Source organism: Coregonus lavaretus, assembly GCF_964263955.1.
Source record: "Coregonus lavaretus genome assembly, contig: HAP1_SCAFFOLD_55, whole genome shotgun sequence".
Classification (NCBI taxonomy): domain Eukaryota; kingdom Metazoa; phylum Chordata; class Actinopteri; order Salmoniformes; family Salmonidae; genus Coregonus; species Coregonus lavaretus.
This window is the reverse complement of record NW_028161934.1, coordinates 3078885-3131252: the sequence shown is the minus strand read 5'-3', so window position 1 is coordinate 3131252 and position 52368 is coordinate 3078885. Positions and strand designations below refer to the sequence as shown.

Here is a 52368-nt window from a genome sequence, read left to right as displayed (position 1 = left end):
AAACAGTGAAGGGTTAGAGGGGTTGGTAGAGGGGTCTCTTGGTTGTTATAAAGGGGAGCTGCTCAGTGAGGCGAGAGGGGTTAGTTGGTTTGTTTATGCTCCTCATAAGATGGGGTTTGAGGTGTTTTTTGGGGCAGGGGTTGTGTGATGGGGAACTGGGGTAGAGATGGAGAGTCAGTTTAGTTGTTTTAAAGGGGCATTGCTCTTTCGAAGAGAGGGCGGGGGTGTGAGGAGGCTTTTCGGAGGGTCGGGGGTCGGGGGAGTAGAGATGAGTAGGTGTGTTTTTACCTTGGTGTTGTTCACACACTGAAGGTGTTAACTTCTACAGTGCTACAGCTGTTGAGAACAACACCCAGACTAGCTTTAGCTCTGTGGCGATGTGGGAAGATGTCCCTCTGATTTGGCTTTTAGAGAGTTGATGTGGGTTCTCAGCTCCCCCAGGAAAGAGCTACATACACAAAGCCTCATCTATTCTTGTCTTGTGTCCTGAAGCTTGTGTTTCTAACTTTGAAATTGTGATTTTGTTATGGTTTTGGAGAAGTGACGCCAGTGATGCTACTCAACTGTGTTTCTGATAAACAACAGTCCGTTAAAAGTGAGCGTTTTTCTATTGAGCATTTTGTTGACTTTCTTTGCAGCAATGTTGTTTTTGTAACACTGTCGTTTTATATGTATGTGTGTTATGTACTTGAAAATAAACTCTCCTGCTTACCTATTGTGACTCACAAAACCTTTCACAAAGATGCAATTGTAACGGCACAGCACAATGTATTGCCATAGAGATAGCTGTTGCGAGTCACATGGATCATGTAAATTAAGACATCAATGGATTTCTTAGATTAATAACATCCATCTGGTTGACTTAAAGGGGCATTCTGTTAAGTGATTCATACATCCCTTGTGGTGGGGTGGCTGCTTTGTTGTTGTTTGAACTGCAGATTGCCCCTTTACAGTGATTTATGACCTGTTTCAATTTTTTTTTTTATGTGAAGCTGATGGAATGGAATGTATATCTGTATGCATGAGAAAAGCATTTTCAAAATCAGAGGTCAGAATTCTAAATAGTCCTGTTTCCAAGACAGCAACAACACAAAAACGTACAAGAATATTAACTATTGAATCGTGCGCTTCACCCCACAAAGCCCAAAATGAATCCACACCTCAAAGAATGTGTATTTTGCTTTTTCTTACCTTCACAGAATTGCTTAATAAGTGTGTGAAGAGGAGACATTGGGACCCTGATATTGAGTTGAGGTGTAGTGAAGAACAGTGCACCCAGATTACTGGGTGACCTTCCCCTGTGTTATGACAAGTTCAGTCCCACTTCACCATTGACATATGGTTGAAAAGTGCCTGTCTGGGTATTACACTCCCAATACAAATGTATTTTATTTTATCTCTCTCTCTCTCTCTCTCTCTCTCTCTCTCTCTCTCTCTCTCTCTCTCTCTCTCTCTCTCTCTCTCTCTCTCTCTCTCTCGCTCTCTCTCTCTCTCTCTCTCTCTCGCTTCTCTCTCTCTCTTTCTCTCTCTCTCTCTCTCTCTCTCTGTTATGGCGTTATTGTAGCCAGCTGTGATGTCAGTAAGTGTTTTGCTTGTTCATCTTTGCACCTCCATGGATCTTCTATGATGTTGTGAAAATATGTGGATGAATAAAATAAAATGGTTATGATGTCGTAAGAAGATACATTATGGCTTACTGGGTGTATATGGTAACATTGTGTCTTATTTGTGTGTGTGTGTTTGTGTGTGTGTCGTGACTGCTTCATCCACCCACACAGAAGGAACTGTGGAGTTGAACTGTGCTGCTCTCTGATCTAGTATCATCTCTCCCACACTAACTGTTATGTATCCATCTCTCTCTCTTAAAGGGATACTTTATATATCTGTCTCGCCCTCTTAAAGGGATACTTTATGTATCTGTCTCTCTCTCTTAAAGGGATACTTTCAGGATTTTGGCAATGAGGCCCTTTATCTACTTACCCAGAGTCAGATGAACTCGTGGATGCCATTTTTATGTCTCTGCGTGCAGTTTGAAGGAAGTTGCTTACTAGAGCCTGCGTATGGACGTATGACTCTGGGGAAGTAGATAAAGGGCCTCATTGACAAAAGTATCCCTTTAAGGCACCACAGGCTGAAATGACGTTTTATTTTAAAGATCTTTGTTGAACATCTTTGTTATTCTGTCTAAACGCTTCAACACTATAGTCTTCCCTCTCGTAATATCTTTGTTATTCTGTCTAAACGCTTCAACACTATAGTCTTCCCTCTCCTTTAATATCTTTGTTATTCTGTCTAACCGCTTCAACACTATAGTCTTCCCTCTCCTTTACTATCTTTGTTATTCTGTCTAACCGCTTCAACACTATAGTCTTCCCTCTCCTTTAATATCTTTGTCAGGTCCATCTTTCTCTATCTCTCTTGATCTATTTCCCAGACACACACACACACACACACACACGCATGTACGTACATGCGTACGTAGGCACGCACACACACACATACACGTCAGCTTGGGATATTAGCATCACATCTAGTCATAGCCCCCTCTTCTCTCCTCCTGAATAATACATAAGCTTTAATTATCGCTGTCACTCTGCTCCCTACTGTCTCTCTCTTCCTCTCCATCCCTCTATCTCTCTCTGTCTATCTTTCCCTCCATCTCTCTCTTCCTCTCCATCCCTCTATCTCCCTCTTTCTATCTTTCCCTCCATCTCTCTAGGCCTCTTCATCCCCCTCTCTGTCTATCCTTCTCTGTCCCTCCATATTTCTGTCCCTTCATCCTCTCTGATATATCTACGTCATCCCCTCTACCCATTTCCTTCTCTTCTTTCTCATTAGATTCTAATCTACTTTTCTTTTAAGTTTCTCATCCTCCTTTTTCATCTTTCAGTCACTATTCATCCATTCTGACCTCCTGGACTTGGCCCATTATTTATCTTGTTGCGTCATCCCCACCCCACCTCATGGACTTGGCCCGTTATTTATCTTGTTGCGTCACCCCCACGCCACCTCCTGGACTTGGCCCATTATTTATCTTGCTGCGTCACCACCACACCACCTCCTGGACTTGGCCCGTTATTTATCTTGCTGCGTCACCCCCACACCACCTCCTGGACTTGGCCCATTATTTATCTTGTTGCGTCACCCCCACCCCACCTCCTGGACTTGGCCCATTATTCATCTTGTTGCGTCACCCCCACACCACCTCCTGGACTTGGCCCATTATTTACCTTGCTGCGTCACCCCCACACCACCTCCTGGACTTGGCCCATTATTTATCTTGTTGCGTCACCCCCACACCACCTCCTGGACTTGGCCAATTATTTATCTTGCTGCGTCACCCCCACACCACCTCCTGGACTTGGCCCATTATTTATCTTGTTGCGTCACCCCCACACCACCTCCTGGACTTGGCCAATTATTTATCTTGCTGCGTCACCACCACACCACCTCCTGGACTTGGCCCATTATTTATCTTGCTGCGTAACCCCCACACCACCTCCTGGACTTGGCCCATTATTTATCTTGTTGCGTCACCCCCACACCACCTCCTGGACTTGGCCCATTATTTATCTTGCTGCGTCACCACCACACCACCTCCTGGACTTGGCCCGTTATTTATCTTGCTGCGTCACCACCACACCACCTCCTGGACTTGGACCATTATTTATCTTGCTGCGTCACCCCCAAACCACCTCCTGGACTTGGCCCATTATTTATCTTGTTGCGTCACCCCCACCCCACCTCCTGGACTTGGCCCATTATTTATCTTGTTGCGTCACCCCCACACCACCTCCTGGACTTGGCCCATTATTTATCTTGTTGCGTCACCCCCACACCACCTCCTGGACTTGGCCCATTATTTATCTTGCTGCGTCACCCCCACACCACCTCCTGGACTTGGCCCATTATTTATCTTGTTGCGTCACCCCCACACCACCTCCTGGACTTGGCCCATTATTTATCTTGCTGCGTCACCACCACACCACCTCCTGGACTTGGCCCGTTATTTATCTTGCTGCGTCACCACCACACCACCTCCTGGACTTGGCCCATTATTTATCTTGCTGCGTCACCACCACACCACCTCCTGGACTTGGCCCGTATTTATCTTGCTGCGTCACCCCCACACCACCTCCTGGACTTGGCCCATTATTTATCTTGTTGCGTCACCCCCACCCCACCTCCTGGACTTGGCCCATTATTTATCTTGCTGCGTCACCCCCACACCACCTCCTGGACTTGGCCCGTTATTTATCTTGCTGCGTCACCACCACACCACCTCCTGGACTTGGCCCATTATTTATCTTGCTGCGTCACCCCCACACCACCTCCTGGACTTGGCCCATTATTTATCTTGTTGCGTCACCCCCACACCACCTCCTGGACTTGGCCCATTATTTATCTTGCTGCGTCACCACCACACCACCTCCTGGACTTGGCCCGTTATTTATCTTGCTGCGTCACCACCACACCACCTCCTGGACTTGGCCCGTTATTTATCTTGCAGCGTCACCACCACACCACCTCCTGGACTTGGCCCATTATTTATCTTGCTGCGTCACCCCCACACCACCTCCTGGACTTGGCCCATTATTTATGTTGTTGCGTCACCCCCACACCACCTCCTGGACTTGGCCCATTATTTATCTTGTTGCGTCACCACCACACCACCTCCTGGACTTGGCCCATTATTTATCTTGCTGCGTCACCCCCACACCACCTCCTGGACTTGGCCCATTATTTATCTTGTTGCGTCACCCCCACACCACCTCCTTGACTTGGCCCATTATTTATCTTGCTGCGTCACCACCACACCACCTCCTGGACTTGGCCCGTTATTTATCTTGCTGCGTCACCACCACACCACCTCCTGGACTTGGCCCGTTATTTATCTTGCAGCGTCACCACCACACCACCTCCTGGACTTGGCCCATTATTTATCTTGCTGCGTCACCCCCACACCACCTCCTGGACTTGGCCCATTATTTATGTTGTTGCGTCACCCCCACACCACCTCCTGGACTTGGCCCATTATTTATCTTGTTGCGTCACCCCCACACCACCTCCTGGACTTGGCCCATTATTTATCTTGTTGCGTCACCCCACACCACCTCCTGGACTTGGACCATTATTTATCTTGCAGCGTCACCACCACACCACCTCCTGGACTTGGCCCGTTATTTATCTTGCTGCGTCACCACCACACCACCTCCTGGACTTGGCCCATTATTTATCTTGTTGCGTCACCCCCACACCACCTCCTGGACTTGGCCCATTATTTATCTTGCTGCGTCACCACCACACCACCTCCTGGACTTGGCCCGTTATTTATCTTGCTGCGTCACCACCACACCACCTCCTGGACTTGGCCCTTATTTATCTTGCTGCGTCACCCCCACACCACCTCCTGGACTTGGCCCATTATTTATCTTGTTGCGTCACCCCCACCCCACCTCTTGGACTTGGCCCATTATTTATCTTGCTGCGTCACCCCCACACCACCTCCTGGACTTGGCCCGTTATTTATCTTGCTGCGTCACCACCACACCACCTCCTGGACTTGGCCCATTATTTATCTTGCTGCGTCACCCCCACACCACCTCCTGGACTTGGCTCATTATTTATCTTGTTGCGTCACCCCCACCCCACCTCCTGGACTTGGCCCATTATTTATCTTGTTGCGTCACCCCCACGCCACCTCCTGGACTTGGCCCATTATTTATCTTGCTGCGTCACCCCCACACCACCTCCTGGACTTGGCCCGTTATTTATCTTGCTGCGTCACCACCACACCACCTCCTGGACTTGGCCCATTATTTATCTTGCTGCGTCACCCCCACACCACCTCCTGGACTTGGCCCATTATTTATCTTGTTGCGTCACCCCCACCCCACCTCCTGGACTTGGCCCATTATTTATCTTGTTGCGTCACCACCACACCCTGGATTTGGCCCATTATTTATCTTGCTGCGTCACCACCACACCACCTCCTGGACTTGGCCCGTTATTTATCTTGCTGCATCACCCCCTTTATCACTCTCTCTCTGCACCAGTCAGTCAGTCAGTCACAACCTTTGGTTTTTCAGGGTAAAACAAACAACACTTCCTCTATGGTTGACTGCATCCCAAATGGCATCCTATTTCCTACTTTTGACTAGAGTCTTATTGGCCCGGTGTACCATCAAGGGAATAGGGTGCTATTTGGGATGCAGACGTTGTTATGTGAGTCAGCTTCTCTCTCTCTGCTAGAGATGATGAATGTATGTGGCTAAGTGCCAAATGGCACCCTATTCCCTGCATAGTTCACTACTTTTGACCAGTGGCCCATAGTGCACTATATAGGGAATAGGGTGCCATTTGGGACTCACATGATGAATATCTGTGTCAGGTTCCCCACTATGTTGCCCTCATCCACCTCTCTTCTTCTCCTCTGATCTCTCTCTCTGTCTCTCCGTCTCTCCGTCTCTCCTCCTCTTCTCTGTTAGTCCAGCTGGTGGATTTGCTGTCGCTATTTACACTTTCCCATCTGTCAGACACCTCTCCTCCATCTGTCAGACACCTCTCCTGCTCTCCCTTGTTCTATCTCTCCCTCTATCATTCTCCCTCCTTGTTTGTCAATTTCTTGTTTCCTCCCTCTTTCTTTATTATCCCCAATTCCTTTAACAGCACGTAGTAAAAACACTATACATACATGACAATACATATACACAACAACAGTATATACAGCAATATGTAGACATCACACAACACTACTAGGATACAGCTGATTGAGAAAGCTGATAGCAGCTGGGATGAAGGAAAATGTTGACCTGTTCGTTTTAAACTTGGGGAGCCTCTCCCTCTCCCTCTCCCTCTCCCTTTCCCTCTCCTTATCTCTCTCTCTTCCTCTCTCGCTCTCCTTCTCATATCCCTCTCTCTCTAGTGGATGAGGATAAGGCTAGTCCATCAAATCTTCTCTCATTAATGAGCTTAGCTGGGGATTATGACATGACTCACCTCCCTACACTCTGAGTTTTTACACACACACACGCTTTTAAGCACACACACACACACACACACACAGGCACACATGCACACACGCAAACACACACAAACACACACACACTTTAATATAATTCCTTGACTTCTGAAGTGGGACTCCAACACTCAGGCTGATCAAAGCCCAGTGAACCCATGATGTCATGATGCCAACCTCCATAGAAATATAACTAATACCTGCTCTAGTAATTATATTTCTATGGTAAATATATTATCTAATGTGACCCTATTCTAAAAAACATTAGTCTCTCACAGCATACATACTCGGACACACACGCACACGCACACACAGAGAGAGAAAGACATTTACATTTACATCATTTAGCAGACGCTCTTATCCAGAGCGACTTACAAATTGGTGCATTCAACTTATAGCCAGTGGGACAACCACTTTTCTTCATTTTTTTTATTTATGGGGGAGGGAGGGGGGTAAAATGATTACTTATACTATTCCAGGTATTCCTTAAAGAGGTAGGCTTTCAAGTGTCTCCGGATGTCACGGTCGTCGTTAATAGAGGAAGCGGACCAAAGCGCAGCGTGTCCAAGAAACATGACTTTATTGAAATAACGTAACCAAAACAAAAGACGACTCAATGAAGTCCAACAGTAACACTGACTGAAAAGGAACAAAAACCCACAAACCAAGGAGAAACCACACAGTTTAAATATGGCTCCCAATCAGTGATAACGAGCCGACAGCTGACACTCGTTACCTCCGATTGGGAGTCATATGACTAATCAAGAATAATCACCAAACATAGAAATGAACAACTAGAATACCCAACATAGAAATACACCCAAACAATGAAAATGAACAACCCTGGCTCAATAAACAAAGTCCATGGAGCCAGAGTGTCACACCGGAAGGTGGTCAGTGACTCCGCTGTCCTGGCGTCGTGGGGGAGCTTATTCCACCATTGGGGTGCCAGAGCAGCGAATAGCTTTGACTGGGCTGAGCAGGAACTGTGCTTCCGTCTTGCCGAGGTTCAGCTTGAGAGAGAGAGAGAGAGAGAGAGAGAGAGAGAGAGAGAGAGAGAGAGAGAGAGAGAGAGAGAGAGAGAGAGAGAGAGAGAGAGAGAGTGAGAGTGAGGGAGTGAGGTGAGATTGAAAGAGAGAGAGAGAGACAGATAGAGAGAGAGTGATTACTCCTCCTCCCTTTTGTCGTCTGCTCAATGTGATCTGTTGTTTGTCCATCTCTCCAGGAATTGATAATCCGCAATAATCCACAACTGGAATCATTATTATCTCCCGGACAATATGTACTCAGTATATTCCCTAGATACTGAACTCATATACCTTTTGAAAAAATATTGTAATGAGAAAATAAATAAAATTGGTCAAGAGACACTATTGTTACATCACAAACGGCACCCTATTCCCTGTATAGTGCATTAGTTTTGACCAGGGCTCTGGTCAAAAGTAGTGCACTGTGTAGGAAATATGGTCCCTTCAGGGACCCAGCCCATGTCTGTCTCTGAGAAGGTTTATAAGGGCATATGAGGGCATACTATTCCGTGACAAACATTATGCAACTATCTACAAATTATCCAGACTGCATACTTAATGTAGGTTAAGGCCTACAATAGCCCAAGTCCATCTAGTCTATTTGATTATTGTTTGCAGCTGTGCATAAATCCACATCTTCTTTTTTTTTCATGCAGGATATTTGGGTTAAAACCTCCACCTGGGGTTTCACACAAACAGATGTGGCTGCAGTCACAGGTAAATAGGCCTATAGGTCATGCAGACAGACCAGAGAGGATACTGTAGGGAGAAGAGAGAAACAATACATTTTAAGTTGGCATAAGGACACTGAAATAAAAAACGGTTTGCCAATGTAGCTAGCTAAGAAAATGTATTGGTTCCAAATGACACCTCATTTTAAAAACAACGTCACATGATTTCTATCAATCTGTTTGTGTTGAGCAGAGCACTGACAAACTCATCAACATTTTTCCAGGGATTAGGAACGATTGATTGACAGGCTTCTAAACCAATGAAGAAGACGCTCAGCTAAAGTAGGCGGGTTTTTCCTGTTTGAAGGGATACGTGTGTTGCTATGGTTGAAAATGTCTCCTTAACAACCGGACTAAAAGTGGAGTAAACTTCGGTTGTATTACCAAACGGTACGTAAATACAAAATGCAGTACCTTTCTAAAACGTATCTCTACAATATAATCGCAGAAATTACTATGGGCAAGTAAGAATTCAATTGATTTTGGAGGTGTAAACAACAGCATGTAGTCGGCTATTGCTAGCTTGCCAAATTGCTAACGTTAGCCTGCTAGCTACCCATCAAAACAAAGCTACCGGTAACTTTACATTTCAACAAAATAAATGTTAAGCCAAACTTTCGCTAGCAACATGGCTAGTCATTTAACTTTAGCTGGCACACTTTCACATCCATGCACTGGGTAGGTTGAGCTAACGTACCACGTTAGCTTTACTAGCTAGGTAGCTAGCTAAATTAGCTTGCTACAAAGTTGCTGATTAGTTTAGCGAGCTATAAACAAGCTAGCTAAGCCTTAACCAATGTCTCTTTATTTGCAGCTGTGGGGTGGAATGGCAGAGACTGCAGAGAGCAAGAAAGAAGAGGCAGACTACAAAAGACTGCACAGCTTTCCTCTTATCAGGGTAAGAGGGGTGTGTGTGACATCAGGGTAAGGTGTGTGTGTGTGTGTGTGTGTGTGTGTGTGTGTGTGTGTGTGTGTGTGTGAGTGAGTATGTGAGTGATCCGGGTAAGGTGTGTGTGTGAGATCAGGGTATGGTGTGTGTGATCCAGGTAATGTGTGTGTGACATCAGGGCAAGGTGTGTATGTGTGTGTGATCCGGGTAAGGTGTGTGTGTGTGTGTGATCAAGGTAAAGTGTGTGTGTGTGTGTGTGTGTGTGTGTGTGTGTGTGTGTGTGTGTGTGTGTGTGTGTGTGTGTGTGTGTGTGTGTGTGTGTGTGTGATCAAGGTAAGGTGTGTGTGAGTTCAGGGTAAAGTGTGAGTGTGTGAGTGTGTGTGTGTGTGTGTGTGTGTGTGTGTGTGTGAGAGAGAGATCAGGGTAAGGTGTGTGTGTGAGAGAGAGAGATCAGGGTAAGGTGTGTGTGTGTGAGAGAGAGAGATCAGGGTAAGGTGTGTGTGTGTGTGAGAGAAATCAGGGTAAGGTGTGTGTGTGAGATAATGACATGTTGTTTCCCTTCGCAGCACACAGACATGCCAGAGGAGATGAGAGTGGAGACAATGGAGCTCTGTGTCACAGCCTGCGAGAAGTTCGCCACCAACAATGAGGTGTGTATGTTTGTGTGTCAAATGCATAGCTATGACCAGGGGTGCACATAACTTTTTCAGTGAGTTACTCAGGTGAGTACCAGCAGATGGTGTCTGGTACTCACCCCATATGTAGCGTGGTCTTAATAAGTGCAGTCTTCCTCACTGTCCTCCTCAGTGCCGCCACCACTGTCCTCTTCAGTGTTGCCCCCACTGTCCTCTGCTTCAGCTTCCTGCATGGTAGATGATGAAGATGCTGCAGATGCACCTCCCTGTCCTTGGTTGAGCCTCCGATTGGTCAACAGCAGGCTTTGGGTCAAATGTCTCTGTGGTCTGCTTTGACAGGTGAATGTGCATCAGGGCTGAGAGACGAGCATGTGACAGACGAGATCTGTACTTGGTTTTTATTATGTTGAGATGTGAGAATCCCCTCTCACAAGCTCCACTGCTTAAAGGCAGTGTAAGAGACAGCTTAACCACCTTGTTGATGTTGGAGTAAGCATCTGGGTTACTTGTATTTACTATTTGGACCAAGTCATACACAGAAGAGGCTGCAAGGTGTCAAGTTGCAAGGTGGCCTCATATTTCTTGAGAATGCTGCAAACTGTTGTGTTTCCAAAACTGTGGAGGTCTTGCATTTCCTGAGGCCATGTTGAAGGATCAAATACTAAGAAATGATCACATGACTTGAGGGAGTCATATCTGATTTCAAACTCTTCAATTAACCCCCTGAGTAAGTGTGTCTTGTCTCTGTCAGCATCAGCATTATAAACAGTGTGTGCCCTGTGGCTTTCACCATCAAGCAGAAGTGTGAACTGTCCAATGGCCACCATGAGTTCATCCTTACTTTCTCCAATGGTCAGCTTTTCCTTCTGAAACCTAATGGATGTGGTCTTCAAAATGTTGCAAATGTCAAGCATGTTTGACAGAAAGCACTGAAAACGCTCTGTGCAGAAATGCTGCAAGTCACTGTTATCGCTCGTAACCAGTTGCATTTTAATGGCTGGCAATAGTCTTGATATTTTTAAGTGTTTCATGCCTCCATGCAGACCATCTGATATTATGAAACTTACCCAGTTTCACAAAGGAGATCCCATTTTCTTCACATAGCTTATTCAGTGCAGCAGTTTTTTTTGCTGCACCTTTTTGTAAATAAAACTGCAGCAGCTTGACCACAGAGCGATTAAATGTCTCACAGTAAGGAACGTTGCGATCAGCTGATTTCGCGCAATTCTCCAGTGTGTGTGCGGTGCACAGAATGTGCACAAGGGAGTCTCCAACCGCAGCAAGTTGCCGGAGTTTTGGCACAACGCCGTTGTAGATACCTACGTTAACAGCAGCCCTGTCTGTGCACACAGCGACCAACTTTGTTGTTCAGTCATCCAAGCCTGTGTCCTGGAAAAGTCTCACAAGTCCGTCTGTTATGTCCTGCCGTCTTCGGTCAGCACCCAATTCAATCAGTCCAATAAAGTCCGAAGTAAACTCTCCGTTGCTGGACACAGACACAATGTAAACGATTTCCCGCTCAGTTTTTGTGATGTCCTCAGATCCATCAAAAAGCAGCCCCCAAAATTCAGCAGACTGCAACTTGGCTCGTAACTCCCCGCTGATGGTGTGAGCGATGCTCTGCATGATCCGTGTGCCCCCTTCACGTGAATGATATGCACCGCCGACATTTACTCCTAGCCGCTTCAGTAAAGGAACATCCTCAGAATAGGAAGACATGGGACGTGCGTGTTTAGCTTTATGGAAGGCGAGGAGAAAAATATTAAACAGAGCTTGCCGCTGTTCTTCATTCAGCTTGTCTCGCCATCTGGCAAGTGGGCGACTGGACATTTCTTCTCGGCTAGCTTAGCAATGGCTTGCGCCACATTCGTGTGCTCCTTGCTCTTTTCATGTTTGTCAAATAAAGGATGGTTGAAATTCTTTGAGCTTTTATAAAATGCACCTGTTTTGTCTGCTAGATGTGGATTTGAGTGGCAAATCTTGCACCACATTTCAGTGCGCTCATTTTTAGCTTCAAGCCACTGCACATCTTGGAGCCACTTTTCCGAAAAATATATTTTCTTCGGCTCTGGCTCCAGTTGGCGTTTCTTTGTAGGTGGCGAAACGCCAAAGAAGCTGCTTAATGTCTGTTGCTTTTTGGACATCCCTGACAGTAGTTGACAAGCAACATGTCATGTGTAAGGTTAGATGAGAAGATCGGTCAAGTACGCAAAGGCGCGTAGTAACACAAGTGGCATTACGCATTCCTGATTTTTGTCGCGCTTGCGTACCTGCGTACCAGTTATGTGCATCCCTGGCTATGACACCTGGAAAGTTTGTTTGGATATGACTATCAACATGGCATTAGTGCCTATGGTGAGTTACTGTACTTGACAAATCTCTCTCTCCCTTTTCCCTACCCCCACTCCATCCCCCTCTCCCTCTCTCAGAGTGCAGCGAAGATGATCAAGGAGTCGATGGATAAGAAGTTTGGCAGCTCGTGGCACGTGGTGATCGGCGAGGGCTTTGGCTTCGAGGTGACACACGAGGTGAAGAACCTGCTCTACATGTTCTTTGGAGGAAGCCTGGCCGTGTGTGTCTGGAAGTGTTCCTAGCATCAACAACCACACTCTATCTATCCATCTAATCATCTCTCTCTCTCTATTGGTTAGCTTTTTCTGTCTTATTCTCTCCCCGTCTGAATTGATTTGCCATATTCTGTCCAATATTACTTCTTCTTAAAATGCTTTGTGTGTATGTGTGTGTGAATTCACTTTGACACAAATGAAATGCAGCCAGGGTCTCCAATACCCTTATCCCTACATGTTCCTCAAGAACTGTAAATGGGTGCTGTGTGTGTGTGTGTGTGTGTGTGTGTGTGTGTGTGTCTGTGTCCGTGTCTGTGTGCTGGACACACATTTTTGTAAAAGCATTTCTCAACGACCTCCTTAGTTTAAGCAGATTTTGTGTCACAGTGAATTTCCGGACCATCTGCAGTCAACACGGCACACTCTCTCTCTCTTTTTCTCTCCCTCTTTCTTCTCATTCACTCCATCCAATATCTTTTAGTATTTTATAATTGTAAGTATGTGTAAAAAGTTTAAAGCTGATTAGATTTTAAAAATGTTTTAGTTTTTTTAATGCAATGTCTGATTGTTAGGTGGACAGAAACAATGGAACATTCCAGTACAGATACAGTACATACAACTTTTGTTGAAACAATTTGTTAGTATTTGTAGCTGACAGATTGATATTGGCAATGTGATTGATTTGAAGTTGGTCTCAGCCTCTGTTTGAAATGAACTGATTGTGTAATAAAACCTGAATTGTACTGAGAAACATACTCACTATGAGTGTTACTGTCTAGTTTCTGTGTGTGGTTGTGTTCTAGAAACGTAGTATAGTAGAGCCTCTCTTTCACATCTCTTTCTCTCTAACACATTTCTGTCTTCTTTCTACACTTTAAATGGTACCTGGAGAGAGAGAAGGGGGGGGTCGAGTAGCCAATTTTGGGAAGGAGAGAGAGAGACTTGATGATTTGTTTTATGGAAAATATGTTCTTGGGATTACAGAACGTCCTAGCTCTCATTGGTTACTAGAGACCTGGTTGGTTGCTATAGGGACATGGTTACATGGGGGTAGAATATGGTTACTATAGGGACATGGTTACATGGGGGTAGAATATGGTTGCTATAGGGACATGGTTACATGGGGTTAGAATATGGTTGCTATAGGGACATGGTTACATGGGGGTAGAATATGGTTGCTATAGGGACATGGTTACATGGGGGTAGAATATGGTTGCTATAGGCCGCAGCATGAGAAAGGACTTTTTTACATTGTCGACTGGAGTTGAAAAGCACTACATGGCATATAGAGGATAGACGTAGACTTTATATACACTGAGTATACCAAACATTAGGAAGTTGATTTAACAAGTGACATCAATAAGGGATCATAGCCTGTGTCATTGAAAGAGCAGGTGTTCATAATGTTTTGTCCTCTCAGTGTATATAGGGGACAGAAGTAGACTTCTTCATCTGAGGATATCAGGGAGAGACAGATTTGACAAAATAATTCATCTGAAAAGAGACTAGGTGGTGAGAATGCAAGATTTTGACAGGAGGGGAAAGTGGTCCTCTGTAGCTCAATTGGTAGAGCATGGCGCTTGTAATGCCAGGGTAGTGGGTTCGATCCCCGGGACCACCCATACGTAAAAATGTATGCGCACATGACTAAGTCGCTTTGGATAAAAGCGTCTGCTAAATGGCATATTAATTTTAATTAATTAATTAATTTAACAATGTTTTTCAAGGATTTTGACAGAGAAAGAAAGTAACACAATGTTGAGGAGGGAAAATCCAAGGATTTTGACAGAGAAAGAAAGTAACACAATGTTGAGGAGGGAAAATCCAAGGATTTTGACAGAGAAAGAAAGTAACACAATGTTGAGGAGGGAAAATCCAAGGATTTTGACAGAGAAAGAAAGTAACACAATGTTGAGGAGGGAAAATCCAAGGATTTTGACAGAGAAAGAAAGGAGGATAAGTAAAAGAAGGGAAAAGAACGAGGGAGATTTTGGCAGAGGAGGGGAAAGAGAGAGAGAGGGACAGATTTAGTTGTTGACAGATTATAACACGGGTAGTGTGTGTTGCAATCTAGATAGAAGCAGCTGTTTACTCAAAGACTGACCTCCGATCAGGTCACCTTGTCCTCTGACCACACACACACACACACACACAATGTCTCTCATTTGACTCTGTGCCGTCTCTCTCTTTCTCACACACAAAGGAACGTACTGATGTAACAATAGCTATAATAACCAACATGTTTTGAGACTTCCCAGTAAACATTTAGCCCCCCTCGGGTACCCTGTTTGATCCTCATGTATTATTCAAGTCAGATGCCCTTTCTCTCCTCCCCTGTGTGTGTGTGTGTGTGTGTGTGTGTGTGTGTGTGTGTGTGTGTGTGTGTGTGTGTGTGTGTGTGTGTGTGTGTGTGTGTGTGTGTGTGTGTGTGTGTGTGTGTGTGTGTGTGTGTGTGTGTGTGTGTGTGTGTGTGTGTGTGTGTGTGTGTGTGTGTGTGTGTGTGTGTGTGTGTGTGTGTGTGTGTGTGTGTGTGTGTGTGTGTGTGTGTGTGTGTGTGTGTGTGTGTGTGTGTGTGTGTGTGTGTGTGTGTGTGTGTGTGTGTGTGTGTGTGTGTGTGTGTGTGTGTCTTTATATAGCTCATCCCCTGTGTCTCTCTGCTCTGCTGAAATATTAATAAAGAACCAAAGAGTCAGACTGAGACTGCCCTACAACATCTCAACAATACATTACAAACCACTCGAGTGTTGCTTTAGCAGTATGCTTAGGGTCATTGTCCTGCTGGAAGGTGAACCTCCGTCCCAGTCTCAAATCTCTGGAAGACTGAAACAGGTTTCCCTCAAGAATTTCCCTGTATTTAGCGCCATCCATCATTCCTTCAATTCTGACCAGTTTCCCAATCCCTGCCGATGAAAAACATCCCCACCCCCATGCTTCACTGTGGTGGTGGTGTTCTCGGGGTGATGAGAGGTGTTGGGTTTGCGCCAGACATAGCGTTTTCCTTGATGGCCAAATTTTTCTGGCCATCAAGGAAAACATCTGACCAGAGGACCTTCTTCCATATATTTGGGAGTCTCCCACATGCCTTTTGGCGAACACTGAACGTGTTTGCTTATTTTTTTCTTTTAGCAATGGCTTTTTTCTGGCCACTCTTCCGTAAAGCCCAGCTCTGTGGAGTGTACGGCTTAAAGTGGTCCTATGGACAGATACTCCAATCTCCGCTGTGGAGCTTTGCATCTCCTTCAGGGTTATCTTTGGTCTCTTTGTTGCCTCTCTGATTAATGCCCTCCTTGCCTGGTTTGTGTGTTTTGGTGGGCGGCCCTCTCTTGGCAGGTTTGTTGTGGTGCCATATTCTTTCAGTTTTTTTATAATGGATTTAGTGGTGCTCCGTGGGATTTTCAAAGTTTCAGATATTTTTTTATAACCCAACCCTGATCTGTACTTCACCACAACTTCGTCCCTGACCTGTTTGGAGAGCTCCTTGGTCTCCTTGCTTGGTGGTGACCCTTGCTTAGTGGTGTTGCAGACTCTGGGGCCTTTCAGAACAGGTGTATACTTAGATTGCACACAGGTGGACTTTATTTAACTAAATATGTGACTTCTGAAGGTAATTGGTTGCACCAGATCTTATTTAGGGCTTCATAGCAAAGGAGGTGAATACATATGCACACACCACTTTTCCGTTATTTATTTTTTAGCATTTCACTTCACCAATTTGGACTATTTTGTGTATGTCCATTACATGAAATCCAAATAAAAATCAATTTAAATTACAGGTTGTAATGCAACAAAATAGGAAAAACGCCAAGGGGGATGAATACTTTTGCAAGGCACTGTAGAGATGGCCGATATGGACAAAAATCCATATTGTGATACATTCCTGAATTGATGTGGTAACAACAAATAGAGTGAAACGTTTCTAACATTAATGTGCACCACAGTTCTTTTTGATTACCCTTTAAACTACTACTACTAGTTTGATTATTGTAGCCATTAATTGTCCCATTAACAATCACCCATTAGCAAACGTATTTCATTTTAAACTTCACATTTCTGTAGTATAGGCCACTATTATAGTAATGATCGATATCAGCAAAATGCCTGCAATAAGTGGTCGGTATGGTCGCTGTCGATCATTTCCTGTTTATCTTCCCAACTCTAGTATATGGTTGATAAAGCTAAATAGTCTATACTAGATAAGGATATACTGCTATATCTATACTAGGATCTGTATATAATCTATGGTTGATACAGCTAAATAGTCTATACTAGATAAGGATATACTGCTATATCTATACTAGGATCTGTATATAATCTATGGTTGATACAGCTAAATAGTCTATACTAGATAAGGATATACTGCTATATCTATACTAGGATCTGTATATAATCTATGGTTGATACAGCTAAATAGTCTATACTAGATAAGGATATACTGCTATATCTATACTAGGATCTGTATATAATCTATGGTTGATACAGCTAAATAGTCTATACTAGATAAGGATATACTGCTATATCTATACTAGGATCTGTATATAATCTATGGTTGATACAGCTAAATAGTCTATACTAGATAAGGATATACTGCTATATCTCTATATGGTTGTAGGCTTCAACTGTCTGTGACAAAAGGTCCATTTTTACTTTATACTGCCATGTTAGAAACCCTTGCTGCTGTATCTTAGCAACCTCTCCACTGGACAGAGCGGTAGACGCTGGACTGGCCGCCCTGACCGTGTGTGTGTGTGTGTGTGTGTGTGTGTGTGTGTGTGTGTGTGTTAGAGAAAACTCACAGAATTCAACAACAGAGGGAAAGAAAAGGAGAGAGTAGGCTCTTAGAATGTGAACGACCTTTATAGATAATGTAAGAAATATAAATAAAGGATGAGAGAGAGAATGAGAGGAGAGAGAGAGAGAGAAAGAGAGGGAGAAATGAGAGAGAGAGAGAGAGAGAGAGAGAGAGAGAGGAGAGGAGAGAGGAGAGAGAGAGCGAGAGACAGAGAGAGAGAGGAGAGAGAGAGTCAGAGAGAGAGATAGAGAGATGAGAGAGAGAGAGAGGAGAGAGGAGAGAGAAAGGAGAAAGAGGAGAGAGAGAGAGAGAGAGAGAGGAGAGAGAGAGGAGAGAGAGGAGAGAGAGGGGGCGGAGGGAGAGAGAGAGAGAGAGAGAACGAAGTGAGAGGAGAGAGGAGAGAAAGAGACAGAGAGAGAGGAGACAGAGAGACAGAGAGAGGAGAGAGAGATGAGAGATGAGAGGAGAGAGAAAGGAGAAAGGAGAGAGAGGAGAGAGGAGAGAGAGAGAGAGAGAGGAGAGAGAGAGAGAGGAGAGGGAGAGAGAGAGAGGAGAGAGAGAAAGGATGAGAGGAGAGAGAGCGAGAGAGAGAGAGAGAAAATGAGAGGAGAGAGGGGGGAGGTGTAAAGACAAAGCAAGGGATGAATTTTTCATCCAGTCCGTGCCAGTAGGCTTCTATTGAGAATTGATTAAGCCTAATCCAATATTAATGTGACTGTGTGCGTCCATGTGTGTGTGTCCGAAGAAGCATAGTCAAAGGTACATTGGAGTCTGAGCCGTGTGGGAGATGATACATCATCAGCTTTAATAGTGAGAGGAAGAAAAGAAGAGGGGAAGGATACAGCTTGATGGGAAATGCTCCAACCAATGATGTGAGAGACTGACACACGCACACGCGCACATACACGTACACACGCATACACACACAACCATTATCTATCTATCTATCTATCTATCTATCTATCTATCTATCTATCTATCTATCTATCTATCTATCTATCTATCTATCTATCTATCTATCTATCTATCTATCTATCTATCTATCTATCTATCTATCTATCTATCTGTCTATAGTATATATCTATCTACAATATACAGTTGAAGTCGGAAGTTTACATACACCTTAGCCAAATACATTTTAACTCTGTTTTTCACAATTCCTGACATTTAATCCAAGTAAAAAATCCCTGTTTTAGGTCAGTTAGGATCACCACTTTATTTTAAGAATGTGAAATGTCAGAATAATAGTAGAGAGAATTATTTATTTCAGCTTTTATTTATTTAATCACATTCCCAGTGGGTCAGAAGTGTACATGCACTCCATTAGTATTTGGTAGCATTGCCTTTAAATTGTTTAACTTGGGTCAAATGTTTCGGGTAGCCTTCCACAAGCTTTTTGGCCCATTCCTCCTGACAGAGCTGGTGTAACAGTCAGGTTTGTAGGCCTCCTTGCGCACACACGCCTTTTCAGTTCTGCCCACACATTTTCTATAGGATTGAGGTAAGGGCTTTGCCTTGGCCACGCCAATACCTTGACTTTCTTGTCCTTAAGCCATTTTGCCACAACTTTGGAAGTATGCTTGGAGTCATTGTCCATTTGGAAGACCCATTTGCAACCAAGCTTTAACTTCCTGACTGATGTCTTGAGATGTTGCTTCAATATATCCACATAATTTTCCTTCCTCATGATGCCATCTATTTTGTGAAGTGCACCAGTCCCTCCTGCAGCAAAGCACCCCCACAGCATGATGCTGCCAACCCCGTGCTTCACGGTTGGGATGGTGTTCTTTGGCTTGCAAGCTGACACCTTTTTCCTCCAAACATAACGGTGGTCATTATGGCCAAACAGTTCTATTTTTGTTTCATCAGTCCAGAGGAAAAAAAAAGTAAGATCTTTGTCCCCATGTGCAGTTGCAAACTGTAGTCTGGCTTTTTTATGGCGGTTCTGGAGCAGTTGCTTTTTCCTTGCTGAGCGGCCTTTCAGGTTATGTCGATATAGGACTCCTTTTACTATGAATATAGATACTTTTGTACCTGTTTCCTCCTGTTTTTAGTCAATTAGCAGACGCTCTTATCCAGAGCAACTTACAGTTCTTTTTTTTTTTTTTCATACTTGTGGAGGTCTACCATTTTTTTTCTGAGGTCTTGGCTGATTTCTTTTGATTTTCCCATGATGTCAAGCAAAGAGGCACTGAGTTTGAAGGTAGGCCTTGAAATACATCCACAGGTACACCTCCAATTGACTCAAATGATGTCAATTAGCCTATCAGAAGCTTCTAAAGCCATGACATCATTTTGTGGAATTTTCCAAGCTGTTTAAAGGCACAGTCAACTTAGTGTATGTAAACTTCTGACCCACTGGAATTGTGATACAGTGAATTATATGTGAAATAATCTGTCTGTAAACAATTGTTGGAAAAATTACTTGTGTCATGCACAAAGTAGATGTCCTAACTGACTTGCCAAAACTATAGTTTGTTAACAAGAAATTTGTGGAGTAGTTGAAAAACGAGTTTTAATGACTCCAACCTAAGTGTCTGTAAACTTCCGACTTCAACTGTATATACAAAAGTATGTGGACACCCCTTCAAATGAGTGGATTTGGCTATTTCAGCCACACCTGTTGCTGACATGTATAAAATCGAACACACAGCCATGCAATCTCCATGGACAAACATTGGCAGTAGAATGACCTTACTGAAGAGCTCAGTGACTTTCAACGTGGCACCATTATAGGATGCCACCTTTCCAACAAGTCAGTTCGTCAAATTTCTGCCCTGCTAGAGCTGCCCTGATCAACTGTAAGTGCTGTTATTGTGAAGTGGAAACAAGAACAGCTCAGCCTCGTAGTGGTAGGCCACACAAGCTCGTAGATCGGGACCGCCGAGTGCTGGAGCGTGTTAAAATCGTCTGTCCTCGGTTGCAACACTCACTACCGAGTTCCAAACTGCCTCTGGAAGCAATGTCAGCACAAAAACTGTTTGTTGGGAGCTTCATGAAATGGGTTTCCATGGCTGAGCAGCCACACACAACCCTAAGACCACAATGCGCAACGCCAAGCGTCGGCTGGAGTGGTGTAAAGCTCGCCGCCATTGGACTCTAAAGCAGTAGCAACGCATTGTCTGGAGTGATGAATCACTTCACCATCTGCCAGTTCTATGGATGAATCTGGGTTTGGCAGATGCCAGGAGAACGCTACCTGCCCCAATGCATAGTGCCAACTGTAAAGTTTGGTGGAAGAGGAATAATGGTCTGGGGCTGTTTTTCATGGTTCGGGCAAGGCCCTTTAGTTCCAGTGAAGAGAAATCTTAACGCTACAGCATACAATGCCATTCTAGATGATTCTGTGCTTTCTACTTTGTGGCAACAGTTCTGGGAAGGCCCTTTCCTGTTTCAGCATGACAATGCCCTCATGCACAAAGCGAGGTCCATACAGAAATGGTTTGTCGAGATCGGTGTGGAAGAACTTGACTGGCCTGCACAGAGCCCTGAACGTCAACCCCATCGAACACCTTTGGGATGAATTGGAACGCCGACTGCGAGCCAGGCCTAATCGCCCAACATCAGTACCCAACCTCACTAATGCTCTTGTGGCTGAATGGAAGCAAGTCCCTGCAGCAATGTTCCAACATCTAGTGGAAAGCCTTCCCAGAAGAGTGGAGGCTGTTATAGCAGCATATTAATGCCTATGATTTTGGAATGAGATGTTCAACAAGTGTCCACATACCAAAAAAGTGTTAAACAAATCAAAATATATTGATTGAAGGAAAAGCAGCCAACAAGTGCTCAGCATATGTGGGAACTCCTTCAAGACTGTTGGAAAAGCATTCCAGGTGAAGCTGGTTGAGAGAATGCCAAGAGTGTGCAAAGCTGTCATCAAGGCAAAGGGTGGCTATTTGAAAAATATAAAATATAAAATGATGTGTTTAACACTTTTTTGGTTACAACATGATTCCATATGTGTTATTTCATAATTTTGATGTCTTCACTATTTATATTGTACATACAAACAGACAGACAGACAGACAGACAGACAGACAGACAGACAGACAAGCAAGCAGACAGACAGACAGACAGACAGACAGACAGACAGACAGACAGACAGACAGACAGACAGACAGACAGACAGACAGACAGACAGACAGACAGACAGACAGGAGACAGACAGGAGACAGACAAGCAGACAGACAGACAGGAGATAGACAGACAGGCAAACAGGCAGACAGACAGACAGACAGGAAACAGACAGACAGACAAGCAGACAGACAGACAGAGAGAGGAGAAAGACAGACAGACAGGAGACAGACAGACAGACAGAGACAGGAGACAGACAAACAGACAGACAGACAGACAGACAGACAGACAGACAGACAGAGACAGGACACAGACAGACAGACAGACAGACAGACAGACAGACAGACAGACAGACAGACAGACAGACAGGATAGAGACATATACAGAGATAGAGAGAAAGAGGGATGAGTAAACAACTTTATCTCTCTAACAGCATGCCATTCAGATCACCCTGACCTGGCACACCTCCCTGCCTACGCCAGAGAACAGAGAGAAAGATAGAGAGAAGAGAGAAAACAGAAGAATAGAGGTTGACCAGAGATCACAGCTCTGTCTCATTCTGGGGAGCGAGGAGACAAGAAAGAAGAAGGAGAACATTGGAGGGTAACCTTTAAAGACATAAAGGTGAGGAACGAGGGAAGGAGAAAGGATGGAGGAGAAAGACAGGTGGTAAAACGATACCTACTGCCCTCATTAGTTTCAGTGACCCTCTATGGGAAGGGGTGATGTGGTCGTGCCTGGGGGAGTCTGTGCTTTGTCCTTAGGACTGAGTGGACCGTTGTCTATTTCCTGCATCCCAAATGGCACCCTGTTCCCTACATAGTGCGTTACTTTTGACCAGAGACCAGGGCCCTTCTGTGTGTGTGCATGGATGGTCCCGTGTAGCTGTTGGTAGAGCATGGCGCTTGCAATGCCAGAGTTGTGGGTTTGATTCCCACAAGGGACCAGTATGAAAAATGTATGCACTCACTATTGTAAGTCGCTCTGGATAAGAGCGTCTGCTAAATGACCCTGTAAATGTATGTGCACTATGTAGGGAATAGGGTGTCATTTGAGACACAGTCTAAGACTTGTAAAAAAGAGAGTTGGGAATGTTCCAGATGAGAACTGTAAAGAAAGGGGTAGTTGTATTGGGAGGTATCTAGGTAAAGAAAGGGGTAGTTGTATTGGGTGGTATCTAGGTAAAGAAAGGGGTAGTTGTATTGGGAGGTATCTAGGTAAAGAAAGGGGTAGTTGTATTGGGAGGTATCTAGGTAAAGAAAGGGGTAGTTGTATTGGGAGGTATCTAGGTAAAGAAAGGGGTAGTTGTATTGGGAGGTATCTAGGTAAAAAAAAAGGGGTAGTTGTATTGGGAGGTATCTAGGTAAAGAAAGGGGTAGTTGTATTGGGAGGTATCTAGGTAAAGAAAGGGGTAGTTGTATTGGGAGGTATCTAGGTAAAAAAAAAGGGGTAGTTGTATTGGGAGGTATCTAGGTAAAAAAAGGGGTAGTTGTATTGGGGAGTATCTAGGTAAAATAAATGGGTAGTTGTATTGGGGGGTATCTAGGTAACAAAGGGGTAGTTGTATTGGGGGGTATCTAGGTAAAGAAAGGGGTAGTTGTATGGGGGGGGGGGGGGGGTATCTATGTCAGATAAGAGGGCTGCTCTGACTTTGGAATGGTCCAGTCTCTATGGGCCTCTCGCTCTCTCTCTTTCCTTCCCTCGTTCCTCTCATTCTCCCACATTCGCCCCCTCAACCTCTCCTCCTCCTCCTCCTCCTCTTTCTCTTTCTCTCTCTCCAATCCTCCCTCGTTCTTTCACCTATATTTATAAACACTTTCTCTCTTCCTCCTCCTTTCTCTCCCCCTTCTTTCTCCTCCATTCCATATGTTTATCTCTCTGTCTTCCTCCTAGTCCTTCTCTCCCTCAGGACGATGAGGTGGTATACGCGCCGTCGCTCTCGGATGATCTGTCTATTGCTGGCCATTGCCTCCCTCTCTCTCCATCTTCTCCTCGCCGTCCTCTCCCTCTCCGTCGACCAGAACCCCTGTGACGCCCCCTCCCCTCGTCAGACACACCCCCACAACCTCAGAGCCCTGGTGGATACCAACTACACCTCCACGATGTCCGACAACCACTCCAGCTATGCCAAGACACCCCCGGACACAAGAAAAGTGGACTCTTCCAATATGGACAGCAATGGCCCTCACAAAATGGCAGAAATGGACGCTGTCACGACCAAAATTGCCGTCAAGGCAGTTCATGGACATAAGAAGGAAGGGCCTGTAGACTCAGTCAACATGGCGGTAAGGGTAGGAAAGTTTGGCTCGATGGCGATGAAGTCTATGGGGTCCGGGATGTCAAAATTAGAGGCTCTTTTCAGCCACCCGCTCTACAACATGCCAACCCCGCCCATCCCTGAAGATGATTGGCTGCTGAAGGTGAAGCCCAAAGTGAAGGCGCGCGAGAGGAGCACACAGATGTGGTGAGTTTTAATGAAGTAGGGTTAATTGTTCTGAAAAAACTGACAAGCTTTTGAAGTGCACCAAGGACACATGCTGCATAATTCATTTCATTTTTGGCAAATATCCCTCCTACTCCTCCTCTCTTCTCCTCCTTCTCTGAACCACTTCTCTCTTGTCCTCTCCTCATCTCCAACCCTCTCCCTCTCTTTTCCCCTCCCTCCCTCCTTCCCCACCCTCCCCCTCCCTCCCTCCCCCCACCTCCCCAGGGTGAGTGACAGTGACATCGGCTATGACCCGGCCCATTGGAACAGGAGCAGTGAGAGCCACCCCCCCTGGCTGAAGTTCCATCTTGGTATCTCCCGTTGGCAGCTCTACCCCCACCTGGACCCCAACATGGTACCTCTCGCCCAGCAGCTCAGCACACACCGTATCGTCAGCGCAGGTGTGTGTGTGGCGTGTTGGTGTTTGTTTGGGGGAATAGGGGGAAGTTCCCCTTTGACGCTGATCTTGGATCAGTTTAGCATTTTCCCCGCTAAGGGGGTTAAGGTTAGAATTGGGGGAGGGGAAGCTGATCCTAGATCTGTGTCAAAGGGAAACTTCACCCTAGAGTGTGTGGGTGGTGTGTGTATGTTGGGGAGGGGTCTTGGGGGCCTGATTGTTGGGGGGTGGGGGTGGGAGATATGGTGAGCATTATGCCCTGTACACACAGAGAATGAAGTAGCACCCTGGAACATCATGTGGTTCGCTACACCAGTGCTGTTCTACTGTTATAGTCACCGCTTGAGTTTCAATAATATCTCCTGTAGTGTACTCTCCTTCACTATCACCCCCAAATCTAATAGCATTGGGTTGGTGGAGGCATGGGCTAGTGGGAGTTTCCACCATATTTCATATACCAGTCATTTCCTTTCAAATCAGTGAAGGGAAGTGAACAAGTGCACACTTTGGGAGGAAGGACAGATTAGGAGAATTACAATTGCATTTCCTTGATCCCGCCCCTCTTCTCATCCAATGGGTTTTGAGAAAGAGGCGAGGAGAGAGGACGTGAGGAATCAAGGAAATGCAATAGAGATTGTCCCATAGCTGGGAGGTAGTCTCTGTTGTGATGTTTTGAGTCAGGTATAGGGAGACCACTAGTGGATTAATGTAGAACTGCAGGATGAAAACAAACAAACCGGATGACCTTATTTAGTTTCAAACAGGGTAACCCTTTGTGTGTGTGTGTGTGTGTGTGTGTGTGTGTGTGTGTGATAGAGTGTGAGAGAGAGAGCTCAGTATGTACTCAGTATGTGAATGTAAAGTGTTGCTATGGTAACCCGTCTCTCTCTCTCTATATACAGTGGGGGAAAAAAGTATTTAGTCAGCCACCAATTGTGCAAGTTCTCCCACTTAAAAAGATGAGAGAGGCCTGTAATTTTCATCAAAGGTACACGTCAACTATGACAGACAAAATGAGAAGAAAAAAAATCCAGAAAATCACATTGTAGGATTTTTAATGAATTTATTAGTAAATTATGGTGTAAAATAAGTATTTGGTCAATAACAAAAGTTTCTCAATACTTTGTTATATACCCTTTGTTGGCAATGACACAGGTCAAACTTTTTTTATTTGCAAATGATGGTGGAAAATAAGTATTTGGTCACCTACAAACAAGCAAGATTTCTAGCTCTCACAGACCTGTAACTTCTTATTTAAGAGGCTCCTCTGTCCTCCACTCGTTACCTGTATTAATGGCACCTGTTTGAACTTGTTATCAGTATAAAAGACACCTGTCCACAACCTCAAACAGTCACACTCCAAACTCCACTATGGCCAAGACCAAAGAGCTGTCAAAGGACACCAGAAACAAAATAGTAGATCTGCACCAGGCTGGGAAGACTGAATCTGCAATAGGTAAGCATCTTGGTTTGAAGAAATCAACTGTGGGAGCAATTAGTAGGAAATGGAAGACATACAAGACCACTGATAATCTCCCTCGATCTGGGGCTCCACTCAAGATCTCACCCCGTGGGGTCAAAATGATCACAAGAACGGTGAGCAAAAATCCCAGAACCACACGGGGGGACCTAGTGAATGACCTGCAGAGAGCTGGGACCAAAGTAACAAAGCCTACCATCAGTAACACACTACGCCGCCAGGGACTCAAATCCTGCAGTGCTAGACGTGTCCCCCTGCTTAAGACAGTACATGTCCAGGCCCGTCTGAAGTTTGCTAGAGTGCATTTGGATGATCCAGAAGAGGATTGGGAGAATGTCATATGGTCAGATGAAACCAAAATATAACTTTTTGGTAAAAACTCAACTCGTCGTGTTTGAAGGACAAAGAATGCTGAGTTGCATCCAAAGAACACCATACCTACTATGAAGCATGGCGGTGGAAACATCATGCTTTGGGGCTGTTTTTCTGCAAAGGGACCAGGACGACTGATCCGTGTAAAGGAAAGAATGAATGGGGCCATCTATCGTGAGATTTTGAGTGAAAACCTCCTTCCATCAGTAAGGGCATTGAAGATGAAACGTGGCTGGGTCTTTCAGCATGACAATGATCCCAAACACACCACCCGGGCAACAAAGGAGTGGCTTCGTAAGAAGCATTTCAAGGTCCTGGAGTGGCCTAGCCAGTCTCCAGATCTCAACCCCATAGAAAATCTTTTGAGGGAGTTGAAAGTCCGTGTTGCCCAGCGACAGCCCCAAAACATCACTGCTCTAGAGGAGATCTGCATGGAGGAATGGGCCAAAATACCAGCAACAGTGTGTGAAAACCTTGTGAAGACTTACAGAAAACGTTTGACCTGTGTCATTGCCAACAAAGGGTATATAACAAAGTATTGAGAAACTTTTGTTATTGACCAAATACTTATTTTCCACCATAATTTGCAAATAAATTCATTAAAAATCCTTCAATGTGATTTTCTGGATTTTTTTTCCTCATTTTGTCGGTCATAGTTGACGTGTACCTATGATGAAAATTACAGGCCTCTCTCATCTTTTTAAGTGGGAGAACTTGCACAATTGGTGGCTGACTAAATACTTTTTTTCCCCACTGTATATCTCTCTCTCCCCCTCTCTCTCTCCCTCTCCCTCTCAGTGCAGAAGTCTGGAGGGACACAGCTCAAGCTGGTGATGTCATTTCCTAACTACGGACAGGCCATTCTCAAACCAATGAAGTGAGAGACTTACACATGCACACACACACATGCACACACGCACGCGCACACACGCACGCACGCACGCACGCACGCACGCACGCACGCACGCACACACACACACACACACACACACACACACACACACACACACGCTACACATCACAACTGCTTTTACCAGACTCTTACCATGATTGCTAAATACTGCAGAAAGGAGGAGAATAGACCCCGATGTATATCTGTGTTCCTGTGTTAACTGTTTCCTGAGTTGACTGTTTATAGTCTGTATACCTGTTTTCCTGTTTGCTGAGTTGACTGTGTATAGTCTGTATATCTGTGTTCCTGTGTTAACTGTTTCCTGAGTTGACTGTGTATAGTCTGTATATCTGTTTTCCTGTGTTGACTGTGTATAGTCCTCTGTAGCTCAGCTGGTAGAGCACGGTGCTTGTAACGCCAAGGTAGTCGGTTCGATCCCCGGGACCACCCATACACAAAAATGTATGCACGCATGACTGTAAGTCGCTTTAGATAAAAGCGTCTGCTAAGTGGCATATTATTATAGTCTGTGTTCCTGTGTTGACTGTGTATAGTCTGTATATCTGTGGTCCTTTGTTGACTGTGAATAGTCTGTATAGCTGTGTTGACTATATATTGTCTGTATAGAAGTGTTCCTGTGTTGACTGTGTCTAGTCTGTATAGCTGTGTTCCTGTTTTGACTGCATCTCTGTCAGACAGGAGCGTGATGAGGAGACCAACTTCAACCTCTACTACTTCTCTGACTTTGAGAGACACAACGCAGAGATCGCTGCTTTTCACCTGGACAGGTAAACAATGAGTCTGTTTCTCACCTTGATAGTGATAACCAGGGGAGTATACTGCATGCCACAGCACTGACTGAAATGGCTGAGAATGATGAGCAGACATTGAGTAGCATTAAATATGGACCCCTCTCATCTCATCTCTCTCTCTCTTCCTCCCTCTCCCCCTCCCCCTTCTCCTTTCTCTCCCATCTCTCTCTGCCTCTCTCTCCTCTCCCTCTATCTTTCCCACCCCACCGCTCCCTCTCCAATCTCTTGTCCCCCTCCCGCTCTCCCCTGTCCCTCCTCTCCTCTCCCCTCCTCTCTCTCAGGGTGTTGGGTTACAGGCGGATCCCCCCAGCCGTAGGGAGGCTGGTGGACGTGGTAACAGAGATCAAAGACATCACCACAGACCACAAACTGGCCAGGACCTTCTTCACCTCTCCTGGTCTGTCTATCATTATATCACTCCTTCCTTCCCTCACTCCATCACCCTATCACTCTCACACTCACCCCATCTCCCTCTCTCTCACTTCTCTTTCTTTGTTAACACTCCTTACATTACATGTTTCACATCTCTGTTTTCTATGAAAATAGATGCTGCGGAAAGTCAATATTTGCTAAATGAAATATTTTGTTTTCAATCCCCCCCCCCATCCCCCTCTTCATCTCCCATAGTGAATAATGTGTGTTTCTACGGCCAGTGTTCCTACTACTGCAGTACGGAGCATGCTGTGTGTGGTCGACCCCAGAACCTCGAGGCCTCCCTGGCCATGATGCTGCCCGACCCCTCCCTGGCCACCAGACGATCCTGGAGGTCTCCCTGGAGACGCTCCTACAGCCGCAGCAAACTTGCAGTGTGGGTATAGAGTCTATACCTATACCTATATATAGATAATAACCCTAACCTCAACACTAACCCTAGCCTCAACTCTAGCCCTTACTCTAACCCTAGCCTTAACGTTAACACTAGCCTCAACTCTAACCCTAACCTCAAACCTAACACTAACCCTAGTCTCAACTCTAGCCCTTAACCCTAACCCTAGGCTCAACTCTAACCCTCAACCCTAACTCTAACCCTCAACCCTAACTCTAACCCTAGCCTCAACAATAACCCTAGCCTTAACTCTAACCCTGTTGTCACGTTGCAGATGGGAGAAAGACCCAGACTACTGTGACACAGTGAAGAAGACCCCACCATACAACAAGGGAACCAGACTGGTAGACCTGATAGACATGACCATACTAGACTTCCTCATGGGTAGGTCTGGGTCAGGACAACATAATATAATAGTAATGATACTGTAATAATAATACCTTCATATAGCGCTGTTTATGGAGACCAAAGTCTTTTTCAATTAGTAGAAAGAGGAAAAACCTGAAAATAAAACACAATCAAACACATTCAACACTCATTATTTTGTTCCAGGTAATATGGACCGACACCACTATGAGACGTTTGAGAAGTTTGGCAACAACACTTTCCTTCTGCACTTAGACAATGGGAGGGCGTGAGTATCCCCCCCACCCAAAAAGATGTGTGTGTGCATGTGACATTGACACTGTCTGTGTGCGGACTACAGGTTTAACTAACGTTAGTTGATTGTAACATTGACACTGTCTGTGTGCGGACTACAGGTTTAACTAACGTTAGTTGATTGTAACATTGGCACTGTCTGTGTGCTGACTATGGGTTTAACTAACGTTAGTTGATTGTAACATTGACACAATGTCTGTGTGCTGACTACAGGTTTGGACGTCACTCTAAAGATGAGCCCTCTATCCTGACACCTCTGGAGCAGTGCTGCAGGTAAAACATGGGATGCATTATTAAGCACCCCCAAGAGTTGATGTCTGTGCCCTCGTGGGAATCTAATTAGCATAATAAAAAACTCTCCATACAAATCCATCAGTTTAAGTTTAGAGAGATCTGTTCTTTTGCATGGGCTGCATCTCATTCCACCATGTCTGCCGATGTCGCTCTTCCTCATCTACGGAGGAAGGTGGCAGAACTACAGCGGTGTTTGTCAGACCAGTAGACATCCCGAAAATCTGTCTTTTCACAAAAGCATCTATAGCGTCCGAACGGTTTGGCGTACAAACTAATATGACCACTCTCACGAACACGATGGTGTTAAAAAAAGTGGTTAAATATGTGTAAAAAAAAACAAACAATAATTTCCTTATCTTTCTTATAACTCTCAGATATAGCAAAAACACTTCAAATTAAACTTCCTTTTGATGTATTTTTTGACTATCTGTTTTTCTATGTATGAGTCTGTTATTCAATGTGTTTCTATAGGCTAATAGCAGTAGGCCAAATTCAATGTTTCATCGAATAATTGTTTTAGATAGATTTGTTTATATGTAAAATGAATAATCTAATATCTAAATTATCCTTGGTATGACCATCTTAAAACAATTCAGTATGTTAACTTAGTAGAACCACCACCACCCCACCCCACCATCATCATTTATTCCTCTTCTTTCTCATAACTTTCTCTCCATCTCTCTCTCGCTCTCTCTAGGATCCGTCGCTCCACCCTCCTGCGTCTGCGTCTCCTCTCCCTGCCCCAGTACCATCTCAGTGACGTCATGAGGGACTCTCTTTCCCATGATCCTCTATTCTCCGTGGCCCCTCTCCTCTCGGAGCTGCACCTCTCCGCCCTGGACCGTCGCCTAGCGACCGTGCTCCGAACCGTGAGCCGTTGCCAGGAGCGACAGCGTAGTCGCCATGGAGAAGGCGATGATGAGGTCGTCTATGATGATGTCACTGATTATAAGACTTTGGTTACACCTGTGACACCTACAGGGTAGTGTGGCCATGCCCCCTCGACAACAGCACTTCAACCGTCAGAAGAAATTGTCATGGCGCATCACCATGGCGATGATGATTTATGTGTGACGTCATTGCATCGGCAAGTCACAAGAGTGACATATTTACACTTGGAGTTCCTGGTATCATTCGTTTGGCTTCTAACTGTTAGAGAGAGGATGGCTGTGTCCGAAGTGTCACCCGACATTATATAGAGAGTAGGATGCCATTTCAGACAGACTATTTGTAGGTCTATTCTAGTCTGGTGTATGGATGGGATGTTTAAATCACTGTGTACATGTATTGTTAGGCCTCATTAAATCAAGTTGATTATATTGTGTTATTTATTGTTATTTAATACATGGAGCGTACTTAGTGAAATAAATCTCAGTTTTAGTATATACAATACCAGTCAAAAGTTTGGACACATACTCATTCAAGGGTTTTTCTTTATTTTTACTATTTTCTACATTGTAGAATAATAGTGAAGACATCAAAACTATGAAATAACGCATATGGAATCATGTAGTAACCAAAAAAGTGTTAAACAAATCAAAATATATTTTATATTTGAGATTCTTCAAAGTAGCCACCCTGCCTTGATGACAGCTTTGTATACTCTTGGCATTCTTTCAACCAGACTTCACCTGGAATGCTTTTCCAACAGTCTTGAAGGAGTTCCCACATATGCTGAGCACTTGTTGGCTGCTGTTCCTTCACTCTGCCGTCCGACTCATCCCAAACCATCTCAATTGGGTTGAGGTCGGGGGATTTTGTATGCCAGGTCATCTGATGCAGCACTGCATCACTCTCCTTCTTGGTAAAATAGCCCTTACAAAGCCTGGAGGTGTGTTGGGTCATTGTCCTGTTGAAAAACAAATGATAGTCCCACTAAGCTCAAACCAGATGGGATGGCGTATTGCTGCAGAATGCTGTGGTAGCCATGCTGGTTAGGTGTGCCTTGAATTCTAAATAAATCACAGACAGTGTCACAATTAAAGCACCCCCACACCATAACACCTCCTCCTCCATGCTGGGAAATACACATGCGGAGATCATCCGTTCACCTACTCTGCATCTCACAAAGACACGGCAGTTGGAACCAAAAATCTCCAATTTGGACTCCAACGGTCTAATGTCCATTGCTCGTGTTTCTTGGCCCAAGCAGGTCTCCTCTTCTTATTGGTGTCCTTTAGTAGTGGTTTCTTTGTAGCAATTCGACCATGAAGGCCTGATTTACACAGTCCCCTCTGAACAGTTGATGTTGAGATGTGTCTGTGACTTGAACTTTATTTGGGCTGCAATTTCTGAAGCTGGTAACTCTAATTAACTTATCCTCTGCAGCAGAGGTGACTCTGGGTCTTCCATTCCTGTGGTGGTCCTCAAGAGAGCCAGTTACATCATAGCGCTTGATGGTTTTTGCGACTGCACTTGAAGAAACTTTCAAAGTTCTTGAAATGTTCTGTATTGACTGACCTTCATGTCTTAAAGTAATGATGGACTGTCATTTCTCTTTGATTATTTAAGCTGTTCTTACCATAATATGGACTTGGTCTTTTACCAAATAGGGCTATCTTCTGTATACCCCCCTACCTTGTCACATCACAACTGATTGGCTCAAACGCATTAAGAAGGAAATAAATTCCACAAATGAACTTTTAAGAAGGCACACCTGTTAATTGAAATGCATTCCAGGTGACTACCTCATGAAGCTGGTTGAGAGAATGGCAAGAGTGTGCAAAGCTGTCATCAAGGCAAAGGGTGGCTATTTGAAGAATCTCAAATATAACAACTATTTTGATTTGTTTAACACTTTTTTGGTTAATACATTATTCCATATGTTATTTCATATTTTTGATTTCTTCACTATTATTCTACAATGTAAACAATAGAAAAATTAGTAGGTGTGTCCAAACTTGTGACTGGTAGTGTACTTTTATTTAAAAGGGTAGTTCAACCCAAAATAAAAGCAATTCTAATTGAGTAATTAAATTGCATTTTACAAAAGCATTTTACAAGAAAGAAAAAAAATATAATATTAATAGCAAGATGTGTATGAAGGGCCCGATTCAGACTTGAGATGAGTTGACTCAACATTTTGTGACTTAAGTCCATGTGAAGTCAACTTATGTCCAGTCTGAATAGGGCCCGAAGTGAATAACAGTGTTGCTGTATAGTCTTGTACATTAATGTATAGTCAGTCGTTAACAGTTCTGAAGCTACATTATGGGTAACATTTTCCTCTCGCTAAAACGCAAAGAGCTAAAGAAATACTGCTTAATGACAAGTTTGGTATTGTCTTGTTCCCTTTCAGATATACAAAGCAAAGCTTTTAGCCACAGCTCAGTGCCATGAGCCCCATGTAGAAATAGGCCAACACCACCAGCATACTATATTAAACCCTATATTAAACCATATAGTATACTATATTAAACCCTATAGTAGACCCTATAGTATACTATATTAAAACTTATAGTAGACCCTATAGTATACTATATTAAACCCTATAGTAGACCCTATAGTATACTATATTAAACCCTATAGTAGACCCTATAGTATACCATATTAAACCCTATAGTAGACCCTATAGTATACTATATTAAACCCTATAGTAGACCCTATAGTATATTATATTAAACCCTATAGTAGACCCTATAGTATACTATATTAAACCCTATAGTAGACCCTATAGTATACTATATTAAACCCTATAGTAGACCCTATAGTATACTATATTAAACCCTATAGTAGACCCTATAGTATACTATATTAAACCCTATAGTAGACCCTATAGTATACTATATTAAACCCTATAATATACTATATTAAACCCTATAGTAGACCCTATAGTATACTATATTAAACCCTATAGTAGACCCTATAGTATACTATATTAAACCCTATAATATACTAGATTAAACCCTATAGTATACTATATTAAACCCTATAGTATACTATATTAAACCCTATAGTAGACCCTATAGTATACTATATTAAACCCTATAGTAGACCCTATAGTATACTATATTAAACCCTATAGTAGACACTATAGTATACTATATTAAACCCTATAGTAGACCCTATAGTATACTATATTAAACCCTATAGTAGACCCTATAGTATACTATAATAAACCCTAGAGTAGACCCTATAGTATACTATATTAAACCCTATAGTAGACCCTATAGTATATTATATTAAACCCTATAGTATACTATATTAAACCCTATAATATACTAGATTAAACCCTATAGTATACTATATTAAACCCTATAGTATACTATATTAAACCCTATAGTAGACCCTATAGTATACTATATTAAACCCTATAGTAGACCCTATAGTATACTATATTAAACCCTATAGTAGACCCTATAGTATACTATATTAAACCCTATAGTAGACCCTATAGTATACTATATTAAACCCTATAGTAGACCCTATAGTATACTATATTAAACCCTATAGTAGACCCTATAGTATACTAGATTAAACCCTATAGTATACTATGTTTTTAGTAATAAAGAGTCAAATGTAAAAAGAGTGTTCTGCCGACAATGCAGATTTTAAAGACAATTTTCCTGATGTTTGCAGAGATCACATTAGCGGTAAATGCTGCAGATGTTGGCTTAAATCACCTTCAGAATTCAAGTGCTGTATGCTTGTCAACTATGCGCTTCGATTGAATCCCAAGCAGAGTCATCTTGTGTTCAGGTCTTCTTGTTGTGTTCAGGTCTTCTTTTATTCAGGTCGTCTTGTGTTCAGGTCTTCTACTTGTGTTCAGGACTTCTTTTGTTCTTGTCATCTTGGTCCTGGGATTGTTGACTGTGCTATGAACCACGGAGGAGTCCTCCTCAGCTGCCTGTGCCAGAGGTCTGATGAGAAAGGAGATGCAACATGTCATCATCAATACTCACTTTTGGGGTCTCATTTAAAGTTATCGTTTCAAGTTTTATTAGTCGTATGTAAAAAGTATTTGATCCCCGGCTGATTTTGTACTTTTGCCCACTGACAAAGAAATGATCAGTCTATAATTTTAATGGTAGGTTTATTTGAACAGTGAGAGACAGAATAACAAAAAAAAAATCCAGAAAAACACCTTTTTTTTTTATGAGGGAAATAAGTATTTGAACCCCTCTCAATCAGAAAGATTTCTGGCTCCCAGGTTTATTTTATACAGGTAACGAGCTGAGTTTAGGAGCACACTCTTAAAGGGAGCACATATACAGGGCCGTCTGAAGTTTGCCAATGAACATCTGAATGATTCAGAGGAGAACTGGGTGAAAGTGTTGTGGTCAGATGAGACCAAAATCGAGCTCTTTGGCATCCACTCAACTCGCCGTGTTTGGAGGAGGAGGAATGCTGCCTATGACCCCAAGAACACCATCCCCACCGTCAAACATGGAGGTGGAAACATTATGCTTTGGGGGTGTTTTTCTGCTAAGGGGACAGGACAACTTCACCGCATCAAAGGGACGACGGATGGGTCCATGTACCGTCAAATCTTGGGTGAAAACCTCCTTTCCTAAGCCAGGGCATTGAAAATGGGTCGTGGATGGGTATTCCAGCATGACAATGACCCAAAACACACAGCCAAGGCAACAAAGGAGTGGCTCAAGAAGATGCACATTAAGGTCCTGGAGTGGCCTAGCCAGTCTCCAGACCTTAATCCCATAGAAAATCTGTGGAGGGAGCTGAACGTTCGAGTTGCCAAACGTCAGCCTCGAAACCTTAATGACTTGGAGAAGATCTGCAAAGAGGAGTGGGACAAAATCCCTCCTGAGATGTGTGCAAACCTGGTGGCCAACTACAAGACACATCTGACCTCTGTGAATGCCAACAAGGGTTTTGCCACCAAGTAATAAGTAATGTTTTGCAGAGGGGTCAAATACTTATTTCCCTCATTAAAATGCAAATCAATTTATAACATTTTTGACATGCGTTTTTCTGTATTTTTTGATTTGTTATTTTGTCTCTCACTGTTCAAATAAACCTACCATTAAAATTATAGACTGATCATGTCTTTGTCAGTGGGCAAACGTACAAAATCAGCAGGGTATCAAATACCTTTTTCCCTCACTGTATACACCGTCCAACTAAATGCTTACTTTTTTTTTGGGGGGGGGGGGGGGGGGGGGGGGGTCAGCTTAATATTGCAGATAGATTGTATCTTCTATTAATGTAATTGTCTGCATCACTTCCAATCCCCCATGTTTTTTATATATATACTCCCCTTTATTACTTTTCAACCCCGCCATCCTTTGGTAAATTAGTGAACAACAATGCCCAGGCCTCTACTTCCGGTCTATACTTACTATCTACACCTTATGGACAGAGTTAATTTTACAATAATTCTATTATATATATATATATATATATATATACAGTGGGGAGAACAAGTATTTGATACACTGCTGATTTTGCCGGTTTCCCTACTTACAAAGCATGTAGAGGTCTGTAATTGTTATCATAGGTACACTTCAACTGTGAGAGACGGAATCTAAAACAAAAATCCAGAAAATCATATTGTATGATTTTTAAGTAATTAATTTGCATTTTATTGCATGACATAAGTATTTGATACATCAGAAAAGCAGAACTTAATATTTGGTACAGAAACCTTTGTTTGCAATTACAGAGATCATACGTTTCCTGTAGGTCTTGACCAGGTTTGCACACACTGCAGCAGGGATTTTGGCCCACTCCTCCATACAGACCTTCTCCAGATCCTTCAGGTTTCGGGGCTGTCGCTTGGCAATTCGGACTTTCAGCTCCCTCCAAAGATTTTCTATTGGGTTCAGGTCTGGAGACTGGCTAGGCCACTCCAGGACCTTGAGATGCTTCTTACGGAGCCACTCCTTAGTTGCCCTGGCTGTGTGTTTCAGGTCGTTGTCATGCTGGAAGACCCAGCCACGACCCATCTTCAATGCTCTTACTGAGGGAAGGAGGTTGTTGGCCAAGATCTCGCGATACATGGCCCCATCCATCCTCCCCTCAATACGGTGCAGTCGTCCTGTCCCCTTTGCAGAAAAGCATCCCCAAAGAATGATGTTTCCACCTCCATGCTTCACGGTTGGGATGGTGTTCTTGGCGTTGTACTCATCCTTCTTCTTCCTCCAAACACGGCGAGTGGAGTTTAGACCAAAAAGCTATATTTTTGTCTCATCAGACCACATGACCTTCTCCCATTCCCCCTCTGGATCATCCAGATGGTCATTGGCAAACTTCAGACGGGCCTGGACATGCGCTGGCTTGAGCAGGGGGACCTTGCGTGCGCTGCAGGATTTTAATCCATGACGGTGTAGTGTGTTACTAATGGTTTTCTTTGAGACTGTGGTCCCAGCTCTCTTCAGGTCATTGACCAGGTCCTGCTGTGTAGTTCTGGGCTGATCCCTCACCTTCCTCATGATCATTGATGCCCCACGAGGTGAGATCTTGCATGGAGCCCCAGACCGAAGGTGATTGACCGTCATCTTGAACTTCTTCCATTTTCTAATAATTGCACCAACAGTTGTTGCCTTCTCACCAAGCTGCTTGCCTATTGTCCTGTAGCCCATCCCAGCCTTGTGCAGGTCTACAATGTTATCCCTGATGTCCTTACACAGCTCTCTGGTCTTGGCCATTGTGAAGAGTTTGGAGTCTGTTTGATTGAGTGTGTGGACAGGTGTCTTTTATACAGGTAACGAGTTCAAACAGGTGCAGTTAATACAGGTAATGAGTGGAGAACAGGAGGGCTTCTTACAGAAAAACTAACAGGTCTGTGAGAGCTGGAATTCTTACTGGTTGGTAGGTGATCAAATACTTATGTCATGCAATAAAATGTAAATTCATTACTTAAAAATCATACAATTTGTTTTTCTGGATTTTTGTTTTAGATTCCGTCTCTCACAGTTGAAGTGTACCTATGATAACAATTACAGACCTCTACATGCTTTGTAAGTAGGAAAACCTGCAAAATCGGCAGTGTATCAAATACTTGTTCTCCCCACTGTATATTATAATTTTTTTTGCTCCTGAACTTCTTCTACTCTCAACCTCTCCGATCATTTTCATGATGTCCATCCGGTTTGCTTCTATATGCCATATCTTTCTAACTGTGCTCTTTCCCAAAAGCTCCCAACATACAACCTATATACTTATTATGGACACAGTATGCTTACATTATTAGCTATCTTTGTTATTATTTGTTGTTATTTGTTATTAGTCCCATCCTTCAACTCTATTCAATACCTCCCATCTATCTCTTAACACCATCCATATAGGATTTATATTTGCCATATATATTTCAAACGTACTGTGATGTTTTACAAAAGTTCTGAACCTTTCTATTCTCATTGCTTCTACAGATTGTGAATTAAAAATAAACATTTTTGCTAAAAGTATTATTATATTATTGATTGATTGACTATGACTTTTCAGATCACCCAGTAATGCTATCTGCAAGGTTAGCTCCAGGTAAATATTGCAATCCTTTAACCATTCCTGGACCTGTGTCCAAAAACAAGCTACAAATGGACAGAACCAAAACAAATGATCTAATGATTCTGTCTCTTCACAGCAATATCTGCAGAGCTGGGAAGATTGTATCCCCCATATAAATAACATTCTATTGGTAGCAAGAATTTGATATAATAATTTAAATTGAAAGATTCTAATTTTTTAATCCGGTGTCGTTTCGCGTGTCAGTTCATAAACACTATGCCATGGGATCGGTACGTCAAAGATCTCTTCCCAACTATTTTGCAATCTATATGGGACGGCTGTCAATCCTTTGGTCCTTAAGTGAAACTGATAAACTTTTTTATTTATCACAGTTTTCCTTAACCAATTATGTTCTTTAATGCAAGGCCGACAGACAAGTTCCTTACTTTCTCCCCCTTCCACTTTCCTCTTCCACTTTTGCGGTAAGGCTGCAAGTATTTGGTTGTAATTTTGGGTAGAGCAGACATTTCCATATGTTTTTGTTAGCTGCATATGCGACATAACTCCACCAGTCCTACCGATGATATCATTTACGAAGATTATAAATGTTTTAAATATTCTGTCAAAAAATAAAGTTTTTTTGTCAATTAGTATATTTGAATTTAACCACAATATTTGTTGCATTATTTGTTCTGTCGTTTCTGGAGGATTAAATTGAAATTGCAACCAACTTTCTATGGCTTGTTTTAGAAATAGTGATATTTGGGAGATGATTTCCTTTTCAAATAACTGCAAATGAGTTGTTGTAATCTGAATAAAGGGAAAAAGGCCTTTCTTGAACATTGGGTGAGACAATCTTACTAATTTGCTTGAGAACCAGTTCGGATTTAAGTATAACTTTTGTATGACTGAAGCTTTTAGTGATAGGTCTAATGCTTTAATATTTAATAATTTCTGTCCTCTGAATTCATATTCATTATATAAATATGCCCTTTTAATTTTGTCTGGCTTATCGTTCCAAATAAAATTGAACATTTTTTTCTCATATAATTTAAAAAACTGTTCGCTAGGTGTAGGCAAGACCATAAGCAAATAGGTAAACTGGGATAATACTAAAGAGTTAATCAGGGTGATTTTTCCACAAATTGACAGGTATTTTCCTTTCCATGGTAGTAAGATCTTATCTATTTTTGCTAACTTTCTATTAAAATTTATTAAAGTGAGATCATTTATTTCCTTTGGGATATGTATTCCGAGTATATCCACATCACCATCAGACCATTTTATTGGTAAACTACATGGTAATGTAAAAATGGTATTTTTTAGTGATCCAATACGTAATATAGTACATTTGTCATAATTTGGTTGTAATCCAGAGAGGTTAGAAAATGTATCTAGATCCTCTATGAGGCTGTGGAGGGATTCTAGTTGTGGATTTAAAAGAAAACATGAATCATCAGCGTACAATGACACCTTTGTTTTTAAGCCCTGGATTTCTAATCCTCTGATATTATTATTGGATCTGATTTTAATAGCTAACATCTCGATGGCCACAATAAATAGATATGCCGATAGTGGACAACCTTGTTTCACTCCTCTTGACAGTTTAAAACTTTCTGAGAAATAGCCATTATTTACTATTTTACACCTAGGGTTACTATACATGATTTTGACCCATTTTATAAGAGATTCTCCAAAATTGAAATGCTCCAGGCATTTATATATAAACCCCAGTCGAACTTTATCAAATGCCTTTTCGAAGTCTGCTATGAATAGCAGGCCTGGTTTCCCATATTTTGGCTATGGCCTCCATGGCTCTCGCCAGACTCTCCAGCCTCTGCTCCCAAGTCCAACCTCTCTCCTCCTCACGCGGCTTGACCCAGTCGAGGTGGATATCCGCTAGAGTTACCTCTGGCGTTGGCTCCTGGACATGCTGCTTGACCCAGTCGAAGTGGATATCCGCTAGAGTTACCTCTGGCGTTGGCTCCTGGACACGCTGCTTGGTCCAGTTTTGGTGGGATCTTCTGTCACGATCGTCATACACAGTGGACCAATGCGCAGCGTGATTTGCGAACATACTTATTTATTAGAGTACCACACGAACAAAACAACAAAACGATATGTGACGTCCTTGGTAACAGACACTAACCATACACGGAACAAGATCCCACAACACACTGTGGAAAACAGGCTGCCTACGTATGGTTCGCAATCAGAGACAACAAGCAACAGCTGATACTCGTTGCCTCTGATTGAGAACCACCCCGGCCAACACAGAAACACATGAGCTAGATAATCAGCCTAGAACCCAAAACACAATGAAACAACATACCCTGGCTCAACATAACGGAGTCCCAGAGCCAGGGCGTGACACTGGGCCACAATGATAAACCCCCTCTCTGATTGTTCGAGTGTGACCCCCTCCCCATGGGTTACTGCAGCCAGTGTTGCCAGCACTGCCACTACCTGGGTGGGCGTACCCCACCGGAATCCCCACCGGCTAGGTACAAGGTCGTCAAGGTTCTCATTAGCAGCTTTGAGAATTTCCTTGTATATTATGCTCTCCCATCAGGGGGCTCTGGCTTTGTAGGACCAACCCTGCCAGGAAGGCTCAGAATCTTGAGGGGGCGGTGCTGCTCAAGTAGGTCTCTGACTGCATTTATTTCTCTGTTTAGGCTGCATACTCACAGCAGGTCCATAAAAGAGATGGGAACTTCTCTTTGGTGTATGGGTCGCTCAGGTGGGTGTCCAGGTTATAGGGTTAGGGATCTTTCTTTCCATCATGATAGGACAATGAAAAATTAGATTAGATGTATACTATATTTAAAAATGTATATCCCTCATCTACACAAAATTGAAAGCTCTCTCTCACTACCCCTGCTCATAGACCCCCGGTCGGCTCTGGGATATGCAACCATTTCCCCTATCACTCACTTAACGCCGCACCTTTTCAAACACAAAAATGCACACCACATGGTTGACTGCGGAAGAAATGGGCCGAGCGTGCAAACGCACCCGCATCTGCCGCAAGGGGGAAAGGACGCCAGAGAGAACACAGGACCAACCACAACAACCATCCGCCAAAACAACAACCTCCCGCCAAAAAAGCCATGTTCTAATTATTTGTATTTAAAGATGTATTATTCTGCTTGTTATGTCGTTTTATCCTTTTATAAAATACTATACTTACTATAAATGTTATTTAATATTACAATCCCTATCATTGCTAGTATCAGGTGCTCCAATATTCGACTCCTCTATTACAACTTTTAGAATAGCCATGGAGTAGTCTTTGTGTCTCTGAACATTTGGTTGTCAATATATAGTTTATCCACCACGAGTGCAACACGTTTCCCTTTTAATCTGTTTTCCTTGATGATTGGATACAGAACTTTGCGCCTTTCTACAATCTCCCTCGGGAACTGATCATTCATGCCTATTTTCGTGCCAGCAAGTCTTTTTCCTAGGCTTTTCACCATAGCTTTATCCTTAAAAAAGCAAATTTGGCAACGATTGGGCGCTCATATTTCTGTCTTCTTTTTCCGAAACGGTGTACACGTTCGAGTTGGATTTTATCGACAGCCTCGAGTGGGATTTGTAGCGCTGTATGCAGGAAGTCCTTCATAATATTCTCTGTTATTTCTCCCTCCTTTTCCTGAATACCCGTAAGTACTAGATTTTCCCTAATCGATCTAGTTTGGATGTCTAGTAAGGCTTCTCTCAGAAGGTTGATCTCCTTTTTAAGTTCCCTAACGTCCGTTTCCATCTTAGAGACTGTCAGTTTTAATTTTTTGGTTTCTTTCTCCATTATCAATGCTTTTTCGTCACTCATTTGAAGACTCGCTTTCAACTCTTTTACGTCTTTACTGACCAATTCTAGTATGCCCAATTTGTCATTTATCGACTTCAACAGGTCGCTTTCCACACTTACCATACCCAGTGGTGAAAAGCATATATCATCTGTATCAGTCGATGAGTTGCGTTTCCTTTTGTGGATCGGCTCTCCACGCTTGTCTTCAGTCATGTTTGGGTGTTGCGTGTTGTTGTAATATTTGTTGATATATTTCTCTAGCCTTATGATCTGTTTTGTGTTATTATCCAGATTGAATTATATTAACTGCGAATATATAAAATGCTAATATTTAGTCTAACTTACTGATTTTGAATATTAAGTTTTTATCTTGAGGTGTTTTGTACCGCTTTCTATTCAATACGCCATCTTGTCTACGCGTGCCCCGCCCCCATAGTTCTGAATATAAATGTTTCTGTGACTGTACTAAATGCTTACTTGCAGGTTCCTTCTCAACAATGCATCAACAATAAGACATAATACAATATAAGAATACGAACATAAAGTAAATGGCTCAGTAAAAGATAATAAACATTTTAGCATAAGTATAATACAGGAAGGCACAATGTATAGTCTAATATTTACACGTGTTTTGGGGAAGGGGGGGGGGGGGTTGGGGGGGCAAGTGTTTCAATTGTGCACTATTTAGCAATCACAATAAGAATCTGGTAGCAGCAGCTGTGATGTGTAGCATGAACGTGTCTGTGTCCATGTGTGCTAAGGTCGAATCAAATAAAATGTTATTTGTCACATGCGCCGAACACAACAGGTTTATATATAGACCTTACCATGAAATGATTACTTACAAGCCCTTAAACAACAATGCAGTTGTAAGAAAATAAGAGTTAAGAAAATATTTACTAAATAAACTCAAGTAAAATAACGAGACTATACAGTACAGGTTAATCAAGGTAATTGAGGTAATATGTACATGTACTGTACTGTAGGGTAAAGTGCAAATAGTTCGAGTTTGTTTGTTTGTTTAATTGTTCAGCAGTCTTATGGCTTGGGGGCAGAAGCTGTTAAGGAGCCTTTTGGACCTAGATTTGCCATGCGGTAGCAGAGAGAACAGTCTATGACTTGGGTGGTTGGAGTCTTAGACCATTTTTTGGGACTTCCTCTGACACCGCCTAGTATAGTCCTGGATGGCAGGAAGATTTGCCCCAGTGATGTATTGGGCCGTACGCACTACCCTCTGTAGATCGTTACGGTCAGATGCAGACCAGTTGCCACACCAGGCAGTGATGCAACTGGTCAGGATGCTCTCAATAGTGCAGCTGTAGAACTTTTTGAGGATCTGAGGACAAATGCCAAATCTTGTCAGTCTCCTGAGGGGGAATAGGCATTGTCGTGCCCTCTTCATGACTGTCTTGGTGTGTTTGGACCACGATAGTTTGTTGGTGATGTGGACACCAAGGAACTTGAAGCTCTTGACCCGCTCCACTACAGCCCCATCGATGTGAATGGGGGCGTGTTCGGCCCTCCTTTTCCTGTAGTCCACGATCAGATCCTTTGTCTTGCTCACATTGAGGGTGAGGTTGTTGTCCTGGCAACACACTTCCAGGTCTCTGACCTCCTCCCCATAGTCTGTCTCATCGTTGTCGGTGATCAGGCCTACCACCGTTGTGTCATCAGCAAACTTAATGATGGTGTTGGAGTCATGCTTGGCCACGCAGTCGTGGGTGAACAGGGAGTACATGAGGGGACTAAGCACTCACCCCTGAGGGGCCCCTGTGTTGAAGATCAATGTGGCAGATGTGTTGTTGCCTACCCTTACCTCCTGGGAGCAGCCCGTCAGGAAGTCCAGGATCCAGTTGCAGAGGGAGGTGTTTTGTCCCAGGGTCCTTAGCTTAGTGATGAGCTTTGTGGGCACTATGGTGTTGAACTCTGAGCTGTTTTCCCACATAGGTGTTCATTTTGTCCAGGTGGGAAAGGGCAGTGTGGAGTGCAATTGAGATTGCGTCATCTGTGGATCTGTTGGGGGGTATGCAAATTGGAGTGGGTCTAGGGTATCCGGGATGATGGTGTTGATGTGAGCCATGACCAGCCTTTCAAAGCACTTCATGGCTACAGAGGTGAGTGCTACGGAGCGGTAGTCATTTAGGCAGATTACCTTGGCTTTCTTGGGCACAGGGAGTATGGTGGTCTGATTGAAACATGTAGGTATTACAGAGAGGTTGAAAATGTCAGTAAAGGCACAGTAAAGGTTGGTCCGTGCATGCTCTGAGTACAAGTTCTGGTAATCCGTCTGGCCCCGCGGTCTTGTGAATGTTGACCTGTTGAAAGGTCTTGCTCGTATTGGCTACGGAGAGCGTGATCACACATTCGTCCAGAACAGCTGGTGCTTTCATGCATGCTTCAGTGTTGCTTTCCTCGAAATGAGCATAAAAGGCCTTTAGCCTGCCTGGTAGGCTCGCGTCACTGGGCAGCTCGCGGCTGGGTTTCCCTTTGTAGTCTGTAATAGTTTGCAAGCCCTGCCACATCCAACGAGCGTCAGAGCCGGCGTAGTAGGATTTAATCTTAGTCATGTATTGATGCTTTGCCTGTTTGATGGTTCAAGGGCATAGCGGGATTTCTTCTAAGCGTCCGGATTAGTTTCCTGCTCCTTGAAAGCAGCAGCTCTAGCCTTTAGCTCTGTGCGGATGTTGCCTGTAATCCATGGCTTCTGGTTGGGATATGTACGTACGGGGACGACGTCATCGATGCACTTATTGATGAAGCCGTTGGCTGTGGTGGTATACTCCTCAATGCCATCGGATGAATCCGGGAACATATTCCAGTCTGTGCTAGCAAAACAGTCCTGTAGCTTAGCATCCACGTCATCTGACCACTTCCGTATTGAGCGAGTTACAGGTACTTGCTGCTTTAGTTTTTGCTTGTAAGCAGGAATCAGGAGCATAGAATTATGGTCAGATTTGCCAAATGGAGGGCGAGAGTGAGCTTTGTAAGCATCTCTGTGTGTGGAGTAAAGGTGGTCTACATTTTTCCCCCTTCTGGTTGCATATGTGACATGCTTGTAGAAATGAGATAAAACGGATTTAAGTTTCCCTGCATTAACGTCCCCGGCCACTAGGAGTGCCACTTCTGGATGAGCATTTTCTTTTTTGCTCATGGCCTTATACAGCTCGTTGTTGAGTGTGCCAGCATCAATTAGTGGTGGTAAATAGACAGCTATGATAAATATAAATGAAGACTCGCTTGGTAGATACAGTGGCTTGCGAAAGTATTCACCCCCCTTAGCATTTTTCCTATTTTGTTGCCTTACAACCTGGGGGGTTTGTATCATTTGATTTACACAACATGCCTACCACTTTGAAGATGCAATAATTTTTTTGGTTAAACAAACAAGAAATAAGACAACAAAACAGAAAACTTGAGTGTGCATAACTATTCACCCCCCCAAAGTCAATACTTTGTAGAGCCACCTTTTGCAGCAATTACAGCTGCATGTCTCTTGGGGTATGTCTCTATAAGCTTGGCACATCTAGCCACTGGGATATTTGCCCATTCTTCAAGGCAAAACTGCTCCAGCTCCTTCAAGTTGGATGGGTTCCGCTGGTGTACAGCAATCTTTAAGTCATACCACAGATTCTCAATTGGATTGACGTCTGGGCTTTGACTAGGCCATTCCAAAACATTTAATTGTTTCCCCTTAAACCACTTGAGTGTTGCTTTAGCAGTATGCTTAGGGTCATTGTCCTGCTGTCTCAAATCTCTGGAAGTCTGAAACAGGTTTGCCTCAAGAATTTCCCTGTATTTAGCGCCATCCATCATTCCTTCAATTCTGACCAGTTTCCCAGTCCCTGCCGATGAAAAACATGCCCACAGCATGATGCTGCCACTACCATGCTTCACTGTGGGGATGGTATTCTCGGGGTGATGAGAGGTGTTGGGTTTGCGCCAGACATGGCGTTTTCCTTGATGGCCAAAAAGCTCAATTTTAGTCTCATCTGACCAGAGTACCTCCCACATTCCCACATTCCTTTTGGCAAACACCAAACGTGTTTGCTTCTTTTTTTCTTTCAGCAATGTCTTTTTTCTGGCCACTCTTCCGTAAAGCCCAGCTCTGTGGAGTGTACGGCTTAAAGTGTTCCTATGGACATATACTCCAATCTCCACTGTGAAGCTTTGTAGCCTCTTCAGGGTTATCTTTGGTCTCTTTGTTGCCTCTCTGATTAATGCCCTCCTTGCCTGGTCCGTGAGTTTTGGTGGGTGGCCCTCTCTTGGCAGGTTTGTTGTGGTTCCATATTCTTTAAATTTTTTAATAATGGATTTAATGGTGCTCCGTGGGATGTTCAAAGTTTCAGATATTTTTTTATAACCCAACCCTGATCTGTACTCCTCCACAACTTTATCCCTGACCTGTTTGGAGAGCTCCTTGGTCTTCATGGTGCCGCTTGCTTGGTGGTGCCCCTTGCTTAGTGGTGTTGCAGACTATGGGGCCTTTCACAACAGGTGTATATATACACTGAGATCATGTGACAGATCATGTGACACTTACATTGCACACAGGTTAACTTTATTTAACTAATTATTCGACTTCTGAAGGTAATTGGTTGCACCAGATCTTATTTAGGTGCTTCATAGCAAAGGGGGTGAATACATACAGTGGGGAAAAAAAGTATTTAGTCAGCCACCAATTGTGCAAGTTCTCCCACTTAAAAAGATGAGAGAGGCCTGTAATTTTCATCATAGGTACACGTCAACTATGACAGACAAATTGAGAAAAAAGAATCCAGAAAATCACATTGTAGGATTTTTTATGAATTTATTTGCAAATTATGGTGGAAAATAAGTATTTGGTCATCTACAAACAAGCAAGATTTCTGGCTCTCACAGACCTGTAACTTCTTCTTTAAGAGGCTCCTCTGTCCTCCACTCGTTACCTGTATTAATGGCACCTGTTTGAACTTGTTATCAGTATAAAAGACACCTGTCCACAACCTCAAACAGTCACACTCCAAACTCCGATATGGCCAAGACCAAAGAGCTGTCAAAGGACACCAGAAACAAAATTGTAGACCTGCACCAGGCTGGGAAGACTGAATCTGCAATAGGTAAGCAGCTTGGTTTGATGAAATCAACTGTGGGAGCAATTATTAGGAAATAGAAGACATACAAGACCACTGATAATCTCCCTTGATCTGGGGCTCCACGCAAGAGCTCACCCGGTGGGGTCAAAATGATCACAAGAACGGTGAGCAAAAATCCCAGAACCACACGGGGGGACCTAGTGAATGACCTGCAGAGAGCTGGGACCAAAGTAACAAAGCCTACCATCAGTAACACACTACGCCGCCAGGGACTCAAATCCTGCAGTGCAAGACGTGTCCCCCTGCTTAAGCCAGTACATGTCCAGGCCCGTCTGAAGTTTGCTAGAGTGCATTTGGATGATCCAGAAGAGGATTGAGAGAATGTCATATGGTCAGATGAAACCAAAATATAACTTTTTGGTAAAAACTCAACTCGTCGTGTTTGGAGGACAAAGAATGCTGAGTTGCATCCAAAGAACACCATACCTACTGTGAAGCATGGGGGTGGAAACATCATGCTTTGGGGCTGTTTTTCTGCAAAGGGACCAGGACGACTGATCCGTGTAAAGGAAAGAATGAATGGGGCCATGTATCGTGAGATTTTGAGTGAAAACCTCCTTCCATCAGCAAGGGCATTGAAGATGAAACGTGGCTGGGTCGTTCAGCATGACAATGATCCCAAACACACCGCCCGGGCAACGAAGGAGTGGCTTCGTAAGAAGCATTTCAAGGTCCTGGAGTGGCCTAGCCAGTCTCCAGATCTCAACCCCATAGAAAGTCTTTGGAGGGAGTTGAAAGTCCGTGTTGCCCAGCGACAGCCCCAAAACATCACTGCTCTAGAGGAGATCTGCATGGAGGAATGGGCCAAAATACCAGCAACAGTGTGTGAAAACCTTGTGAAGACTTACAGAAAACGTTTGACCTGTGTCATTGCCAACAAAGGGTATATAACAAAGTATTGAGAAACTTTTGTTATTGACCAAATACTTATTTTCCACCATAATTTGCAAATAAATTCATTAAAAATCCTACAATGTGATTTTCTGTATTTTTTTCCCTCATTTTGTCAGTCATAGTTGACGTGTACCTATGATGGAAATTACAGGCCTCTCTCATCTTTTTAAGTGGGAGAACTTGCACAATTGGTGGCTGACTAAATACTTTTTTTCCCCACTGTATGCACGCACCACTTATATATTTTTTAGAATTTCTTGAAACAAGTTATTTTTTTCATTTCACTTCACCAATTTGGACTATTTTGTGTATGTCCATTACATAAAATCCAAATAAAAATCAATTTAAATTACAGGTTGTAATGTAACAAAATAGGAAAAACGCCAAAAGGGATGAATACTTTTGCAAGGCACTGTGGTCTACAGCTTATCATAAGGTACTCTACCTCAGGCAAGCAAAACCTTGAGACTTCTTTAATATTAGATATCCCGCACCAGCTGTTATTGACAAATAGACACAGACCACCACCCCTCGTCTTACCGGAGGTAGCTGTTCTCTCTTGCCGATGCACGGAAAACCCAGCCAACTGTATATTATCCATGTCATCGTTCAGCCACTATCAGTAAAACATAAGATATTACAGTTTTTTATGTCCTGTTGGTAGGATAGTCTCGAACAGAGCTTATCCAGTTTGTTCACCAGTGTTTGCACGTTGGCCAATAGGATGGATGGTAGAGGTGTGTTCCCCACTCGCTTCACTTCTCGGTCATAAGAGACGGTGGCAGAAACATTATGTACAAAAGAAGTTACAAACAATGTGAAAAAATTAGCACAATTTGTTAGGAGCCCGTAAAATGGCAGCCATTCCCTCCGGTGCCATTATTCTCAGTGTGCGAAGAAACAGTGTAGGTGGTCAGTCCAGTTCAAGTGTTCAGCAGTCTGATGGATTGTAGATAGAAACTGTCTCTGAGCCTGTAGGTATCAGACCTCATGCTCCAGTACCGTCTGCCCAACGGTAAGGAGTGAACAGCTCGGGGCTGGGGTTTGTGGGGTCCTTGATGATGCTGGGGGTCTTCCTCAGGCACCGTATAGATGTTAAAACATTTAAACCAAACAACTTTTAAGTCATTCTATATCTTAATACATTTAAACCAAACAACTGCTGGTCTGCATAACATACAAGTGTTGTATGCATTCCCAATTGTCAAGCACAAGTACCATTTAATTATGAGATAATCTGAGATGTTCTAATGGCTAGACTTGCTCACCAGGTGGCAGCACTGGGGCGGTTGAATTTCACAGCAGCGTACTGGACATCATCATCCTCTTTCTGGGGTCGAGGCAGTTGGACAGTAGAGTACAGAGGCACTTCCTGGTTACAGAAATGGACGCTGGCGTAGTGAACGTCATCCTGGTCATCTGTGTCTGCTCTTTGTGCTGCAGCAGGGGTCATGGCCATGCCTGAGATGTTGTCATGAACAAGGCTTGAGTTTACCTGATGGGGAAAGAAGACAGACTAAATTCAATTTGTTCCATTGTGCCAGGCAAGCCTAATGAAGTGCAGTATCTGAAAGAAAACAAACAAATACTATGTGAACTTAACTCACCTGTCCATTGTCTGCTGTGTCCCTCGTGACAGAGGTGGATGTGGTGGCCTTCTTCCTGTTTTGCACATGAACGTGGGAATAATTTAAAGAATGAATGAATGAATCAATCAATCAATCAATCAATGACAATGAAGTTAGTAACATATCAGAACGATAAAGTGAAAGGACAAGATGCTCATCTGAACCACATGAAGCCAGAGAGACAGAGGATGAGAACCAGAACAACCACTGTGATACCTATAGCTGCATTCTTCACAGATGTTTGTTTCCCTAAACCAACATGGACAACATGAATTCATGTGTTATCATATAGTGTACAGTCGTGGCCAAAAGTTTTGAGAATGACACAAATACTAATTTTCACAAAGTCTGCTGCCTCAGTTTTGATGATGGCAATTTGCATATACTCCAGAATGTCATGAAGAGTGATCAGATGAATTGCAATTAATTGCAAAGTCCCTCTTTGCCATGAAAATTAACTTAATCCCCAAAAAACATTTCCACTGCATTTCAGCCCTGCCATAAAAGGACCAGCTGACATGTCACTGATTCTCTCGTTAACACAGGTGAGAATGTTGACGAGGACAAGGCTGGAGATCACTCTGTCATGCTGATTGAGTTAGAATAACAGATTGGAAGCTTTAAAAGGAGGGTGGTGCTTGAAATCATTGTTCTTCCTCAGTTAACCATGGTTACCTGCAAGGAAACACGTGCCATCATCATTGCTTTGCACAAAAAGGGCTTCACAGGCAAGGATATTGCTGCTAGTAAGATTGTACCTAAATCAACCATTTATCGGATCATCAAAAACTTCAAGGAGAGAGGTTCAATTGTTGTGAAGACGGCATCAGGGCACCCAAGAAAGTCCAGCAAGCGCCAGGACCGTCTCCTAAAGTTGTTTCAGCTGCGGGATCGGGGCACCACCAGTGCAGAGCTTGCTCAGGAATGGCAGCAGGCAGTTGTGAGTGCATCTGCACGCACAGTGAGGCGAATACTTTTGGAGGATGGCCTGGTGTCAAGAAGGGCAGCAAAGAAGCCACTTCTCTCCAGGAAAAACATCAGGGACAGACTGATATTCTGCAAAATTCTGACAAACTCCAAGTATTGATTATGCAAGAATGGGCTGCCATCAGTACGGATGTGGCCCAGAAGTTAATTGACAGCATGCCAGGGCAGATTGCAGAGGTCTTGAAAAAGAAGGGTCAACACTGCAAATATTGACTCTTTGCATAAACTTAATGTAATTGTCAATAAAAGCCTTTGACACTTATGGAATGCTTGTAATTATACTTCAGTATACCATAGTAACATCTGACAACAATATCTCATAACACTGAAGCAGCGAACTTTGTGAAGACCAATACTTGTGTCATTCTCAAAACTTTTGACCACGACTGTAGATTAAAATATGCTAATGATTAAATCATATTTGACCTGCTATAATGATCCATTGAGATGTAGAATTCTTCGCTCCAACTTCATTCACTGCCTCACAGTAGTATTCTCCACTGTCCTCAGAGCTGATGTTAGTGATGCTGTAACTCTGTCCTGATGCTTTTGGTGAGGTTACGTTCTTCTTGTACCAGGTGTATTTGTCCACAGGTGGGTTGGCATCACTGTTGCAGGTCAGAGTCACTGAACTTCGCTCCACTATTTCACCAGAGGGACTGACTGACACTGAGGTGTTCTTTGGAGCATCTGGTGTTGAGGAAGACAGAGGGGTAAGAGTACACAGCCGACATCATGCTGCCACTTCAACAATATGTTCTGAGACTAGATCTCTGGTCCTCTGTCTTGGAAACACGTGACATCCTTCAGAAGTTTAAAAAACTCAACTAAATACGAGAGCACGCACAGTACAAATGAAGTTTCATTATATAAAACTGTCATTTATTTACAAATACTCACAAATGACAGTGAGAGTCTCTTCAGGAGAGTAGAGATTCTCATACCCTTTTGTATTACAGGAATATCTGCCTGCATCCTCTCCGCTGACTGGGTCTAGGAACAGGTAGTTATCTTGGTTGTTTACAAGTTGTCCGTTCTTGTACCAGATGTAGGTGGGGTTGGGGTTGTCAGTCAGATTACAGGTGGTTCTACAGGTCAGTAACACTGCCTTTCCTTCTGTCACCGTGGCAGAAGACACCTTCACCTGCAGACCTGCGATTAAAAACATACCGTATTACATTAGTTGACGTCAATTCTAATCATATGAAGCAAAACATTCATTATATTCAATGCATTCGGAAAGTATTCAGACCCCTTGACTTTTTCCACATTTTGTTATGTAACAGCCTTATTCCAAAATGGATTAAATTGTTTCCCCCCCCCCCCCCCCACCTCATCAATCTACACACAATACCCCATAATGACAAAGCAAAAACATATTTTTAGACATTTTTGCAACCAGCTCTAGGAAGGGTCTTGGTGGTTCCAAACTTCTTCCATTTAAGGATGATGGAGGCCACTGTGTTCTTGGGGACCTTCAATGCTGCAGACATTTCCCCAGATCTTTTCCTCGACAAAATCCTGTCTCGGAGCTCTATGGGCAATTCCTTCGACCTCATGG

At 43.4% G+C, this 52368-nt stretch overlaps 3 protein-coding genes and 2 long non-coding RNA genes across 5 annotated transcripts in view; 3 read left to right on the top strand and 2 right to left on the bottom strand.

Annotated features, from left to right (window-relative positions):
- LOC311119862 (neuronal pentraxin receptor-like) overlaps nt 1-103 on the top strand; it is an 8292-nt gene extending 8189 nt beyond the window's left edge. Inside the window, exon 5 of the mRNA XM_084194511.1 lies at nt 1-103. This exon is cut by the window's left edge and continues 240 nt beyond it. Within this exon, the coding sequence (XP_084050637.1) occupies nt 1-9 (9 nt within the window). The 3' untranslated portion in view covers nt 10-103.
- Nucleotides 104-9065: 8962 nt separating this feature from the next.
- LOC311119839 (dynein axonemal light chain 4) lies at nt 9066-13617 on the top strand. Its single transcript, XM_084194500.1, has 4 exons — nt 9066-9167; nt 9592-9675; nt 10233-10316; nt 12731-13617. Exons 2-4 carry the CDS (start codon nt 9604-9606, stop codon nt 12893-12895), a joined length of 321 nt encoding a protein of 106 aa, XP_084050626.1. The 5' UTR covers nt 9066-9167; nt 9592-9603; the 3' UTR covers nt 12896-13617.
- Nucleotides 13618-22244: 8627 nt separating this feature from the next.
- LOC311119899 (extracellular serine/threonine protein kinase FAM20C-like) lies at nt 22245-30937 on the top strand. Its single transcript, XM_084194548.1, has 11 exons — nt 22245-22355; nt 23625-24195; nt 24442-24617; nt 27264-27342; nt 28053-28145; nt 28451-28566; nt 28797-28977; nt 29270-29379; nt 29548-29629; nt 29869-29928; nt 30647-30937. The coding sequence occupies exons 2-11, from the start codon at nt 23645-23647 to the stop codon at nt 30933-30935; spliced, it is 1737 nt and encodes a 578-aa protein (XP_084050674.1). The 5' UTR covers nt 22245-22355; nt 23625-23644; the 3' UTR covers nt 30936-30937.
- A 3575-nt stretch (nt 30938-34512) lies between these two features.
- LOC311119868 lies at nt 34513-49844 on the bottom strand. The gene is made up of 3 exons (XR_014612037.1): nt 49800-49844; nt 49461-49687; nt 34513-34808 (listed from the first exon to the last, which is right to left on the bottom strand). It is a non-coding gene; the product is annotated as an uncharacterized lncRNA (long non-coding RNA).
- Nucleotides 49845-50006: 162 nt separating this feature from the next.
- LOC311119867 lies at nt 50007-51797 on the bottom strand. Its single transcript, XR_014612036.1, has 3 exons — nt 51708-51797; nt 51234-51497; nt 50007-50069 (listed from the first exon to the last, which is right to left on the bottom strand). It is a non-coding gene; the product is annotated as an uncharacterized lncRNA (long non-coding RNA).
- Nucleotides 51798-52368: the final 571 nt, after the last annotated feature.

What these genes read in the sequence shown, in the direction of transcription:
- LOC311119839 (XM_084194500.1), top strand. Translation starts at nt 9,604, where the DNA reads ATGGCAGAGACTGCAGAGAGCAAGAAAGAAGAGGCAGACTACAAAAGA. An exon ending in ACAGCTTTCCTCTTATCAGG is followed by an intron (nt 9,676 to 10,232) that starts GTAAGAGGGGTG and finishes TTCCCTTCGCAG; the next exon opens with CACACAGACATGCCAGAGGA. An exon ending in AGTTCGCCACCAACAATGAG is followed by an intron (nt 10,317 to 12,730) that starts GTGTGTATGTTT and finishes TCCCTCTCTCAG; the next exon opens with AGTGCAGCGAAGATGATCAA.
- LOC311119899 (XM_084194548.1), top strand. Translation starts at nt 23,645, where the DNA reads ATGAGGTGGTATACGCGCCGTCGCTCTCGGATGATCTGTCTATTGCTG. An exon ending in GAGAGGAGCACACAGATGTG is followed by an intron (nt 24,196 to 24,441) that starts GTGAGTTTTAAT and finishes CCACCTCCCCAG; the next exon opens with GGTGAGTGACAGTGACATCG. An exon ending in AGCCGCAGCAAACTTGCAGT is followed by an intron (nt 28,978 to 29,269) that starts GTGGGTATAGAG and finishes GTCACGTTGCAG; the next exon opens with ATGGGAGAAAGACCCAGACT.